This window comes from Vicugna pacos, chromosome 31 (assembly GCF_048564905.1).
Source record: "Vicugna pacos chromosome 31, VicPac4, whole genome shotgun sequence".
In the NCBI taxonomy this organism is placed as follows: Eukaryota; Metazoa; Chordata; class Mammalia; order Artiodactyla; family Camelidae; genus Vicugna; species Vicugna pacos.
In genome coordinates, this window is record NC_133017.1 from 9773418 (window position 1) to 9834365 (window position 60948).

At 61.3% G+C, this 60948-nt stretch overlaps 6 protein-coding genes across 9 annotated transcripts in view; all 6 read right to left on the reverse strand.

The window, feature by feature from the left end:
* LOC140690598 (uncharacterized) overlaps positions 1–11402 on the reverse strand; it is a 49704-nt gene extending 38302 nt beyond the window's left edge. The window contains exons 1-3 of the mRNA XM_072952466.1: positions 11229–11402; positions 5948–6074; positions 4907–4920 (exon numbers count right to left, since the gene is read on the reverse strand). Of these exons, the coding sequence (XP_072808567.1) occupies positions 4907–4920; positions 5948–6017 (84 nt within the window). The 5' untranslated portion in view covers positions 6018–6074; positions 11229–11402. The remainder of the gene's footprint in view (positions 1–4906; positions 4921–5947; positions 6075–11228) is intronic.
* Positions 11403–18689: 7287 nt separating this feature from the next.
* LOC140690639 (uncharacterized) lies at positions 18690–26718 on the reverse strand. The gene is made up of 3 exons (XM_072952524.1): positions 26526–26718; positions 19302–20248; positions 18690–19085 (listed from the first exon to the last, which is right to left on the reverse strand). Exons 1-3 carry the CDS (start codon positions 26593–26595, stop codon positions 18966–18968), a joined length of 1137 nt encoding a protein of 378 aa, XP_072808625.1. The 5' UTR covers positions 26596–26718; the 3' UTR covers positions 18690–18965.
* LOC140690629 (uncharacterized) lies at positions 26331–34524 on the reverse strand. Of its 2 annotated transcripts, XM_072952511.1 has the most exons (3): positions 34190–34524; positions 26935–27881; positions 26331–26718 (listed from the first exon to the last, which is right to left on the reverse strand). In XM_072952511.1, the coding sequence occupies exons 1-3, from the start codon at positions 34257–34259 to the stop codon at positions 26599–26601; spliced, it is 1137 nt and encodes a 378-aa protein (XP_072808612.1). In that variant the 5' UTR covers positions 34260–34524; the 3' UTR covers positions 26331–26598. The 2 variants fall into 2 exon arrangements, with proteins under 2 accessions (XP_072808612.1, XP_072808611.1); XM_072952510.1 differs by having other exon boundaries at positions 26599–27881.
* Positions 33992–41924, reverse strand: LOC140690641 (uncharacterized). Its single transcript, XM_072952526.1, has 3 exons — positions 41838–41924; positions 34599–35545; positions 33992–34382 (listed from the first exon to the last, which is right to left on the reverse strand). The coding sequence occupies exons 1-3, from the start codon at positions 41905–41907 to the stop codon at positions 34263–34265; spliced, it is 1137 nt and encodes a 378-aa protein (XP_072808627.1). The 5' UTR covers positions 41908–41924; the 3' UTR covers positions 33992–34262.
* Positions 41640–49697, reverse strand: LOC140690626 (uncharacterized). Of its 2 annotated transcripts, XM_072952504.1 has the most exons (3): positions 49502–49697; positions 42247–43193; positions 41640–42030 (listed from the first exon to the last, which is right to left on the reverse strand). In XM_072952504.1, exons 1-3 carry the CDS (start codon positions 49569–49571, stop codon positions 41911–41913), a joined length of 1137 nt encoding a protein of 378 aa, XP_072808605.1. In that variant the 5' UTR covers positions 49572–49697; the 3' UTR covers positions 41640–41910. The 2 variants fall into 2 exon arrangements, with proteins under 2 accessions (XP_072808605.1, XP_072808604.1); XM_072952503.1 differs by having other exon boundaries at positions 41911–43193.
* LOC140690628 (uncharacterized) lies at positions 49299–60181 on the reverse strand. Of its 2 annotated transcripts, XM_072952509.1 has the most exons (4): positions 60008–60181; positions 51885–52011; positions 49911–50857; positions 49299–49694 (listed from the first exon to the last, which is right to left on the reverse strand). In XM_072952509.1, the coding sequence occupies exons 2-4, from the start codon at positions 51952–51954 to the stop codon at positions 49575–49577; spliced, it is 1137 nt and encodes a 378-aa protein (XP_072808610.1). In that variant the 5' UTR covers positions 51955–52011; positions 60008–60181; the 3' UTR covers positions 49299–49574. The 2 variants fall into 2 exon arrangements, with proteins under 2 accessions (XP_072808610.1, XP_072808609.1); XM_072952508.1 differs by having other exon boundaries at positions 49575–50857.
* Positions 60182–60948: the final 767 nt, after the last annotated feature.

Consider the following 60948-nt stretch of genomic DNA (forward strand, 5'->3'; position numbering starts at 1 on the left):
TCCAGAGCCTGCAAACTCCTGGGCCTTCCCTCTCCTGGGCCTGCCCCCTATTCGGCCGGCCCTCTCCAGGACCTGCACATTCTTGGGCCTTCACACTACTGGGCCTGCTCCCACTTGTGCCTGCACACACCTGGCACTGCACACTCCTCGGCCTGCTCCCTCCTGTGCCTGCACACTCCTGGGCCTGCACACTCCTGGATCTGTACACTCCTGGGCCTTCCCTGCATGGGCCTTCTCTGGCCTAGGCTTGCACACTGTTGGGCCCGCACACACCTGGATTGCACACTCATAGGCCTGCACACTCCAAGACATGCACAATGTTTAGCCTGAACACACCTGGGCCTGTATAATCCTGATTTTGCACACTCCTGGGCCTGAACACTGCTGGGCTGCACAGCCCAAGGCCTGTACAATCTTGGGCCTGCACAATCCTGTCTCTGCACACTGCGGAGTCTGCACACGCCTTGGCCTGCACACTCCTGGGCCTGTACACTCCAGGACCTACACCCTCCTTGGCCTGCACACACCTTTGTCTGCACACTCCTGGGCCTGCAATCTTCAGGACCTGCACACTCCTGGGACAGCAGACACCTGGGCCTTCATACTCCTGGACCTGCGAACACTCGGGCCTGCATCAACCTGGGCTTGTACACTCCTGGGCCTGCAAACTTCAGGACCTGCACACTCCTGGGACAGCAGACACCTGGGCCTTCACACTCCTGGACCTGCGCACACTTGGACCTGCATAAACCTGGGCTTGTACACTCCTGGGCCTGCTCCCATCTATGCCTGCACACTCCTAGCCCTGTTCCCACCTGTGCCGGCACACTCCTGGGCCTGCACACTCCTGTCTCTGCACACTCCAGTGTCTGCACACTCCTGGTCCTGCACACTCCTGGGCCTGTACACTCCTCTGTCTGCTCACTCCTGGGCCTGCCCTCTCCTGGGTCCGCACAAATCCTCGTGTGCACATTCCAGAGCCTGCAAACTCCTGGGCCTTCCCTCTCCTGGGCCTGCCCCCTATTCGGCCGGCCCTCTCCAGGACCTGCACATTCTTGGGCCTTCACACTACTGGGCCTGCTCCCACTTGTGCCTGCACACACCTGGCACTGCACACTCCTCGGCCTGCTCCCTCTTGTGCCTGCACCCTCCTGGGCATGCACACTCCTGGGCCTGCACACTCCTGGATCTGTACACTCCTGGGCCTTCCCTGCATGGGCCTTCTCTGGCCTAGGCTTGCACACTGTTGGGCCCGCACACACCTGGATTGCACACTCATAGGCCTGCACACTCCAAGACATGCACAATGTTTAGCCTGAACACACCTGGGCCTGTATAATCCTGATTTTGCACACTCCTGGGCCTGAACACTGCTGGGCTGCACAGCCCAAGGCCTGTACAATCTTGGGCCTGCACAATCCTGTCTCTGCACACTCCTCTGTCTGCACACTCCTGGGCCTGCACACTCCTGGACCTGCACAATGTTGGGCCTAAACACACCTGGGCCTGTACACTCCTGGACCTGCACACTCCTGTGACTGATCCCTCCTGTGTCTGCACACTCCTGGGCCTGCACACTGCTGGGCCTGCCCTCTCCTGGGCTCGCACAATCCCTCGTGTGCACACTCAAGGGCCTGCACACTCCAGGGCCTGTACGCATCTATCCTTACACACTCCTTGCCTGCAAACTCCTGGGCCTCCTCCCTCCTGTACCTACACACTCCTGGGCCTGCACAACCCAGGGCCTGCAGACTCCTGGGACTGCACACACCAGGGCATGCACTCTCCTGGACCTGTGCACACCTGGGCCTGCACGAACATTGGCCTGTACACTCCTGGGCTTCCACACTCCTGTACCTGCTCCCTCCTGTGACTACATACTCCTCGGCCTACAAACTCCTGGTCCTGAACACTCCTGGGCCTGAACACTATTGGCACTGCACACTCTTGGGACAGCACACTTCTGGCCCTGCACACTCCTGCGCCTTCCAATTCCTGGGCCTGCCCCCAATTCGGCCGGCCCTATCCTGCACCTGCACACTCTGGGCCTGCACACTACTGGCACTGCTCCCACTTGTGCCTGCACACACCTGGGTCTGCACACTCCTCGGTCTGCTGCCTCCTGTGCCTGCACACTCCTGGGCATGCACACGCCTGGGCCTGCCCTCTGCTTGGTGGGCACGGTCCTGGGACTCCCCATTCCTGCGCCTGAACACCCTTGGACCTGCCCTTTCTTGGGCCTGCACACTCTGGGGCCTGACGTCCCCTGGTTCTGCACAGTACAGGGACTGCACACTCCTGGGCCTGCACACTGCTGGGTCTGCACAGCCCTGGGCCTGCACACTCCTGTCTCTGCACACTCCGGTGTCTGCACACTCCTGGGCCTGAACACTCCTGGACCTGCCCTGGACTGGGCCTGCACCCTCCTTTGCCTGCACACTCCACGGCCTGCACACTCCTGGGTCTGCACACTACTGGGGCTGCTCCCACATGTGCCTGCACACTCCTGGCCCTGCACACTCCTGGGGGTGCACACTGCTTGGTCTGCACAGTCCTGGGCCTGCACGTTCCAGGGATTGTCCTCTCCAGGGCCTGCACACTCCTGGGCCTGCACCCTCCTTGTCCTGCGCACTCCTCTGTCTGCACACTCCTACCCCTGCACACTCTTGGGCCTGCACACTACTGGGCCTGCTCCTACGTGTGCCTGCACACACCTGGGCCTGCACACCAGCCCTCTGTGGGGCCCTTCCTTTGCTGAGTCTGTGCATGAGCTCCCTGTGATGCCAGCCCACAGAGGTGACAGGTGCAGTAGGTGTTTGTGGTTCTAGAGACATGATGGCTCTCCTAGGAAGCCGGGTCCAGATGATCCCCACTGCGCCGATGGGGGATTGGGGAGACCCTGAGAAGCAGGTGGCTTGTCCAGGGTGACAGCACTGCTGGCGGGGGAGCCGGGTCTGAAGCCAGCTGTGTCATCAGAGCTGTGACCCTGGCTGCATCCAGGCCTCCCCAGGGCTATAGGAGGGGCCGAGTTGGTGTCACTGGGTGGACATGGCATGGGGTGGGAAGTGAGCCATCAACAGCCCAAAAAGGCCCTTGGGGAGCTTTGTGTAAGGAGGAAGCTTGGGGAAGGGGACCCCAGGAAGTGACCTCACTTCCCTGGCAACAGAGCCCAACAGAACTTGGGACCCAGGTCACCAGGCACCCGCTGTGTAGAGAAGGACACTTCTCAACCTACTTGGCTGGTGAACTCAGCTCAGCTCAGACATGTTTTTTTGCATCCCAAGATCCCGAGGTCGCGGCCCGCGGAAAGCCCGCAGCAACGGCCTTTGCCAACAGTGCCGACAGTGGGTCGGGTCTCACCCCAGGCGCCTCTGGCCTTTTGGCCAGAGGGACCGAAAGGTAACACAGGGAGGCCCAGGGCAGGCCCGCCCAGGCCGGGCCACCACTCAGACCCCACCCGGGTGGCCCCACAGCCCCTTCCTGACTGGTGGCGGTGGGGCAGTCATGTTGGGGGGGTCCTGCCTCAAGCAAGAGCAGGCTGAGGAAGGGTCAGAGGCCTGGGGGGCCGATCACGTCACCAACCTGGGTCCAAGCGGGCTGGCTGGGATGTGGAGAACCGGGGCAGGGCCCTGCTGCCCGAGGTGGCGCCCATGCCCTAGGGTGTGTCTCTTGCCTCCCGGGTGACTGAGATGACCAAGGTCCCAGTCTGATCAGGCAGCAGACGGTCGAGTGGGGCAGAAGCAGGAGTGGTCCTGGCCAGGCAGGGCTCTGAGACCTGCGGGCCGGGCCGGCTGCCGGTCACTGTCATTGCAGAGCCAGACACCGCAGGATCCGGGGAACCAGGACACTCATGCCAGCTCCCCAAGTGAGGGGCTGGTGTGCCACACTGTGGAAGGCCAGCACAGGCTCCGGAAGAGTCTGGGTATGAAGGGCTCCCCACCACCACAGCCTCCTGCCCAGACATCGCCCAGGTTTCTCCCCAGGATCTTGCCTGCAGCTCCTGAAGAGCCTGCTGCTCCTGCTCATCTAGCCGCTCCTGAAGAGCCTGCCGCTCCTGCTGATCTTGCCGCTCTTGAACAACCTGCAGCTCCTGAAGAGCCTGCCTCTCCTCCTGATCTAGCCGCTCCTGAAGAGCCCGCCGCTCCTGAAGAGCCCACGGCTCCTGAAGAGCCTGCCGCTCCTGAAGAGCCCACCGATCCTGAAGAGCCTGACGCTCCTGCTGATCTAGCTGCTCCTGAAGAGCCCGCCATTCCTGCTGATCTAGCCGCTCCTGAGGAGCCTGCAGCTCCTGAAGAGCCTGCCATTCCTGAAGAGCCCGCCGCTCCTGAAGCGCCTGCCGTTCCTGCTGATCTAGCCGCTCCTGAAGAGCCCGCCATTCCTGCTGATCTAGCCACTCCTGAAGAACCTGCTGTTCCTGCTGATCTAGCCGCTCCTGAAGAGCCTGCAGCTCCTGAAGAGCCTGCCGCTCCTGCTGATCTTGCCACTCCTGAAGAGCCTGCCGCTCCTGAAGAGCCCACCGATCCTGAAGAGCCTGACGCTCCTGCTGATCTAGCTGCTCCTGAAGAGCCCGCCATTCCTGCTGATCTAGCTGCTCCTGAAGAGCCCGCCATTCCTGCTGATCTAGCCGCTCCTGAAGAGCCCGCCATTCCTGCTGATCTAGCCGCTCCTGAGGAGCCTGCAGCTCCTGAAGAGCCTGCCATTCCTGAAGAGCCTGCAGCTCCTGAAGAGCCTGCCATTCCTGCTCATCTAGCCGCTCCTGAAGAGCCTGCAGCTCCTGAAGAGCCTGCCATTCCTGAAGAGCCCGCCGCTCCTGAAGAGCCTGCCGCTCCTGCTGATCTTGCCACTCCTGAAGAGCCTGCCGCTCCTGCTGATCTTGCTGCTCCTGAGAAGCCTGCAGTTCCTGCACCTGCACCTGGGCCGCTGGGCAGTGGAGAACCATTTCAGGCATCATCACCCCCTAGGGCTCTGCCCCCTCTGCACCCTCTTACACCTTCTCCAAAATCCCACCATAAATCCCCTCCCCTACCCGAAGTTGACTTCCCTACCCCTGAATTTGCTTTTGTTTTGTTTTTCTTTAGTTTAGTTTATTTGTTTTACATCATTTATGGCATCCTGTATTTTTCCATTTTCCACTTCCTTTAATAAAATACAGATTTTTTTCCCTTTTAAATTGTGCATTTCAGGAACATTAAGTGCATTCCCATGCTGTCCGACCATCACTACCATGTAGTTTTATGCTCTTTACGCTATTTATGCCCGTGAAGTACATCCCACCACGGCCTCAAACCCCTCATCTGGACACTCCTGGGCATGCACACTCCTGGGCCTGCACACTCCTGGATCTGTACACTCCTGGGCCTTCCCTGGCATGGGCCTTCTCTGGCCCTGGCTTGCACACTACTGGGCCTGCACACTCCTGGATTGCACACTCATGGGCCTGCACACTCCAGGACATGCACAATCTTGAGCCTGAACACACCTGGGCCTGTGTACTCCTGATTTTGCACACTCCTTGGCCTGAACACTGCTGGGCCTGCACAGCCCTAGGCCTGTACAATTCTGGGCCTGCACACTCCTGTCTCTGCACACTCCGGAGTCTGCACACGCCTGGGCCTGCACACTCCTGGGCCTGTACACCCCTGGGCCTGCACCCTCCTTGGCCTGCACACTCCTCTGTCTGCACACAGCTGGGCCTGCAAACTTCAGGGCCTGCACTCTACTTGGCCTGCACACTACTGGGCCTGCTCCCTCCTATGCCTGCACACTCCTGGGCATGCACACTCCTGGGCCTGCACACTCCTGGGCCTGCCCTGTCCCTGGCACCAGCCTCCTTCACCCCAACGGTGCCACTCACACGGCTGCGGCATCTAGCCAGGAGCCCCCAAACGAAACCCCTCCCGAGGGACCCCCTTGCCGGCCCCCAGGGAAGCAGCGGGGCTCCTCTTACCTGCGAGGCGGAGACGTAGTCCAGCTGCAGCCTGACGTCCAGCTGCCGGGCGTGCAGGGCCAGCGTGCATGAGGGCAGCAGGATGGCCGTGATCGGCTGGAAGCTGCCCCCCGAGCCTCTACCGCCCCTTGGGGAAGAGGAGGAGGAAAATCCACGTCAGTGCCAAGAACACAGGACCCGTCCACAGAGGGCCCCTCAGGTGTGACAACCCCAGAGGCGCCCGCAGCCGACCTGGGCTGAGAGCCACTTTTCTCGCGGAAGCTCAAGGACCTATGCTGAGCCTCCCTCTCCCTCCCTAAAGAGGGAAAACCCAGAGGCTTTCTAACTTTGCACTCACTGTCCATGTATCAGCCATGTCTAGTTTACCTGCACACTCCAGGGCCTGTACGCATCTATCCTTACACACTCCTTGCCTGCAAACTCCTGGGCCTCCTCCCTCCTGTACCTACACACTCCTGGGCCTGCACCACCCAGGGCCTGCCCTCTCCTGGGCCCGCACAATCCCTCGAGTGCACACTCAGGGCCTGCACACTCATGGGCCTTCCCTCTCCTGGGCCTGCCTCCAATTCGCCCGGCCCTCTCATGGACCTCCACACTCCTGGGCCTGCACACTCCAGAGCCTGTGTTCTCCTAGGCCCGCACACTCCTGGGACAGCACACACCTGGGCCTACACACTCCTGGACCTGCGCACACCTCGGCCTGCATGAACCTGGGCTTGTACACTCCTGGGCCTGTTACCACTTATGCCTGTGCACAGCTAGGCTTGTTCCCATCTGTGCCGGCACACTCCTGGGGCTACACACGGATTGAAATACACAGCCCTAGGCCTGTACAATACTGGGCCTGCACTCTCCTGTCTCTGCACACTCCGGTCTGCACACTCCTTGGCCTGCACACTCCTGAGCGTACTCCCTCCTGTGCCGGCACACTCCTAGGCATGTACACGCCTGGGCCTGCCCTCTGCTTGGTGGGTATGGTCATGGGACTCCCCATTCCTGCGCCTGAACACCCTTGGGCCTGCCCTTTCTTGGGCCTGCACACTCTGGGGCCTGACGTCCCCTGGTTCCAGACACTACAGGGACTGAACACTCCTGGGCCTGCACACTGCTGGGTATGCACAGCCGTGGGCCGCACACTCCTGTCTCTGCACACTCCGGTGTCTGCACACTCCTGGGCCTGTACACTCCTGGACCTGCCCTGGACTGGGCTTGCACCCTCCTGGGCCTGCACACTCCAAGGCCTGCACACTCCTGGGTCTGCACACTACTGGGGCTGCTCCCACTTGTGCCTGCACACTCCTGGGCCTGCACACTCCTTGCCCTGCACACTCCTGGGGGTGCACACTGCTTGGTCTGCACACTCCTGGGCCTGCACATTCCAGGGATTGTCCTCTCCAGGGTCTGCACATTCCTTGGCCTGCACCTTCCTTGTCCTGTGCACTCCTCTGTCTGCACACTCCTGGGCCTGCACACTCCTTGGCCTGCAAACTCCAGGGCCTGCACACACATGGGCCTGTACACTCCTGGGCCTGCCCTGGCCTGGGCCTGCGTATTCCTTTTCCTGCACACTCCACTGTCTGCACACTCCTGGGCCTGCCCTCTCCTGGACCTACAAAATGTTGGGCCTGCACACACCTGGGCCTGTATACCCCTGGACCTGCACACACCTGTGACTGATCCCTCCTGTGTCTGCACACTCCAGGTCCTGCACATTCCTGGGACTTCCCTCTCCTGGGCCTGCCCCAAATTCGGCCGGCCCTCTTCTGGACCTGTACATCCTTGGGCCTTCACACTACTGGGCCTGCTCCCACTTGTGCCTGCACACACCTGGGCCTGCACACTCCTCGGCCTGTAGACTCCAGGATATGAACTCCCCTGTCTCTGCACACTCCAGTGTCTGCACACTCCTTGGCTTTCACACTCATTAGCCTACTACCACCTGTGCCTGCACACTACTGGGCCTGCTCCCACCTATGCCGACACACTTCTTCGCCTGTCCCTCCTGTGCCGTCACAATCCTAGGACTGCACACTCCTGTCTCTGCACACTCCAGTGTCTGCACACTCCTGGTCCTGCACACTCCTGGGCCTGTACACTCCTCTGTCTGCTCACTCCTGGGCCTGCCCTCTCCTGGGTCCGCACAAATCCTCGTGTGCACATTCCAGAGCCTGCAAACTCCTGGGCCTTCCCTCTCCTGGGCCTGCCCCCTATTCGGCCGGCCCTCTCCAGGACCTGCACATTCTTGGGCCTTCACACTACTGGGCCTGCTCCCACTTGTGCCTGCACACACCTGGCACTGCACACTCCTCGGCCTGCTCCCTCCTGTGCCTGCACACTCCTGGGCATGCACACTCCTGGGCCTGCACACTCCTGGATCTGTACACTCCTGGGCCTTCCCTGCATGGGCCTTCTCTGGCCTAGGCTTGCACACTGTTGGGCCCGCACACACCTGGATTGCACACTCATAGGCCTGCACACTCCAAGACATGCACAATGTTTAGCCTGAACACACCTGGGCCTGTATAATCCTGATTTTGCACACTCCTGGGCCTGAACACTGCTGGGCTGCACAGCCCAAGGCCTGTACAATCTTGGGCCTGCACAATCCTGTCTCTGCACACTGCGGAGTCTGCACACGCCTTGGCCTGCACACTCCTGGGCCTGTACACTCCAGGACCTACACCCTCCTTGGCCTGCACACACCTTTGTCTGCACACTCCTGGGCCTGCAATCTTCAGGACCTGCACACTCCTGGGACAGCAGACACCTGGGCCTTCATACTCCTGGACCTGCGAACACTCGGGCCTGCATGAACCTGGGCTTGTACACTCCTGGGCCTGCAAACTTCAGGACCTGCACACTCCTGGGACAGCAGACACCTGGGCCTTCACACTCCTGGACCTGCGCACACTTGGACCTGCATAAACCTGGGCTTGTACACTCCTGGGCCTGCTCCCATCTATGCCTGCACACTCCTAGCCCTGTTCCCACCTGTGCCGGCACACTCCTGGGCCTGCACACTCCTGTCTCTGCACACTCCAGTGTCTGCACACTCCTGCTCCTGCACACTCCTGAACCTGTACACTCCTGGGCCTTCCCTGGCCTGGGCCTGCACCCTCCTTGGCCTGCACACTCCTCTGTCTGCACACTCCTGGGCCTGCACACTCCTGGACCTGCACAATGTTGGGCCTAAACACACCTGGGCCTGTACACTCCTGGACCTGCACACTCCTGTGACTGATCCCTCCTGTGTCTGCACACTCCTGGGCCTGCACACTGCTGGGCCTGCCCTCTCCTGGGCTCGCACAATCCCTCGTGTGCACACTCAAGGGCCTGCACACTCCAGGGCCTGTACGCATCTATCCTTACACACTCCTTGCCTGCAAACTCCTGGGCCTCCTCCCTCCTGTACCTACACACTCCTGGGCCTGCACAACCCAGGGCCTGCAGACTCCTGGGACTGCACACACCAGGGCATGCACTCTCCTGGACCTGTGCACACCTGGGCCTGCACGAACATTGGCCTGTACACTCCTGGGCTTCCACACTCCTGTACCTGCTCCCTCCTGTGACTACATACTCCTCGGCCTACAAACTCCTGGTCCTGAACACTCCTGGGCCTGAACACTATTGGCACTGCACACTCTTGGGACAGCACACTTCTGGCCCTGCACACTCCTGCGCCTTCCAATTCCTGGGCCTGCCCCCAATTCGGCCGGCCCTATCCTGCACCTGCACACTCTGGGCCTGCACACTACTGGGACTGCTCCCACTTGTGCCTGCACACACCTGGGTCTGCACACTCCTCGGTCTGCTGCCTCCTGTGCCTGCACACTCCTGGGCATGCACACGCCTGGGCCTGCCCTCTGCTTGGTGGGCACGGTCCTGGGACTCCCCATTCCTGCGCCTGAACACCCTTGGACCTGCCCTTTCTTGGGCCTGCACACTCTGGGGCCTGACGTCCCCTGGTTCTGCACAGTACAGGGACTGCACACTCCTGGGCCTGCACACTGCTGGGTCTGCACAGCCCTGGGCCTGCACACTCCTGTCTCTGCACACTCCGGTGTCTGCACACTCCTGGGCCTGAACACTCCTGGACCTGCCCTGGACTGGGCCTGCACCCTCCTTTGCCTGCACACTCCACGGCCTGCACACTCCTGGGTCTGCACACTACTGGGGCTGCTCCCACATGTGCCTGCACACTCCTGGCCCTGCACACTCCTGGGGGTGCACACTGCTTGGTCTGCACAGTCCTGGGCCTGCACGTTCCAGGGATTGTCCTCTCCAGGGCCTGCACACTCCTGGGCCTGCACCCTCCTTGTCCTGCGCACTCCTCTGTCTGCACACTCCTACCCCTGCACACTCTTGGGCCTGCACACTACTGGGCCTGCTCCTACGTGTGCCTGCACACACCTGGGCCTGCACACCAGCCCTCTGTGGGGCCCTTCCTTTGCTGAGTCTGTGCATGAGCTCCCTGTGATGCCAGCCCACAGAGGTGACAGGTGCAGTAGGTGTTTGTGGTTCTAGAGACATGATGGCTCTCCTAGGAAGCCGGGTCCAGATGATCCCCACTGCGCCGATGGGGGATTGGGGAGACCCTGAGAAGCAGGTGGCTTGTCCAGGGTGACAGCACTGCTGGCGGGGGAGCCGGGTCTGAAGCCAGCTGTGTCATCAGAGCTGTGACCCTGGCTGCATCCAGGCCTCCCCAGGGCTATAGGAGGGGCCGAGTTGGTGTCACTGGGTGGACATGGCATGGGGTGGGAAGTGAGCCATCAACAGCCCAAAAAGGCCCTTGGGGAGCTTTGTGTAAGGAGGAAGCTTGGGGAAGGGGACCCCAGGAAGTGACCTCACTTCCCTGGCAACAGAGCCCAACAGAACTTGGGACCCAGGTCACCAGGCACCCGCTGTGTAGAGAAGGACACTTCTCAACTGACTTGGCTGGTGAACTCAGCTCAGCTCAGACATGTTTTGTTGCATCCCAAGATCCCGAGGTCGCGGCCCGCGGAAAGCCCGCAGCAACGGCCTTTGCCAACAGTGCCGACAGTGGGTCGGGTCTCACCCCAGGCGCCTCTGGCCTTTTGGCCAGAGGGACCGAAAGGTAACACAGGGAGGCCCAGGGCAGGCCCGCCCAGGCCGGGCCACCACTCAGACCCCACCCGGGTGGCCCCACAGCCCCTTCCTGACTGGTGGCGGTGGGGCAGTCATGTTGGGGGGGTCCTGCCTCAAGCAAGAGCAGGCTGAGGAAGGGTCAGAGGCCTGGGGGGCCGATCACGTCACCAACCTGGGTCCAAGCGGGCTGGCTGGGATGTGGAGAACCGGGGCAGGGCCCTGCTGCCCGAGGTGGCGCCCATGCCCTAGGGTGTGTCTCTTGCCTCCCGGGTGACTGAGATGACCAAGGTCCCAGTCTGATCAGGCAGCAGACGGTCGAGTGGGGCAGAAGCAGGAGTGGTCCTGGCCAGGCAGGGCTCTGAGACCTGCGGGCCGGGCCGGCTGCCGGTCACTGTCATTGCAGAGCCAGACACCGCAGGATCCGGGGAACCAGGACACTCATGCCAGCTCCCCAAGTGAGGGGCTGGTGTGCCACACTGTGGAAGGCCAGCACAGGCTCCGGAAGAGTCTGGGTATGAAGGGCTCCCCACCACCACAGCCTCCTGCCCAGACATCGCCCAGGTCTCTCCCCAGGATCTTGCCTGCAGCTCCTGAAGAGCCTGCTGCTCCTGCTCATCTAGCCGCTCCTGAAGAGCCTGCCGCTCCTGCTGATCTTGCCGCTCTTGAACAACCTGCAGCTCCTGAAGAGCCTGCCTCTCCTCCTGATCTAGACGCTCCTGAAGAGCCCGCCGCTCCTGAAGAGCCCATGGCTCCTGAAGAGCCTGCCGCTCCTGAAGAGCCCACCGATCCTGAAGAGCCTGACGCTCCTGCTGATCTAGCTGCTCCTGAAGAGCCCGCCATTCCTGCTGATCTAGCCGCTCCTGAGGAGCCTGCAGCTCCTGAAGAGCCTGCCATTCCTGAAGAGCCCGCCACTCCTGAAGAGCCCGCCGCTCCTGAAGCGCCTGCCGTTCCTGCTGATCTAGCCGCTGCTGAAGAGCCCGCCATTCCTGCTGATCTAGCCACTCCTGAAGAACCTGCTGTTCCTGCTGATCTAGCCGCTCCTGAAGAGCCTGCAGCTCCGGAAGAGCCTGCCGCTCCTGCTGATCTTGCCACTCCTGAAGAGCCTGCCGCTCCTGAAGAGCCCACCGATCCTGAAGAGCCTGACGCTCCTGCTGATCTAGCTGCTCCTGAAGAGCCCGCCATTCCTGCTGATCTAGCTGCTCCTGAAGAGCCCGCCATTCCTGCTGATCTAGCCGCTCCTGAAGAGCCCGCCATTCCTGCTGATCTAGCCGCTCCTGAGGAGCCTGCAGCTCCTGAAGAGCCTGCCATTCCTGAAGAGCCTGCAGCTCCTGAAGAGCCTGCCATTCCTGCTCATCTAGCCGCTCCTGAAGAGCCTGCAGCTCCTGAAGAGCCTGCCATTCCTGAAGAGCCCGCCGCTCCTGAAGAGCCTGCCGCTCCTGCTGATCTTGCCACTCCTGAAGAGCCTGCCGCTCCTGCTGATCTTGCTGCTCCTGAGAAGCCTGCAGTTCCTGCACCTGCACCTGGGCCGCTGGGCAGTGGAGAACCATTTCAGGCATCATCACCCCCTAGGGCTCTGCCCCCTCTGCACCCTCCTACACCTTCTCCAAAATCCCACCATAAATCCCCTCCCCTACCCGAAGTTGACTTCCCTACCCCTGAATTTGCTTTTGTTTTGTTTTTCTTTAGTTTAGCTTATTTGTTTTACATCATTTATGGCATCCTGTATTTTTCCATTTTCCACTTCCTTTAATAAAATACAGATTTTTTTCCCTTTTAAATTGTGCATTTCAGGAACATTAAGTGCATTCCCATGCTGTCCGACCATCACTACCATGTAGTTTTATGCTCTTTACGCTATTTATGCCCGTGAAGTACATCCCACCACGGCCTCAAACCCCTCATCTGGGCACTCCTGGGCATGCACACTCCTGGGCCTACACAATCCTGGATCTGTACACTCCTGGGCCTTCCCTGGCATGGGCCTTCTCTGGCCCTGGCTTGCACACTACTGGGCCTGCACACTCCTGGATTGCACACTCATGGGCCTGCACACTCCAGGACATGCACAATCTTGAGCCTGAACACACCTGGGCCTGTGTACTCCTGATTTTGCACACTCCTGGGCCTGAACACTGCTGGGCCTGCACAGCCCTAGGCCTGTACAATTCTGGGCCTGAACACTCCTGTCTCTGCACACTCCGGAGTCTGCACACGCCTGGGCCTGCACACTCCTGGGCCTGTACACCCCTGGGCCTGCACCCTCCTTGGCCTGCACACTCCTCTGTCTGCACACAGCTGGGCCTGCAAACTTCAGGGCCTGCACTCTACTTGGCCTGCACACTACTGGGCCTGCTCCCTCCTATGCCTGCACACTCCTGGGCATGCACACTCCTGGGCCTGCACACTCCTGGGCCTGCCCTGTCCCTGGCACCAGCCTCCTTCACCCCAACGGTGCCACTCACACGGCTGCGGCGTCTAGCCAGGAGCCCCCAACCGAAACCCCTCCCGAGGGACCCCCTTGCCGGCCCCCAGGGAAGCAGCGGGGCTCCTCTTACCTGCGAGGCGGAGACGTAGTCCAGCTGCAGCCTGACGTCCAGCTGCCGGGCGTGCAGGGCCAGCGTGCATGAGGGCAGCAGGATGGCCGTGATCGGCTGGAAGCTGCCCCCCGAGCCTCTACCGCCCCTTGGGGAAGAGGAGGAGGAAAATCCACGTCAGTGCCAAGAACACAGGACCCGTCCACAGAGGGCCCCTCAGGTGTGACAACCCCAGAGGCGCCCGCAGCCGACCTGGACTGAGAGCCACTTTTCTCGCGGAAGCTCAAGGACCTATGCTGAGCCTCCCTCTCCCTCCCTAAAGAGGGAAAACCCAGAGGCTTTCTAACTTTGCACTCACTGTCCATGTATCAGCCATGTCTAGTTTACCTGCACACTCCAGGGCCTGTACGCATCTATCCTTACACACTCCTTGCCTGCAAACTCCTGGGCCTCCTCCCTCCTGTACCTACACACTCCTGGGCCTGCACCACCCAGGGCCTGCCCTCTCCTGGGCCCGCACAATCCCTCGAGTGCACACTCAGGGCCTGCACACTCATGGGCCTTCCCTCTCCTGGGCCTGCCTCCAATTCGCCCGGCCCTCTCATGGACCTCCACACTCCTGGGCCTGCACACTCCAGAGCCTGTGTTCTCCTAGGCCCGCACACTCCTGGGACAGCACACACCTGGGCCTACACACTCCTGGACCTGCGCACACCTCGGCCTGCATGAACCTGGGCTTGTACACTCCTGGGCCTGTTACCACTTATGCCTGTGCACAGCTAGGCTTGTTCCCATCTGTGCCGGCACACTCCTGGGGCTACACACGGATTGAAATACACAGCCCTAGGCCTGTACAATACTGGGCCTGCACTCTCCTGTCTCTGCACACTCCGGTCTGCACACTCCTTGGCCTGCACACTCCTGAGCGTACTCCCTCCTGTGCCGGCACACTCCTAGGCATGTACACGCCTGGGCCTGCCCTCTGCTTGGTGGGTATGGTCATGGGACTCCCCATTCCTGCGCCTGAACACCCTTGGGCCTGCCCTTTCTTGGGCCTGCACACTCTGGGGCCTGACGTCCCCTGGTTCCAGACACTACAGGGACTGAACACTCCTGGGCCTGCACACTGCTGGGTATGCACAGCCGTGGGCCGCACACTCCTGTCTCTGCACACTCCGGTGTCTGCACACTCCTGGGCCTGTACACTCCTGGACCTGCCCTGGACTGGGCTTGCACCCTCCTGGGCCTGCACACTCCAAGGCCTGCACACTCCTGGGTCTGCACACTACTGGGGCTGCTCCCACTTGTGCCTGCACACTCCTGGGCCTGCACACTCCTTGCCCTGCACACTCCTGGGGGTGCACACTGCTTGGTCTGCACACTCCTGGGCCTGCACATTCCAGGGATTGTCCTCTCCAGGGTCTGCACATTCCTTGGCCTGCACCTTCCTTGTCCTGTGCACTCCTCTGTCTGCACACTCCTGGGCCTGCACACTCCTTGGCCTGCAAACTCCAGGGCCTGCACACACATGGGCCTGTACACTCCTGGGCCTGCCCTGGCCTGGGCCTGCGTATTCCTTTTCCTGCACACTCCACTGTCTGCACACTCCTGGGCCTGCCCTCTCCTGGACCTACAAAATGTTGGGCCTGCACACACCTGGGCCTGTATACCCCTGGACCTGCACACACCTGTGACTGATCCCTCCTGTGTCTGCACACTCCAGGTCCTGCACACTCCTGGGACTTCCCTCTCCTGGGCCTGCCCCAAATTCGGCCGGCCCTCTTCTGGACCTGTACATCCTTGGGCCTTCACACTACTGGGCCTGCTCCCACTTGTGCCTGCACACACCTGGGCCTGCACACTCCTCGGCCTGTAGACTCCAGGATATGAACTCCCCTGTCTCTGCACACTCCGGTGTCTGCACACTCCTTGGCTTTCACACTCATTAGCCTACTACCACCTGTGCCTGCACACTACTGGGCCTGCTCCCACCTATGCCGACACACTTCTTCGCCTGTCCCTCCTGTGCCGTCACAATCCTAGGACTGCACACTCCTGTCTCTGCACACTCCAGTGTCTGCACACTCCTGGTCCTGCACACTCCTGGGCCTGTACACTCCTCTGTCTGCTCACTCCTGGGCCTGCCCTCTCCTGGGTCCGCACAAATCCTCGTGTGCACATTCCAGAGCCTGCAAACTCCTGGGCCTTCCCTCTCCTGGGCCTGCCCCCTATTCGGCCGGCCCTCTCCAGGACCTGCACATTCTTGGGCCTTCACACTACTGGGCCTGCTCCCACTTGTGCCTGCACACACCTGGCACTGCACACTCCTCGGCCTGCTCCCTCCTGTGCCTGCACACTCCTGGGCATGCACACTCCTGGGCCTGCACACTCCTGGATCTGTACACTCCTGGGCCTTCCCTGCATGGGCCTTCTCTGGCCTAGGCTTGCACACTGTTGGGCCCGCACACACCTGGATTGCACACTCATAGGCCTGCACACTCCAAGACATGCACAATGTTTAGCCTGAACACACCTGGGCCTGTATAATCCTGATTTTGCACACTCCTGGGCCTGAACACTGCTGGGCTGCACAGCCCAAGGCCTGTACAATCTTGGGCCTGCACAATCCTGTCTCTGCACACTGCGGAGTCTGCACACGCCTTGGCCTGCACACTCCTGGGCCTGTACACTCCAGGACCTACACCCTCCTTGGCCTGCACACACCTTTGTCTGCACACTCCTGGGCCTGCAATCTTCAGGACCTGCACACTCCTGGGACAGCAGACACCTGGGCCTTCATACTCCTGGACCTGCGAACACTCGGGCCTGCATGAACCTGGGCTTGTACACTCCTGGGCCTGCAAACTTCAGGACCTGCACACTCCTGGGACAGCAGACACCTGGGCCTTCACACTCCTGGACCTGCGCACACTTGGACCTGCATAAACCTGGGCTTGTACACTCCTGGGCCTGCTCCCATCTATGCCTGCACACTCCTAGCCCTGTTCCCACCTGTGCCGGCACACTCCTGGGCCTGCACACTCCTGTCTCTGCACACTCCAGTGTCTGCACACTCCTGCTCCTGCACACTCCTGGACCTGTACACTCCTGGGCCTTCCCTGGCCTGGGCCTGCACCCTCCTTGGCCTGCACACTCCTCTGTCTGCACACTCCTGGGCCTGCACACTCCTGGACCTGCACAATGTTGGGCCTAAACACACCTGGGCCTGTACACTCCTGGACCTGCACACTCCTGTGACTGATCCCTCCTGTGTCTGCACACTCCTGGGCCTGCACACTGCTGGGCCTGCCCTCTCCTGGGCTCGCACAATCCCTCGTGTGCACACTCAAGGGCCTGCACACTCCAGGGCCTGTACGCATCTATCCTTACACACTCCTTGCCTGCAAACTCCTGGGCCTCCTCCCTCCTGTACCTACACACTCCTGGGCCTGCACAACCCAGGGCCTGCAGACTCCTGGGACTGCACACACCAGGGCATGCACTCTCCTGGACCTGTGCACACCTGGGCCTGCACGAACATTGGCCTGTACACTCCTGGGCTTCCACACTCCTGTACCTGCTCCCTCCTGTGACTACATACTCCTCGGCCTACAAACTCCTGGTCCTGAACACTCCTGGGCCTGAACACTATTGGCACTGCACACTCTTGGGACAGCACACTTCTGGCCCTGCACACTCCTGCGCCTTCCAATTCCTGGGCCTGCCCCCAATTCGGCCGGCCCTATCCGGCACCTGCACACTCTGGGCCTGCACACTACTGGGACTGCTCCCACTTGTGCCTGCACACACCTGGGTCTGCACACTCCTCGGTCTGCTGCCTCCTGTGCCTGCACACTCCTGGGCATGCACACGCCTGGGCCTGCCCTCTGCTTGGTGGGCACGGTCCTGGGACTCCCCATTCCTGCGCCTGAACACCCTTGGACCTGCCCTTTCTTGGGCCTGCACACTCTGGGGCCTGACGTCCCCTGGTTCTGCACAGTACAGGGACTGCACACTCCTGGGCCTGCACACTGCTGGGTCTGCACAGCCCTGGGCCTGCACACTCCTGTCTCTGCACACTCCGGCGTCTGCACACTCCTGGGCCTGAACACTCCTGGACCTGCCCTGGACTGGGCCTGCACCCTCCTTTGCCTGCACACTCCACGGCCTGCACACTCCTGGGTCTGCACACTACTGGGGCTGCTCCCACATGTGCCTGCACACTCCTGGCCCTGCACACTCCTGGGGGTGCACACTGCTTGGTCTGCACAGTCCTGGGCCTGCACGTTCCAGGGATTGTCCTCTCCAGGGCCTGCACACTCCTGGGCCTGCACCCTCCTTGTCCTGCGCACTCCTCTGTCTGCACACTCCTACCCCTGCACACTCTTGGGCCTGCACACTACTGGGCCTGCTCCTACGTGTGCCTGCACACACCTGGGCCTGCACACCAGCCCTCTGTGGGGCCCTTCCTTTGCTGAGTCTGTGCATGAGCTCCCTGTGATGCCAGCCCACAGAGGTGACAGGTGCAGTAGGTGTTTGTGGTTCTAGAGACATGATGGCTCTCCTAGGAAGCCGGGTCCAGATGATCCCCACTGCGCCGATGGGGGATTGGGGAGACCCTGAGAAGCAGGTGGCTTGTCCAGGGTGACAGCACTGCTGGCGGGGGAGCCGGGTCTGAAGCCAGCTGTGTCATCAGAGCTGTGACCCTGGCTGCATCCAGGCCTCCCCAGGGCTATAGGAGGGGCCGAGTTGGTGTCACTGGGTGGACATGGCATGGGGTGGGAAGTGAGCCATCAACAGCCCAAAAAGGCCCTTGGGGAGCTTTGTGTAAGGAGGAAGCTTGGGGAAGGGGACCCCAGGAAGTGACCTCACTTCCCTGGCAACAGAGCCCAACAGAACTTGGGACCCAGGTCACCAGGCACCCGCTGTGTAGAGAAGGACACTTCTCAACTGACTTGGCTGGTGAACTCAGCTCAGCTCAGACATGTTTTGTTGCATCCCAAGATCCCGAGGTCGCGGCCCCCGGAAAGCCCGCAGCAACGGCCTTTGCCAACAGTGCCGACAGTGGGTCGGGTCTCACCCCAGGCGCCTCTGGCCTTTTGGCCAGAGGGACCGAAAGGTAACACAGGGAGGCCCAGGGCAGGCCCGCCCAGGCCGGGCCACCACTCAGACCCCACCCGGGTGGCCCCACAGCCCCTTCCTGACTGGTGGCGGTGGGGCAGTCATGTTGGGGGGGTCCTGCCTCAAGCAAGAGCAGGCTGAGGAAGGGTCAGAGGCCTGGGGGGCCGATCACGTCACCAACCTGGGTCCAAGCGGGCTGGCTGGGATGTGGAGAACCGGGGCAGGGCCCTGCTGCCCGAGGTGGCGCCCATGCCCTAGGGTGTGTCTCTTGCCTCCCGGGTGACTGAGATGACCAAGGTCCCAGTCTGATCAGGCAGCAGACGGTCGAGTGGGGCAGAAGCAGGAGTGGTCCTGGCCAGGCAGGGCTCTGAGACCTGCGGGCCGGGCCGGCTGCCGGTCACTGTCATTGCAGAGCCAGACACCGCAGGATCCGGGGAACCAGGACACTCATGCCAGCTCCCCAAGTGAGGGGCTGGTGTGCCACACTGTGGAAGGCCAGCACAGGCTCCGGAAGAGTCTGGGTATGAAGGGCTCCCCACCACCACAGCCTCCTGCCCAGACATCGCCCAGGTCTCTCCCCAGGATCTTGCCTGCAGCTCCTGAAGAGCCTGCTGCTCCTGCTCATCTAGCCGCTCCTGAAGAGCCTGCCGCTCCTGCTGATCTTGCCGCTCTTGAACAACCTGCAGCTCCTGAAGAGCCTGCCTCTCCTCCTGATCTAGCCGCTCCTGAAGAGCCCGCCGCTCCTGAAGAGCCCACGGCTCCTGAAGAGCCTGCCGCTCCTGAAGAGCCCACCGATCCTGAAGAGCCTGACGCTCCTGCTGATCTAGCTGCTCCTGAAGAGCCCGCCATTCCTGCTGATCTAGCCGCTCCTGAGGAGCCTGCAGCTCCTGAAGAGCCTGCCATTCCTGAAGAGCCCGCCGCTCCTGAAGAGCCCGCCGCTCCTGAAGCGCCTGCCGTTCCTGCTGATCTAGCCGCTCCTGAAGAGCCCGCCATTCCTGCTGATCTAGCCACTCCTGAAGAACCTGCTGTTCCTGCTGATCTAGCCGCTCCTGAAGAGCCTGCAGCTCCTGAAGAGCCTGCCGCTCCTGCTGATCTTGCCACTCCTGAAGAGCCTGCCGCTCCTGAAGAGCCCACCGATCCTGAAGAGCCTGACGCTCCTGCTGATCTAGCTGCTCCTGAAGAGCCCGCCATTCCTGCTGATCTAGCTGCTCCTGAAGAGCCCGCCATTCCTGCTGATCTAGCCGCTCCTGAAGAGCCCGCCATTCCTGCTGATCTAGCCGCTCCTGAGGAGCCTGCAGCTCCTGAAGAGCCTGCCATTCCTGAAGAGCCTGCAGCTCCTGAAGAGCCTGCCATTCCTGCTCATCTAGCCGCTCCTGAAGAGCCTGCAGCTCCTGAAGAGCCTGCCATTCCTGAAGAGCCCGCCGCTCCTGAAGAGCCTGCCGCTCCTGCTGATCTTGCCACTCCTGAAGAGCCTGCCGCTCCTGCTGATCTTGCTGCTCCTGAGAAGCCTGCAGTTCCTGCACCTGCACCTGGGCCGCTGGGCAGTGGAGAACCATTTCAGGCATCATCACCCCCTAGGGCTCTGCCCCCTCTGCACCCTCCTACACCTTCTCCAAAATCCCACCATAAATCCCCTCCCCTACCCGAAGTTGACTTCCCTACCCCTGAATTTGCTTTTGTTTTGTTTTTCTTTAGTTTAGTTTATTTGTTTTACATCATTTATGGCATCCTGTATTTTTCCATTTTCCACTTCCTTTAATAAAATACAGATTTTTTTCCCTTTTAAATTGTGCATTTCAGGAACATTAAGTGCATTCCCATGCTGTCCGACCATCACTACCATGTAGTTTTATGCTCTTTACGCTATTTATGCCCGTGAAGTACATCCCACCACGGCCTCAAACCCCTCATCTGGGCACTCATGGGCATGCACACTCCTGGGCCTACACAATCCTGGATCTGTACACTCCTGGGCCTTCCCTGGCATGGGCCTTCTCTGGCCCTGGCTTGCACACTACTGGGCCTGCACACTCCTGGATTGCACACTCATGGGCCTGCACACTCCAGGACATGCACAATCTTGAGCCTGAACACACCTGGGCCTGTGTACTCCTGATTTTGCACACTCCTGGGCCTGAACACTGCTGGGCCTGCACAGCCCTAGGCCTGTACAATTCTGGGCCTGAACACTCCTGTCTCTGCACACTCCGGAGTCTGCACACGCCTGGGCCTGCACACTCCTGGGCCTGTACACCCCTGGGCCTGCACCCTCCTTGGCCTGCACACTCCTCTGTCTGCACACAGCTGGGCCTGCAAACTTCAGGGCCTGCACTCTACTTGGCCTGCACACTACTGGGCCTGCTCCCTCCTATGCCTGCACACTCCTGGGCATGCACACTCCTGGGCCTGCACACTCCTGGGCCTGCCCTGTCCCTGACACCAGCCTCCTTCACCCCAATGGTGCCACTCACACGGCTGCGGCGTCTAGCCAGGAGCCCCCAACCGAAACCCCTCCCGAGGGACCCCCTTGCCGGCCCCCAGGGAAGCAGCGGGGCTCCTCTTACCTGCGAGGCGGAGACGTAGTCCAGCTGCAGCCTGACGTCCAGCTGCCGGGCGTGCAGGGCCAGCGTGCATGAGGGCAGCAGGATGGCCGTGATCGGCTGGAAGCTGCCCCCCGAGCCTCTACCGCCCCTTGGGGAAGAGGAGGAGGAAAATCCACGTCAGTGCCAAGAACACAGGACCCGTCCACAGAGGGCCCCTCAGGTGTGACAACCCCAGAGGCGCCCGCAGCCGACCTGGACTGAGAGCCACTTTTCTCGCGGAAGCTCAAGGACCTATGCTGAGCCTCCCTCTCCCTCCCTAAAGAGGGAAAACCCAGAGGCTTTCTAACTTTGCACTCACTGTCCATGTATCAGCCATGTCTAGTTTACCTGCACACTCCAGGGCCTGTACGCATCTATCCTTACACACTCCTTGCCTGCAAACTCCTGGGCCTCCTCCCTCCTGTACCTACACACTCCTGGGCCTGCACCACCCAGGGCCTGCCCTCTCCTGGGCCCGCACAATCCCTCGAGTGCACACTCAGGGCCTGCACACTCATGGGCCTTCCCTCTCCTGGGCCTGCCTCCAATTCGCCCGGCCCTCTCATGGACCTCCACACTCCTGGGCCTGCACACTCCAGAGCCTGTGTTCTCCTAGGCCCGCACACTCCTGGGACAGCACACACCTGGGCCTACACACTCCTGGACCTGCGCACACCTCGGCCTGCATGAACCTGGGCTTGTACACTCCTGGGCCTGTTACCACTTATGCCTGTGCACAGCTAGGCTTGTTCCCATCTGTGCCGGCACACTCCTGGGGCTACACACGGATTGAAATACACAGCCCTAGGCCTGTACAATACTGGGCCTGCACTCTCCTGTCTCTGCACACTCCGGTCTGCACACTCCTTGGCCTGCACACTCCTGAGCGTACTCCCTCCTGTGCCGGCACACTCCTAGGCATGTACACGCCTGGGCCTGCCCTCTGCTTGGTGGGTATGGTCATGGGACTCCCCATTCCTGCGCCTGAACACCCTTGGGCCTGCCCTTTCTTGGGCCTGCACACTCTGGGGCCTGACGTCCCCTGGTTCCAGACACTACAGGGACTGAACACTCCTGGGCCTGCACACTGCTGGGTATGCACACTACTGGGGCTGCACACTCCGGTGTCTGCACACTCCTGGGCCTGTACACTCCTGGACCTGCCCTGGACTGGGCTTGCACCCTCCTGGGCCTGCACACTCCAAGGCCTGCACACTCCTGGGTCTGCACACTACTGGGGCTGCTCCCACTTGTGCCTGCACACTCCTGGGCCTGCACACTCCTTGCCCTGCACACTCCTGGGGGTGCACACTGCTTGGTCTGCACACTCCTGGGCCTGCACATTCCAGGGATTGTCCTCTCCAGGGTCTGCACATTCCTTGGCCTGCACCTTCCTTGTCCTGTGCACTCCTCTGTCTGCACACTCCTGGGCCTGCACACTCCTTGGCCTGCAAACTCCAGGGCCTGCACACACATGGGCCTGTACACTCCTGGGCCTGCCCTGGCCTGGGCCTGCGTATTCCTTTTCCTGCACACTCCACTGTCTGCACACTCCTGGGCCTGCCCTCTCCTGGACCTACAAAATGTTGGGCCTGCACACACCTGGGCCTGTATACCCCTGGACCTGCACACACCTGTGACTGATCCCTCCTGTGTCTGCACACTCCAGGTCCTGCACACTCCTGGGACTTCCCTCTCCTGGGCCTGCCCCAAATTCGGCCGGCCCTCTTCTGGACCTGTACATCCTTGGGCCTTCACACTACTGGGCCTGCTCCCACTTGTGCCTGCACACACCTGGGCCTGCACACTCCTCGGCCTGTAGACTCCAGGATATGAACTCCCCTGTCTCTGCACACTCCGGTGTCTGCACACTCCTTGGCTTTCACACTCATTAGCCTACTACCACCTGTGCCTGCACACTACTGGGCCTGCTCCCACCTATGCCGACACACTTCTTCGCCTGTCCCTCCTGTGCCGTCACAATCCTAGGACTGCACACTCCTGTCTCTGCACACTCCAGTGTCTGCACACTCCTGGTCCTGCACACTCCTGGGCCTGTACACTCCTCTGTCTGCTCACTCCTGGGCCTGCCCTCTCCTGGGTCCGCACAAATCCTCGTGTGCACATTCCAGAGCCTGCAAACTCCTGGGCCTTCCCTCTCCTGGGCCTGCCCCCTATTCGGCCGGCCCTCTCCAGGACCTGCACATTCTTGGGCCTTCACACTACTGGGCCTGCTCCCACTTGTGCCTGCACACACCTGGCACTGCACACTCCTCGGCCTGCTCCCTCCTGTGCCTGCACACTCCTGGGCATGCACACTCCTGGGCCTGCACACTCCTGGATCTGTACACTCCTGGGCCTTCCCTGCATGGGCCTTCTCTGGCCTAGGCTTGCACACTGTTGGGCCCGCACACACCTGGATTGCACACTCATAGGCCTGCACACTCCAAGACATGCACAATGTTTAGCCTGAACACACCTGGGCCTGTATAATCCTGATTTTGCACACTCCTGGGCCTGAACACTGCTGGGCTGCACAGCCCAAGGCCTGTACAATCTTGGGCCTGCACAATCCTGTCTCTGCACACTGCGGAGTCTGCACACGCCTTGGCCTGCACACTCCTGGGCCTGTACACTCCAGGACCTACACCCTCCTTGGCCTGCACACACCTTTGTCTGCACACTCCTGGGCCTGCAATCTTCAGGACCTGCACACTCCTGGGACAGCAGACACCTGGGCCTTCATACTCCTGGACCTGCGAACACTCGGGCCTGCATGAACCTGGGCTTGTACACTCCTGGGCCTGCAAACTTCAGGACCTGCACACTCCTGGGACAGCAGACACCTGGGCCTTCACACTCCTGGACCTGCGCACACTTGGACCTGCATAAACCTGGGCTTGTACACTCCTGGGCCTGCTCCCATCTATGCCTGCACACTCCTAGCCCTGTTCCCACCTGTGCCGGCACACTCCTGGGCCTGCACACTCCTGTCTCTGCACACTCCAGTGTCTGCACACTCCTGCTCCTGCACACTCCTGGGCCTTCCCTGGCCTGGGCCTGCACCCTCCTTGGCCTGCACACTCCTCTGTCTGCACACTCCTGGGCCTGCACACTCCTGGACCTGCACAATGTTGGGCCTAAACACACCTGGGCCTGTACACTCCTGGACCTGCACACTCCTGTGACTGATCCCTCCTGTGTCTGCACACTCCTGGGCCTGCACACTGCTGGGCCTGCCCTCTCCTGGGCTCGCACAATCCCTCGTGTGCACACTCAAGGGCCTGCACACTCCAGGGCCTGTACGCATCTATCCTTACACACTCCTTGCCTGCAAACTCCTGGGCCTCCTCCCTCCTGTACCTACACACTCCTGGGCCTGCACAACCCAGGGCCTGCAGACTCCTGGGACTGCACACACCAGGGCATGCACTCTCCTGGACCTGTGCACACCTGGGCCTGCACGAACATTGGCCTGTACACTCCTGGGCTTCCACACTCCTGTACCTGCTCCCTCCTGTGACTACATACTCCTCGGCCTACAAACTCCTGGTCCTGAACACTCCTGGGCCTGAACACTATTGGCACTGCACACTCTTGGGACAGCACACTTCTGGCCCTGCACACTCCTGCGCCTTCCAATTCCTGGGCCTGCCCCCAATTCGGCCGGCCCTATCCTGCACCTGCACACTCTGGGCCTGCACACTACTGGGACTGCTCCCACTTGTGCCTGCACACACCTGGGTCTGCACACTCCTCGGTCTGCTGCCTCCTGTGCCTGCACACTCCTGGGCATGCACACGCCTGGGCCTGCCCTCTGCTTGGTGGGCACGGTCCTGGGACTCCCCATTCCTGCGCCTGAACACCCTTGGACCTGCCCTTTCTTGGGCCTGCACACTCTGGGGCCTGACGTCCCCTGGTTCTGCACAGTACAGGGACTGCACACTCCTGGGCCTGCACACTGCTGGGTCTGCACAGCCCTGGGCCTGCACACTCCTGTCTCTGCACACTCCGGCGTCTGCACACTCCTGGGCCTGAACACTCCTGGACCTGCCCTGGACTGGGCCTGCACCCTCCTTTGCCTGCACACTCCACGGCCTGCACACTCCTGGGTCTGCACACTACTGGGGCTGCTCCCACATGTGCCTGCACACTCCTGGCCCTGCACACTCCTGGGGGTGCACACTGCTTGGTCTGCACAGTCCTGGGCCTGCACGTTCCAGGGATTGTCCTCTCCAGGGCCTGCACACTCCTGGGCCTGCACCCTCCTTGTCCTGCGCACTCCTCTGTCTGCACACTCCTACCCCTGCACACTCTTGGGCCTGCACACTACTGGGCCTGCTCCTACGTGTGCCTGCACACACCTGGGCCTGCACACCAGCCCTCTGTGGGGCCCTTCCTTTGCTGAGTCTGTGCATGAGCTCCCTGTGATGCCAGCCCACAGAGGTGACAGGTGCAGTAGGTGTTTGTGGTTCTAGAGACATGATGGCTCTCCTAGGAAGCCGGGTCCAGATGATCCCCACTGCGCCGATGGGGGATTGGGGAGACCCTGAGAAGCAGGTGGCTTGTCCAGGGTGACAGCACTGCTGGCGGGGGAGCCGGGTCTGAAGCCAGCTGTGTCATCAGAGCTGTGACCCTGGCTGCATCCAGGCCTCCCCAGGGCTATAGGAGGGGCCGAGTTGGTGTCACTGGGTGGACATGGCATGGGGTGGGAAGTGAGCCATCAACAGCCCAAAAAGGCCCTTGGGGAGCTTTGTGTAAGGAGGAAGCTTGGGGAAGGGGACCCCAGGAAGTGACCTCACTTCCCTGGCAACAGAGCCCAACAGAACTTGGGACCCAGGTCACCAGGCACCCGCTGTGTAGAGAAGGACACTTCTCAACTGACTTGGCTGGTGAACTCAGCTCAGCTCAGACATGTTTTGTTGCATCCCAAGATCCCGAGGTCGCGGCCCGCGGAAAGCCCGCAGCAACGGCCTTTGCCAACAGTGCCGACAGTGGGTCGGGTCTCACCCCAGGCGCCTCTGGCCTTTTGGCCAGAGGGACCGAAAGGTAACACAGGGAGGCCCAGGGCAGGCCCGCCCAGGCCGGGCCACCACTCAGACCCCACCCGGGTGGCCCCACAGCCCCTTCCTGACTGGTGGCGGTGGGGCAGTCATGTTGGGGGGGTCCTGCCTCAAGCAAGAGCAGGCTGAGGAAGGGTCAGAGGCCTGGGGGGCCGATCACGTCACCAACCTGGGTCCAAGCGGGCTGGCTGGGATGTGGAGAACCGGGGCAGGGCCCTGCTGCCCGAGGTGGCGCCCATGCCCTAGGGTGTGTCTCTTGCCTCCCGGGTGACTGAGATGACCAAGGTCCCAGTCTGATCAGGCAGCAGACGGTCGAGTGGGGCAGAAGCAGGAGTGGTCCTGGCCAGGCAGGGCTCTGAGACCTGCGGGCCGGGCCGGCTGCCGGTCACTGTCATTGCAGAGCCAGACACCGCAGGATCCGGGGAACCAGGACACTCATGCCAGCTCCCCAAGTGAGGGGCTGGTGTGCCACACTGTGGAAGGCCAGCACAGGCTCCGGAAGAGTCTGGGTATGAAGGGCTCCCCACCACCACAGCCTCCTGCCCAGACATCGCCCAGGTCTCTCCCCAGGATCTTGCCTGCAGCTCCTGAAGAGCCTGCTGCTCCTGCTCATCTAGCCGCTCCTGAAGAGCCTGCCGCTCCTGCTGATCTTGCCGCTCTTGAACAACCTGCAGCTCCTGAAGAGCCTGCCTCTCCTCCTGATCTAGCCGCTCCTGAAGAGCCCGCCGCTCCTGAAGAGCCCACGGCTCCTGAAGAGCCTGCCGCTCCTGAAGAGCCCACCGATCCTGAAGAGCCTGACGCTCCTGCTGATCTAGCTGCTCCTGAAGAGCCCGCCATTCCTGCTGATCTAGCCGCTCCTGAGGAGCCTGCAGCTCCTGAAGAGCCTGCCATTCCTGAAGAGCCCGCCGCTCCTGAAGAGCCCGCCGCTCCTGAAGCGCCTGCCGTTCCTGCTGATCTAGCCGCTCCTGAAGAGCCCGCCATTCCTGCTGATCTAGCCACTCCTGAAGAACCTGCTGTTCCTGCTGATCTAGCCGCTCCTGAAGAGCCTGCAGCTCCTGAAGAGCCTGCCGCTCCTGCTGATCTTGCCACTCCTGAAGAGCCTGCCGCTCCTGAAGAGCCCACCGATCCTGAAGAGCCTGACGCTCCTGCTGATCTAGCTGCTCCTGAAGAGCCCGCCATTCCTGCTGATCTAGCTGCTCCTGAAGAGCCCGCCATTCCTGCTGATCTAGCCGCTCCTGAAGAGCCCGCCATTCCTGCTGATCTAGCCGCTCCTGAGGAGCCTGCAGCTCCTGAAGAGCCTGCCATTCCTGAAGAGCCTGCAGCTCCTGAAGAGCCTGCCATTCCTGCTCATCTAGCCGCTCCTGAAGAGCCTGCAGCTCCTGAAGAGCCTGCCATTCCTGAAGAGCCCGCCGCTCCTGAAGAGCCTGCCGCTCCTGCTGATCTTGCCACTCCTGAAGAGCCTGCCGCTCCTGCTGATCTTGCTGCTCCTGAGAAGCCTGCAGTTCCTGCACCTGCACCTGGGCCGCTGGGCAGTGGAGAACCATTTCAGGCATCATCACCCCCTAGGGCTCTGCCCCCTCTGCACCCTCCTACACCTTCTCCAAAATCCCACCATAAATCCCCTCCCCTACCCGAAGTTGACTTCCCTACCCCTGAATTTGCTTTTGTTTTGTTTTTCTTTAGTTTAGTTTATTTGTTTTACATCATTTATGGCATCCTGTATTTTTCCATTTTCCACTTCCTTTAATAAAATACAGATTTTTTTCCCTTTTAAATTGTGCATTTCAGGAACATTAAGTGCATTCCCATGCTGTCCGACCATCACTACCATGTAGTTTTATGCTCTTTACGCTATTTATGCCCGTGAAGTACATCCCACCACGGCCTCAAACCCCTCATCTGGGCACTCCTGGGCATGCACACTCCTGGGCCTACACAATCCTGGATCTGTACACTCCTGGGCCTTCCCTGGCATGGGCCTTCTCTGGCCCTGGCTTGCACACTACTGGGCCTGCACACTCCTGGATTGCACACTCATGGGCCTGCACACTCCAGGACATGCACAATCTTGAGCCTGAACACACCTGGGCCTGTGTACTCCTGATTTTGCACACTCCTGGGCCTGAACACTGCTGGGCCTGCACAGCCCTAGGCCTGTACAATTCTGGGCCTGAACACTCCTGTCTCTGCACACTCCGGAGTCTGCACACGCCTGGGCCTGCACACTCCTGGGCCTGTACACCCCTGGGCCTGCACCCTCCTTGGCCTGCACACTCCTCTGTCTGCACACAGCTGGGCCTGCAAACTTCAGGGCCTGCACTCTACTTGGCCTGCACACTCCTGGGCCTGCTCCCTCCTATGCCTGCACACTCCTGGGCATGCACACTCCTGGGCCTGCACACTCCTGGGCCTGCCCTGTCCCTGGCACCAGCCTCCTTCACCCCAACGGTGCCACTCACACGGCTGCGGCGTCTAGCCAGGAGCCCCCAACCGAAACCCCTCCCGAGGGACCCCCTTGCCGGCCCCCAGGGAAGCAGCGGGGCTCCTCTTACCTGCGAGGCGGAGACGTAGTCCAGCTGCAGCCTGACGTCCAGCTGCCGGGCGTGCAGGGCCAGCGTGCATGAGGGCAGCAGGATGGCCGTGATCGGCTGGAAGCTGCCCCCCGAGCCTCTACCGCCCCTTGGGGAAGAGGAGGAGGAAAATCCACGTCAGTGCCAAGAACACAGGACCCGTCCACAGAGGGCCCCTCAGGTGTGACAACCCCAGAGGCGCCCGCAGCCGACCTGGACTGAGAGCCACTTTTCTCGCGGAAGCTCAAGGACCTATGCTGAGCCTCCCTCTCCCTCCCTAAAGAGGGAAAACCCAGAGGCTTTCTAACTTTGCACTCACTGTCCATGTATCAGCCATGTCTAGTTTACCTGCACACTCCAGGGCCTGTACGCATCTATCCTTACACACTCCTTGCCTGCAAACTCCTGGGCCTCCTCCCTCCTGTACCTACACACTCCTGGGCCTGCACCACCCAGGGCCTGCCCTCTCCTGGGCCCGCACAATCCCTCGAGTGCACACTCAGGGCCTGCACACTCATGGGCCTTCCCTCTCCTGGGCCTGCCTCCAATTCGCCCGGCCCTCTCATGGACCTCCACACTCCTGGGCCTGCACACTCCAGAGCCTGTGTTCTCCTAGGCCCGCACACTCCTGGGACAGCACACACCTGGGCCTACACACTCCTGGACCTGCGCACACCTCGGCCTGCATGAACCTGGGCTTGTACACTCCTGGGCCTGTTACCACTTATGCCTGTGCACAGCTAGGCTTGTTCCCATCTGTGCCGGCACACTCCTGGGGCTACACACGGATTGAAATACACAGCCCTAGGCCTGTACAATACTGGGCCTGCACTCTCCTGTCTCTGCACACTCCGGTCTGCACACTCCTTGGCCTGCACACTCCTGAGCGTACTCCCTCCTGTGCCGGCACACTCCTAGGCATGTACACGCCTGGGCCTGCCCTCTGCTTGGTGGGTATGGTCATGGGACTCCCCATTCCTGCGCCTGAACACCCTTGGGCCTGCCCTTTCTTGGGCCTGCACACTCTGGGGCCTGACGTCCCCTGGTTCCAGACACTACAGGGACTGAACACTCCTGGGCCTGCACACTGCTGGGTATGCACAGCCGTGGGCCGCACACTCCTGTCTCTGCACACTCCGGTGTCTGCACACTCCTGGGCCTGTACACTCCTGGACCTGCCCTGGACTGGGCTTGCACCCTCCTGGGCCTGCACACTCCAAGGCCTGCACACTCCTGGGTCTGCACACTACTGGGGCTGCTCCCACTTGTGCCTGCACACTCCTGGGCCTGCACACTCCTTGCCCTGCACACTCCTGGGGGTGCACACTGCTTGGTCTGCACACTCCTGGGCCTGCACATTCCAGGGATTGTCCTCTCCAGGGTCTGCACATTCCTTGGCCTGCACCTTCCTTGTCCTGTGCACTCCTCTGTCTGCACACTCCTGGGCCTGCACACTCCTTGGCCTGCAAACTCCAGGGCCTGCACACACATGGGCCTGTACACTCCTGGGCCTGCCCTGGCCTGGGCCTGCGTATTCCTTTTCCTGCACACTCCACTGTCTGCACACTCCTGGGCCTGCCCTCTCCTGGACCTACAAAATGTTGGGCCTGCACACACCTGGGCCTGTATACCCCTGGACCTGCACACACCTGTGACTGATCCCTCCTGTGTCTGCACACTCCAGGTCCTGCACACTCCTGGGACTTCCCTCTCCTGGGCCTGCCCCAAATTCGGCCGGCCCTCTTCTGGACCTGTACATCCTTGGGCCTTCACACTACTGGGCCTGCTCCCACTTGTGCCTGCACACACCTGGGCCTGCACACTCCTCGGCCTGTAGACTCCAGGATATGAACTCCCCTGTCTCTGCACACTCCGGTGTCTGCACACTCCTTGGCTTTCACACTCATTAGCCTACTACCACCTGTGCCTGCACACTACTGGGCCTGCTCCCACCTATGCCGACACACTTCTTCGCCTGTCCCTCCTGTGCCGTCACAATCCTAGGACTGCACACTCCTGTCTCTGCACACTCCAGTGTCTGCACACTCCTGGTCCTGCACACTCCTGGGCCTGTACACTCCTCTGTCTGCTCACTCCTGGGCCTGCCCTCTCCTGGGTCCGCACAAATCCTCGTGTGCACATTCCAGAGCCTGCAAACTCCTGGGCCTTCCCTCTCCTGGGCCTGCCCCCTATTCGGCCGGCCCTCTCCAGGACCTGCACATTCTTGGGCCTTCACACTACTGGGCCTGCTCCCACTTGTGCCTGCACACACCTGGCACTGCACACTCCTCGGCCTGCTCCCTCCTGTGCCTGCACACTCCTGGGCATGCACACTCCTGGGCCTGCACACTCCTGGATCTGTACACTCCTGGGCCTTCCCTGCATGGGCCTTCTCTGGCCTAGGCTTGCACACTGTTGGGCCCGCACACACCTGGATTGCACACTCATAGGCCTGCACACTCCAAGACATGCACAATGTTTAGCCTGAACACACCTGGGCCTGTATAATCCTGATTTTGCACACTCCTGGGCCTGAACACTGCTGGGCTGCACAGCCCAAGGCCTGTACAATCTTGGGCCTGCACAATCCTGTCTCTGCACACTGCGGAGTCTGCACACGCCTTGGCCTGCACACTCCTGGGCCTGTACACTCCAGGACCTACACCCTCCTTGGCCTGCACACACCTTTGTCTGCACACTCCTGGGCCTGCAATCTTCAGGACCTGCACACTCCTGGGACAGCAGACACCTGGGCCTTCATACTCCTGGACCTGCGAACACTCGGGCCTGCATGAACCTGGGCTTGTACACTCCTGGGCCTGCAAACTTCAGGACCTGCACACTCCTGGGACAGCAGACACCTGGGCCTTCACACTCCTGGACCTGCGCACACTTGGACCTGCATAAACCTGGGCTTGTACACTCCTGGGCCTGCTCCCATCTATGCCTGCACACTCCTAGCCCTGTTCCCACCTGTGCCGGCACACTCCTGGGCCTGCACACTCCTGTCTCTGCACACTCCAGTGTCTGCACACTCCTGCTCCTGCACACTCCTGGACCTGTACACTCCTGGGCCTTCCCTGGCCTGGGCCTGCACCCTCCTTGGCCTGCACACTCCTCTGTCTGCACACTCCTGGGCCTGCACACTCCTGGACCTGCACAATGTTGGGCCTAAACACACCTGGGCCTGTACACTCCTGGACCTGCACACTCCTGTGACTGATCCCTCCTGTGTCTGCACACTCCTGGGCCTGCACACTGCTGGGCCTGCCCTCTCCTGGGCTCGCACAATCCCTCGTGTGCACACTCAAGGGCCTGCACACTCCAGGGCCTGTACGCATCTATCCTTACACACTCCTTGCCTGCAAACTCCTGGGCCTCCTCCCTCCTGTACCTACACACTCCTGGGCCTGCACAACCCAGGGCCTGCAGACTCCTGGGACTGCACACACCAGGGCATGCACTCTCCTGGACCTGTGCACACCTGGGCCTGCACGAACATTGGCCTGTACACTCCTGGGCTTCCACACTCCTGTACCTGCTCCCTCCTGTGACTACATACTCCTCGGCCTACAAACTCCTGGTCCTGAACACTCCTGGGCCTGAACACTATTGGCACTGCACACTCTTGGGACAGCACACTTCTGGCCCTGCACACTCCTGCGCCTTCCAATTCCTGGGCCTGCCCCCAATTCGGCCGGCCCTATCCGGCACCTGCACACTCTGGGCCTGCACACTACTGGGACTGCTCCCACTTGTGCCTGCACACACCTGGGTCTGCACACTCCTCGGTCTGCTGCCTCCTGTGCCTGCACACTCCTGGGCATGCACACGCCTGGGCCTGCCCTCTGCTTGGTGGGCACGGTCCTGGGACTCCCCATTCCTGCGCCTGAACACCCTTGGACCTGCCCTTTCTTGGGCCTGCACACTCTGGGGCCTGACGTCCCCTGGTTCTGCACAGTACAGGGACTGCACACTCCTGGGCCTGCACACTGCTGGGTCTGCACAGCCCTGGGCCTGCACACTCCTGTCTCTGCACACTCCGGTGTCTGCACACTCCTGGGCCTGAACACTCCTGGACCTGCCCTGGACTGGGCCTGCACCCTCCTTTGCCTGCACACTCCACGGCCTGCACACTCCTGTGTCTGCACACTACTGGGGCTGCTCCCACATGTGCCTGCACACTCCTGGCCCTGCACACTCCTGGGGGTGCACACTGCTTGGTCTGCACAGTCCTGGGCCTGCACGTTCCAGGGATTGTCCTCTCCAGGGCCTGCACACTCCTGGGCCTGCACCCTCCTTGTCCTGCGCACTCCTCTGTCTGCACACTCCTACCCCTGCACACTCTTGGGCCTGCACACTACTGGGCCTGCTCCTACGTGTGCCTGCACACACCTGGGCCTGCACACCAGCCCTCTGTGGGGCCCTTCCTTTGCTGAGTCTGTGCATGAGCTCCCTGTGATGCCAGCCCACAGAGGTGACAGGTGCAGTAGGTGTTTGTGGTTCTAGAGACATGATGGCTCTCCTAGGAAGCCGGGTCCAGATGATCCCCACTGCGCCGATGGGGGATTGGGGAGACCCTGAGAAGCAGGTGGCTTGTCCAGGGTGACAGCACTGCTGGCGGGGGAGCCGGGTCTGAAGCCAGCTGTGTCATCAGAGCTGTGACCCTGGCTGCATCCAGGCCTCCCCAGGGCTATAGGAGGGGCCGAGTTGGTGTCACTGGGTGGACATGGCATGGGGTGGGAAGTGAGCCATCAACAGCCCAAAAAGGCCCTTGGGGAGCTTTGTGTAAGGAGGAAGCTTGGGGAAGGGGACCCCAGGAAGTGACCTCACTTCCCTGGCAACAGAGCCCAACAGAACTTGGGACCCAGGTCACCAGGCACCCGCTGTGTAGAGAAGGACACTTCTCAACTGACTTGGCTGGTGAACTCAGCTCAGCTCAGACATGTTTTGTTGCATCCCAAGATCCCGAGGTCGCGGCCCCCGGAAAGCCCGCAGCAACGGCCTTTGCCAACAGTGCCGACAGTGGGTCGGGTCTCACCCCAGGCGCCTCTGGCCTTTTGGCCAGAGGGACCGAAAGGTAACACAGGGAGGCCCAGGGCAGGCCCGCCCAGGCCGGGCCACCACTCAGACCCCACCCGGGTGGCCCCACAGCCCCTTCCTGACTGGTGGCGGTGGGGCAGTCATGTTGGGGGGGTCCTGCCTCAAGCAAGAGCAGGCTGAGGAAGGGTCAGAGGCCTGGGGGGCCGATCACGTCACCAACCTGGGTCCAAGCGGGCTGGCTGGGATGTGGAGAACCGGGGCAGGGCCCTGCTGCCCGAGGTGGCGCCCATGCCCTAGGGTGTGTCTCTTGCCTCCCGGGTGACTGAGATGACCAAGGTCCCAGTCTGATCAGGCAGCAGACGGTCGAGTGGGGCAGAAGCAGGAGTGGTCCTGGCCAGGCAGGGCTCTGAGACCTGCGGGCCGGGCCGGCTGCCGGTCACTGTCATTGCAGAGCCAGACACCGCAGGATCCGGGGAACCAGGACACTCATGCCAGCTCCCCAAGTGAGGGGCTGGTGTGCCACACTGTGGAAGGCCAGCACAGGCTCCGGAAGAGTCTGGGTATGAAGGGCTCCCCACCACCACAGCCTCCTGCCCAGACATCGCCCAGGTCTCTCCCCAGGATCTTGCCTGCAGCTCCTGAAGAGCCTGCTGCTCCTGCTCATCTAGCCGCTCCTGAAGAGCCTGCCGCTCCTGCTGATCTTGCCGCTCTTGAACAACCTGCAGCTCCTGAAGAGCCTGCCTCTCCTCCTGATCTAGCCGCTCCTGAAGAGCCCGCCGCTCCTGAAGAGCCCACGGCTCCTGAAGAGCCTGCCGCTCCTGAAGAGCCCACCGATCCTGAAGAGCCTGACGCTCCTGCTGATCTAGCTGCTCCTGAAGAGCCCGCCATTCCTGCTGATCTAGCCGCTCCTGAGGAGCCTGCAGCTCCTGAAGAGCCTGCCATTCCTGAAGAGCCCGCCGCTCCTGAAGAGCCCGCCGCTCCTGAAGCGCCTGCCGTTCCTGCTGATCTAGCCGCTCCTGAAGAGCCCGCCATTCCTGCTGATCTAGCCACTCCTGAAGAACCTGCTGTTCCTGCTGATCTAGCCGCTCCTGAAGAGCCTGCAGCTCCTGAAGAGCCTGCCGCTCCTGCTGATCTTGCCACTCCTGAAGAGCCTGCCGCTCCTGAAGAGCCCACCGATCCTGAAGAGCCTGACGCTCCTGCTGATCTAGCTGCTCCTGAAGAGCCCGCCATTCCTGCTGATCTAGCTGCTCCTGAAGAGCCCGCCATTCCTGCTGATCTAGCCGCTCCTGAAGAGCCCGCCATTCCTGCTGATCTAGCCGCTCCTGAGGAGCCTGCAGCTCCTGAAGAGCCTGCCATTCCTGAAGAGCCTGCAGCTCCTGAAGAGCCTGCCATTCCTGCTCATCTAGCCGCTCCTGAAGAGCCTGCAGCTCCTGAAGAGCCTGCCATTCCTGAAGAGCCCGCCGCTCCTGAAGAGCCTGCCGCTCCTGCTGATCTTGCCACTCCTGAAGAGCCTGCCGCTCCTGCTGATCTTGCTGCTCCTGAGAAGCCTGCAGTTCCTGCACCTGCACCTGGGCCGCTGGGCAGTGGAGAACCATTTCAGGCATCATCACCCCCTAGGGCTCTGCCCCCTCTGCACCCTCCTACACCTTCTCCAAAATCCCACCATAAATCCCCTCCCCTACCCGAAGTTGACTTCCCTACCCCTGAATTTGCTTTTGTTTTGTTTTTCTTTAGTTTAGTTTATTTGTTTTACATCATTTATGGCATCCTGTATTTTTCCATTTTCCACTTCCTTTAATAAAATACAGATTTTTTTCCCTTTTAAATTGTGCATTTCAGGAACATTAAGTGCATTCCCATGCTGTCCGACCATCACTACCATGTAGTTTTATGCTCTTTACGCTATTTATGCCCGTGAAGTACATCCCACCACGGCCTCAAACCCCTCATCTGGGCACTCCTGGGCATGCACACTCCTGGGCCTACACAATCCTGGATCTGTACACTCCTGGGCCTTCCCTGGCATGGGCCTTCTCTGGCCCTGGCTTGCACACTACTGGGCCTGCACACTCCTGGATTGCACACTCATGGGCCTGCACACTCCAGGACATGCACAATCTTGAGCCTGAACACACCTGGGCCTGTGTACTCCTGATTTTGCACACTCCTGGGCCTGAACACTGCTGGGCCTGCACAGCCCTAGGCCTGTACAATTCTGGGCCTGAACACTCCTGTCTCTGCACACTCCGGAGTCTGCACACGCCTGGGCCTGCACACTCCTGGGCCTGTACACCCCTGGGCCTGCACCCTCCTTGGCCTGCACACTCCTCTGTCTGCACACAGCTGGGCCTGCAAACTTCAGGGCCTGCACTCTACTTGGCCTGCACACTACTGGGCCTGCTCCCTCCTATGCCTGCACACTCCTGGGCATGCACACTCCTGGGCCTGCACACTCCTGGGCCTGCCCTGTCCCTGACACCAGCCTCCTTCACCCCAACGGTGCCACTCACACGGCTGTGGCGTCTAGCCAGGAGCCCCCAACCGAAACCCCTCCCGAGGGACCCCCTTGCCGGCCCCCAGGGAAGCAGCGGGGCTCCTCTTACCTGCGAGGCGGAGACGTAGTCCAGCTGCAGCCTGACGTCCAGCTGCCGGGCGTGCAGGGCCAGCGTGCATGAGGGCAGCAGGATGGCCGTGATCGGCTGGAAGCTGCCCCCCGAGCCTCTACCGCCCCTTGGGGAAGAGGAGGAGGAAAATCCACGTCAGTGCCAAGAACACAGGACCCGTCCACAGAGGGCCCCTCAGGTGTGACAACCCCAGAGGCGCCCGCAGCCGACCTGGACTGAGAGCCACTTTTCTCGCGGAAGCTCAAGGACCTATGCTGAGCCTCCCTCTCCCTCCCTAAAGAGGGAAAACCCAGAGGCTTTCTAACTTTGCACTCACTGTCCATGTATCAGCCATGTCTAGTTTACCTGCACACTCCAGGGCCTGTACGCATCTATCCTTACACACTCCTTGCCTGCAAACTCCTGGGCCTCCTCCCTCCTGTACCTACACACTCCTGGGCCTGCACCACCCAGGGCCTGCCCTCTCCTGGGCCCGCACAATCCCTCGAGTGCACACTCAGGGCCTGCACACTCATGGGCCTTCCCTCTCCTGGGCCTGCCTCCAATTCGCCCGGCCCTCTCATGGACCTCCACACTCCTGGGCCTGCACACTCCAGAGCCTGTGTTCTCCTAGGCCCGCACACTCCTGGGACAGCACACACCTGGGCCTACACACTCCTGGACCTGCGCACACCTCGGCCTGCATGAACCTGGGCTTGTACACTCCTGGGCCTGTTACCACTTATGCCTGTGCACAGCTAGGCTTGTTCCCATCTGTGCCGGCACACTCCTGGGGCTACACACGGATTGAAATACACAGCCCTAGGCCTGTACAATACTGGGCCTGCACTCTCCTGTCTCTGCACACTCCGGTCTGCACACTCCTTGGCCTGCACACTCCTGAGCGTACTCCCTCCTGTGCCGGCACACTCCTAGGCATGTACACGCCTGGGCCTGCCCTCTGCTTGGTGGGTATGGTCATGGGACTCCCCATTCCTGCGCCTGAACACCCTTGGGCCTGCCCTTTCTTGGGCCTGCACACTCTGGGGCCTGACGTCCCCTGGTTCCAGACACTACAGGGACTGAACACTCCTGGGCCTGCACACTGCTGGGTATGCACAGCCGTGGGCCGCACACTCCTGTCTCTGCACACTCCGGTGTCTGCACACTCCTGGGCCTGTACACTCCTGGACCTGCCCTGGACTGGGCTTGCACCCTCCTGGGCCTGCACACTCCAAGGCCTGCACACTCCTGGGTCTGCACACTACTGGGGCTGCTCCCACTTGTGCCTGCACACTCCTGGGCCTGCACACTCCTTGCCCTGCACACTCCTGGGGGTGCACACTGCTTGGTCTGCACACTCCTGGGCCTGCACATTCCAGGGATTGTCCTCTCCAGGGTCTGCACATTCCTTGGCCTGCACCTTCCTTGTCCTGTGCACTCCTCTGTCTGCACACTCCTGGGCCTGCACACTCCTTGGCCTGCAAACTCCAGGGCCTGCACACACATGGGCCTGTACACTCCTGGGCCTGCCCTGGCCTGGGCCTGCGTATTCCTTTTCCTGCACACTCCACTGTCTGCACACTCCTGGGCCTGCCCTCTCCTGGACCTACAAAATGTTGGGCCTGCACACACCTGGGCCTGTATACCCCTGGACCTGCACACACCTGTGACTGATCCCTCCTGTGTCTGCACACTCCAGGTCCTGCACACTCCTGGGACTTCCCTCTCCTGGGCCTGCCCCAAATTCGGCCGGCCCTCTTCTGGACCTGTACATCCTTGGGCCTTCACACTACTGGGCCTGCTCCCACTTGTGCCTGCACACACCTGGGCCTGCACACTCCTCGGCCTGTAGACTCCAGGATATGAACTCCCCTGTCTCTGCACACTCCGGTGTCTGCACACTCCTTGGCTTTCACACTCATTAGCCTACTACCACCTGTGCCTGCACACTACTGGGCCTGCTCCCACCTATGCCGACACACTTCTTCGCCTGTCCCTCCTGTGCCGTCACAATCCTAGGACTGCACACTCCTGTCTCTGCACACTCCAGTGTCTGCACACTCCTGGTCCTGCACACTCCTGGGCCTGTACACTCCTCTGTCTGCTCACTCCTGGGCCTGCCCTCTCCTGGGTCCGCACAAATCCTCGTGTGCACATTCCAGAGCCTGCAAACTCCTGGGCCTTCCCTCTCCTGGGCCTGCCCCCTATTCGGCCGGCCCTCTCCAGGACCTGCACATTCTTGGGCCTTCACACTACTGGGCCTGCTCCCACTTGTGCCTGCACACACCTGGCACTGCACACTCCTCGGCCTGCTCCCTCCTGTGCCTGCACACTCCTGGGCATGCACACTCCTGGGCCTGCACACTCCTGGATCTGTACACTCCTGGGCCTTCCCTGCATGGGCCTTCTCTGGCCTAGGCTTGCACACTGTTGGGCCCGCACACACCTGGATTGCACACTCATAGGCCTGCACACTCCAAGACATGCACAATGTTTAGCCTGAACACACCTGGGCCTGTATAATCCTGATTTTGCACACTCCTGGGCCTGAACACTGCTGGGCTGCACAGCCCAAGGCCTGTACAATCTTGGGCCTGCACAATCCTGTCTCTGCACACTGCGGAGTCTGCACACGCCTTGGCCTGCACACTCCTGGGCCTGTACACTCCAGGACCTACACCCTCCTTGGCCTGCACACACCTTTGTCTGCACACTCCTGGGCCTGCAATCTTCAGGACCTGCACACTCCTGGGACAGCAGACACCTGGGCCTTCATACTCCTGGACCTGCGAACACTCGGGCCTGCATGAACCTGGGCTTGTACACTCCTGGGCCTGCAAACTTCAGGACCTGCACACTCCTGGGACAGCAGACACCTGGGCCTTCACACTCCTGGACCTGCGCACACTTGGACCTGCATAAACCTGGGCTTGTACACTCCTGGGCCTGCTCCCATCTATGCCTGCACACTCCTAGCCCTGTTCCCACCTGTGCCGGCACACTCCTGGGCCTGCACACTCCTGTCTCTGCACACTCCAGTGTCTGCACACTCCTGCTCCTGCACACTCCTGGGCCTTCCCTGGCCTGGGCCTGCACCCTCCTTGGCCTGCACACTCCTCTGTCTGCACACTCCTGGGCCTGCACACTCCTGGACCTGCACAATGTTGGGCCTAAACACACCTGGGCCTGTACACTCCTGGACCTGCACACTCCTGTGACTGATCCCTCCTGTGTCTGCACACTCCTGGGCCTGCACACTGCTGGGCCTGCCCTCTCCTGGGCTCGCACAATCCCTCGTGTGCACACTCAAGGGCCTGCACACTCCAGGGCCTGTACGCATCTATCCTTACACACTCCTTGCCTGCAAACTCCTGGGCCTCCTCCCTCCTGTACCTACACACTCCTGGGCCTGCACAACCCAGGGCCTGCAGACTCCTGGGACTGCACACACCAGGGCATGCACTCTCCTGGACCTGTGCACACCTGGGCCTGCACGAACATTGGCCTGTACACTCCTGGGCTTCCACACTCCTGTACCTGCTCCCTCCTGTGACTACATACTCCTCGGCCTACAAACTCCTGGTCCTGAACACTCCTGGGCCTGAACACTATTGGCACTGCACACTCTTGGGACAGCACACTTCTGGCCCTGCACACTCCTGCGCCTTCCAATTCCTGGGCCTGCCCCCAATTCGGCCGGCCCTATCCTGCACCTGCACACTCTGGGCCTGCACACTACTGGCACTGCTCCCACTTGTGCCTGCACACACCTGGGTCTGCACACTCCTCGGTCTGCTGCCTCCTGTGCCTGCACACTCCTGGGCATGCACACGCCTGGGCCTGCCCTCTGCTTGGTGGGCACGGTCCTGGGACTCCCCATTCCTGCGCCTGAACACCCTTGGACCTGCCCTTTCTTGGGCCTGCACACTCTGGGGCCTGACGTCCCCTGGTTCTGCACAGTACAGGGACTGCACACTCCTGGGCCTGCACACTGCTGGGTCTGCACAGCCCTGGGCCTGCACACTCCTGTCTCTGCACACTCCGGTGTCTGCACACTCCTGGGCCTGAACACTCCTGGACCTGCCCTGGACTGGGCCTGCACCCTCCTTTGCCTGCACACTCCACGGCCTGCACACTCCTGGGTCTGCACACTACTGGGGCTGCTCCCACATGTGCCTGCACACTCCTGGCCCTGCACACTCCTGGGGGTGCACACTGCTTGGTCTGCACAGTCCTGGGCCTGCACGTTCCAGGGATTGTCCTCTCCAGGGCCTGCACACTCCTGGGCCTGCACCCTCCTTGTCCTGCGCACTCCTCTGTCTGCACACTCCTACCCCTGCACACTCTTGGGCCTGCACACTACTGGGCCTGCTCCTACGTGTGCCTGCACACACCTGGGCCTGCACACCAGCCCTCTGTGGGGCCCTTCCTTTGCTGAGTCTGTGCATGAGCTCCCTGTGATGCCAGCCCACAGAGGTGACAGGTGCAGTAGGTGTTTGTGGTTCTAGAGACATGATGGCTCTCCTAGGAAGCCGGGTCCAGATGATCCCCACTGCGCCGATGGGGGATTGGGGAGACCCTGAGAAGCAGGTGGCTTGTCCAGGGTGACAGCACTGCTGGCGGGGGAGCCGGGTCTGAAGCCAGCTGTGTCATCAGAGCTGTGACCCTGGCTGCATCCAGGCCTCCCCAGGGCTATAGGAGGGGCCGAGTTGGTGTCACTGGGTGGACATGGCATGGGGTGGGAAGTGAGCCATCAACAGCCCAAAAAGGCCCTTGGGGAGCTTTGTGTAAGGAGGAAGCTTGGGGAAGGGGACCCCAGGAAGTGACCTCACTTCCCTGGCAACAGAGCCCAACAGAACTTGGGACCCAGGTCACCAGGCACCCGCTGTGTAGAGAAGGACACTTCTCAACTGACTTGGCTGGTGAACTCAGCTCAGCTCAGACATGTTTTGTTGCATCCCAAGATCCCGAGGTCGCGGCCCGCGGAAAGCCCGCAGCAACGGCCTTTGCCAACAGTGCCGACAGTGGGTCGGGTCTCACCCCAGGCGCCTCTGGCCTTTTGGCCAGAGGGACCGAAAGGTAACACAGGGAGGCCCAGGGCAGGCCCGCCCAGGCCGGGCCACCACTCAGACCCCACCCGGGTGGCCCCACAGCCCCTTCCTGACTGGTGGCGGTGGGGCAGTCATGTTGGGGGGGTCCTGCCTCAAGCAAGAGCAGGCTGAGGAAGGGTCAGAGGCCTGGGGGGCCGATCACGTCACCAACCTGGGTCCAAGCGGGCTGGCTGGGATGTGGAGAACCGGGGCAGGGCCCTGCTGCCCGAGGTGGCGCCCATGCCCTAGGGTGTGTCTCTTGCCTCCCGGGTGACTGAGATGACCAAGGTCCCAGTCTGATCAGGCAGCAGACGGTCGAGTGGGGCAGAAGCAGGAGTGGTCCTGGCCAGGCAGGGCTCTGAGACCTGCGGGCCGGGCCGGCTGCCGGTCACTGTCATTGCAGAGCCAGACACCGCAGGATCCGGGGAACCAGGACACTCATGCCAGCTCCCCAAGTGAGGGGCTGGTGTGCCACACTGTGGAAGGCCAGCACAGGCTCCGGAAGAGTCTGGGTATGAAGGGCTCCCCACCACCACAGCCTCCTGCCCAGACATCGCCCAGGTCTCTCCCCAGGATCTTGCCTGCAGCTCCTGAAGAGCCTGCTGCTCCTGCTCATCTAGCCGCTCCTGAAGAGCCTGCCGCTCCTGCTGATCTTGCCGCTCTTGAACAACCTGCAGCTCCTGAAGAGCCTGCCTCTCCTCCTGATCTAGCCGCTCCTGAAGAGCCCGCCGCTCCTGAAGAGCCCACGGCTCCTGAAGAGCCTGCCGCTCCTGAAGAGCCCACCGATCCTGAAGAGCCTGACGCTCCTGCTGATCTAGCTGCTCCTGAAGAGCCCGCCATTCCTGCTGATCTAGCCGCTCCTGAGGAGCCTGCAGCTCCTGAAGAGCCTGCCATTCCTGAAGAGCCCGCCGCTCCTGAAGAGCCCGCCGCTCCTGAAGCGCCTGCCGTTCCTGCTGATCTAGCCGCTCCTGAAGAGCCCGCCATTCCTGCTGATCTAGCCACTCCTGAAGAACCTGCTGTTCCTGCTGATCTAGCCGCTCCTGAAGAGCCTGCAGCTCCTGAAGAGCCTGCCGCTCCTGCTGATCTTGCCACTCCTGAAGAGCCTGCCGCTCCTGAAGAGCCCACCGATCCTGAAGAGCCTGACGCTCCTGCTGATCTAGCTGCTCCTGAAGAGCCCGCCATTCCTGCTGATCTAGCTGCTCCTGAAGAGCCCGCCATTCCTGCTGATCTAGCCGCTCCTGAAGAGCCCGCCATTCCTGCTGATCTAGCCGCTCCTGAGGAGCCTGCAGCTCCTGAAGAGCCTGCCATTCCTGAAGAGCCTGCAGCTCCTGAAGAGCCTGCCATTCCTGCTCATCTAGCCGCTCCTGAAGAGCCTGCAGCTCCTGAAGAGCCTGCCATTCCTGAAGAGCCCGCCGCTCCTGAAGAGCCTGCCGCTCCTGCTGATCTTGCCACTCCTGAAGAGCCTGCCGCTCCTGCTGATCTTGCTGCTCCTGAGAAGCCTGCAGTTCCTGCACCTGCACCTGGGCCGCTGGGCAGTGGAGAACCATTTCAGGCATCATCACCCCCTAGGGCTCTGCCCCCTCTGCACCCTCCTACACCTTCTCCAAAATCCCACCATAAATCCCCTCCCCTACCCGAAGTTGACTTCCCTACCCCTGAATTTGCTTTTGTTTTGTTTTTCTTTAGTTTAGTTTATTTGTTTTACATCATTTATGGCATCCTGTATTTTTCCATTTTCCACTTCCTTTAATAAAATACAGATTTTTTTCCCTTTTAAATTGTGCATTTCAGGAACATTAAGTGCATTCCCATGCTGTCCGACCATCACTACCATGTAGTTTTATGCTCTTTACGCTATTTATGCCCGTGAAGTACATCCCACCACGGCCTCAAACCCCTCATCTGGGCACTCCTGGGCATGCACACTCCTGGGCCTACACAATCCTGGATCTGTACACTCCTGGGCCTTCCCTGGCATGGGCCTTCTCTGGCCCTGGCTTGCACACTACTGGGCCTGCACACTCCTGGATTGCACACTCATGGGCCTGCACACTCCAGGACATGCACAATCTTGAGCCTGAACACACCTGGGCCTGTGTACTCCTGATTTTGCACACTCCTGGGCCTGAACACTGCTGGGCCTGCACAGCCCTAGGCCTGTACAATTCTGGGCCTGAACACTCCTGTCTCTGCACACTCCGGAGTCTGCACACGCCTGGGCCTGCACACTCCTGGGCCTGTACACCCCTGGGCCTGCACCCTCCTTGGCCTGCACACTCCTCTGTCTGCACACAGCTGGGCCTGCAAACTTCAGGGCCTGCACTCTACTTGGCCTGCACACTCCTGGGCCTGCTCCCTCCTATGCCTGCACACTCCTGGGCATGCACACTCCTGGGCCTGCACACTCCTGGGCCTGCCCTGTCCCTGGCACCAGCCTCCTTCACCCCAACGGTGCCACTCACACGGCTGCGGCGTCTAGCCAGGAGCCCCCAACCGAAACCCCTCCCGAGGGACCCCCTTGCCGGCCCCCAGGGAAGCAGCGGGGCTCCTCTTACCTGCGAGGCGGAGACGTAGTCCAGCTGCAGCCTGACGTCCAGCTGCCGGGCGTGCAGGGCCAGCGTGCATGAGGGCAGCAGGATGGCCGTGATCGGCTGGAAGCTGCCCCCCGAGCCTCTACCGCCCCTTGGGGAAGAGGAGGAGGAAAATCCACGTCAGTGCCAAGAACACAGGACCCGTCCACAGAGGGCCCCTCAGGTGTGACAACCCCAGAGGCGCCCGCAGCCGACCTGGACTGAGAGCCACTTTTCTCGCGGAAGCTCAAGGACCTATGCTGAGCCTCCCTCTCCCTCCCTAAAGAGGGAAAACCCAGAGGCTTTCTAACTTTGCACTCACTGTCCATGTATCAGCCATGTCTAGTTTACCTGCACACTCCAGGGCCTGTACGCATCTATCCTTACACACTCCTTGCCTGCAAACTCCTGGGCCTCCTCCCTCCTGTACCTACACACTCCTGGGCCTGCACCACCCAGGGCCTGCCCTCTCCTGGGCCCGCACAATCCCTCGAGTGCACACTCAGGGCCTGCACACTCATGGGCCTTCCCTCTCCTGGGCCTGCCTCCAATTCGCCCGGCCCTCTCATGGACCTCCACACTCCTGGGCCTGCACACTCCAGAGCCTGTGTTCTCCTAGGCCCGCACACTCCTGGGACAGCACACACCTGGGCCTACACACTCCTGGACCTGCGCACACCTCGGCCTGCATGAACCTGGGCTTGTACACTCCTGGGCCTGTTACCACTTATGCCTGTGCACAGCTAGGCTTGTTCCCATCTGTGCCGGCACACTCCTGGGGCTACACACGGATTGAAATACACAGCCCTAGGCCTGTACAATACTGGGCCTGCACTCTCCTGTCTCTGCACACTCCGGTCTGCACACTCCTTGGCCTGCACACTCCTGAGCGTACTCCCTCCTGTGCCGGCACACTCCTAGGCATGTACACGCCTGGGCCTGCCCTCTGCTTGGTGGGTATGGTCATGGGACTCCCCATTCCTGCGCCTGAACACCCTTGGGCCTGCCCTTTCTTGGGCCTGCACACTCTGGGGCCTGACGTCCCCTGGTTCCAGACACTACAGGGACTGAACACTCCTGGGCCTGCACACTGCTGGGTATGCACAGCCGTGGGCCGCACACTCCTGTCTCTGCACACTCCGGTGTCTGCACACTCCTGGGCCTGTACACTCCTGGACCTGCCCTGGACTGGGCTTGCACCCTCCTGGGCCTGCACACTCCAAGGCCTGCACACTCCTGGGTCTGCACACTACTGGGGCTGCTCCCACTTGTGCCTGCACACTCCTGGGCCTGCACACTCCTTGCCCTGCACACTCCTGGGGGTGCACACTGCTTGGTCTGCACACTCCTGGGCCTGCACATTCCAGGGATTGTCCTCTCCAGGGTCTGCACATTCCTTGGCCTGCACCTTCCTTGTCCTGTGCACTCCTCTGTCTGCACACTCCTGGGCCTGCACACTCCTTGGCCTGCAAACTCCAGGGCCTGCACACACATGGGCCTGTACACTCCTGGGCCTGCCCTGGCCTGGGCCTGCGTATTCCTTTTCCTGCACACTCCACTGTCTGCACACTCCTGGGCCTGCCCTCTCCTGGACCTACAAAATGTTGGGCCTGCACACACCTGGGCCTGTATACCCCTGGACCTGCACACACCTGTGACTGATCCCTCCTGTGTCTGCACACTCCAGGTCCTGCACACTCCTGGGACTTCCCTCTCCTGGGCCTGCCCCAAATTCGGCCGGCCCTCTTCTGGACCTGTACATCCTTGGGCCTTCACACTACTGGGCCTGCTCCCACTTGTGCCTGCACACACCTGGGCCTGCACACTCCTCGGCCTGTAGACTCCAGGATATGAACTCCCCTGTCTCTGCACACTCCGGTGTCTGCACACTCCTTGGCTTTCACACTCATTAGCCTACTACCACCTGTGCCTGCACACTACTGGGCCTGCTCCCACCTATGCCGACACACTTCTTCGCCTGTCCCTCCTGTGCCGTCACAATCCTAGGACTGCACACTCCTGTCTCTGCACACTCCAGTGTCTGCACACTCCTGGTCCTGCACACTCCTGGGCCTGTACACTCCTCTGTCTGCTCACTCCTGGGCCTGCCCTCTCCTGGGTCCGCACAAATCCTCGTGTGCACATTCCAGAGCCTGCAAACTCCTGGGCCTTCCCTCTCCTGGGCCTGCCCCCTATTCGGCCGGCCCTCTCCAGGACCTGCACATTCTTGGGCCTTCACACTACTGGGCCTGCTCCCACTTGTGCCTGCACACACCTGGCACTGCACACTCCTCGGCCTGCTCCCTCCTGTGCCTGCACACTCCTGGGCATGCACACTCCTGGGCCTGCACACTCCTGGATCTGTACACTCCTGGGCCTTCCCTGCATGGGCCTTCTCTGGCCTAGGCTTGCACACTGTTGGGCCCGCACACACCTGGATTGCACACTCATAGGCCTGCACACTCCAAGACATGCACAATGTTTAGCCTGAACACACCTGGGCCTGTATAATCCTGATTTTGCACACTCCTGGGCCTGAACACTGCTGGGCTGCACAGCCCAAGGCCTGTACAATCTTGGGCCTGCACAATCCTGTCTCTGCACACTGCGGAGTCTGCACACGCCTTGGCCTGCACACTCCTGGGCCTGTACACTCCAGGACCTACACCCTCCTTGGCCTGCACACACCTTTGTCTGCACACTCCTGGGCCTGCAATCTTCAGGACCTGCACACTCCTGGGACAGCAGACACCTGGGCCTTCATACTCCTGGACCTGCGAACACTCGGGCCTGCATGAACCTGGGCTTGTACACTCCTGGGCCTGCAAACTTCAGGACCTGCACACTCCTGGGACAGCAGACACCTGGGCCTTCACACTCCTGGACCTGCGCACACTTGGACCTGCATAAACCTGGGCTTGTACACTCCTGGGCCTGCTCCCATCTATGCCTGCACACTCCTAGCCCTGTTCCCACCTGTGCCGGCACACTCCTGGGCCTGCACACTCCTGTCTCTGCACACTCCAGTGTCTGCACACTCCTGCTCCTGCACACTCCTGGACCTGTACACTCCTGGGCCTTCCCTGGCCTGGGCCTGCACCCTCCTTGGCCTGCACACTCCTCTGTCTGCACACTCCTGGGCCTGCACACTCCTGGACCTGCACAATGTTGGGCCTAAACACACCTGGGCCTGTACACTCCTGGACCTGCACACTCCTGTGACTGATCCCTCCTGTGTCTGCACACTCCTGGGCCTGCACACTGCTGGGCCTGCCCTCTCCTGGGCTCGCACAATCCCTCGTGTGCACACTCAAGGGCCTGCACACTCCAGGGCCTGTACGCATCTATCCTTACACACTCCTTGCCTGCAAACTCCTGGGCCTCCTCCCTCCTGTACCTACACACTCCTGGGCCTGCACAACCCAGGGCCTGCAGACTCCTGGGACTGCACACACCAGGGCATGCACTCTCCTGGACCTGTGCACACCTGGGCCTGCACGAACATTGGCCTGTACACTCCTGGGCTTCCACACTCCTGTACCTGCTCCCTCCTGTGACTACATACTCCTCGGCCTACAAACTCCTGGTCCTGAACACTCCTGGGCCTGAACACTATTGGCACTGCACACTCTTGGGACAGCACACTTCTGGCCCTGCACACTCCTGCGCCTTCCAATTCCTGGGCCTGCCCCCAATTCGGCCGGCCCTATCCGGCACCTGCACACTCTGGGCCTGCACACTACTGGGACTGCTCCCACTTGTGCCTGCACACACCTGGGTCTGCACACTCCTCGGTCTGCTGCCTCCTGTGCCTGCACACTCCTGGGCATGCACACGCCTGGGCCTGCCCTCTGCTTGGTGGGCACGGTCCTGGGACTCCCCATTCCTGCGCCTGAACACCCTTGGACCTGCCCTTTCTTGGGCCTGCACACTCTGGGGCCTGACGTCCCCTGGTTCTGCACAGTACAGGGACTGCACACTCCTGGGCCTGCACACTGCTGGGTCTGCACAGCCCTGGGCCTGCACACTCCTGTCTCTGCACACTCCGGTGTCTGCACACTCCTGGGCCTGAACACTCCTGGACCTGCCCTGGACTGGGCCTGCACCCTCCTTTGCCTGCACACTCCACGGCCTGCACACTCCTGGGTCTGCACACTACTGGGGCTGCTCCCACATGTGCCTGCACACTCCTGGCCCTGCACACTCCTGGGGGTGCACACTGCTTGGTCTGCACAGTCCTGGGCCTGCACGTTCCAGGGATTGTCCTCTCCAGGGCCTGCACACTCCTGGGCCTGCACCCTCCTTGTCCTGCGCACTCCTCTGTCTGCACACTCCTACCCCTGCACACTCTTGGGCCTGCACACTACTGGGCCTGCTCCTACGTGTGCCTGCACACACCTGGGCCTGCACACCAGCCCTCTGTGGGGCCCTTCCTTTGCTGAGTCTGTGCATGAGCTCCCTGTGATGCCAGCCCACAGAGGTGACAGGTGCAGTAGGTGTTTGTGGTTCTAGAGACATGATGGCTCTCCTAGGAAGCCGGGTCCAGATGATCCCCACTGCGCCGATGGGGGATTGGGGAGACCCTGAGAAGCAGGTGGCTTGTCCAGGGTGACAGCACTGCTGGCGGGGGAGCCGGGTCTGAAGCCAGCTGTGTCATCAGAGCTGTGACCCTGGCTGCATCCAGGCCTCCCCAGGGCTATAGGAGGGGCCGAGTTGGTGTCACTGGGTGGACATGGCATGGGGTGGGAAGTGAGCCATCAACAGCCCAAAAAGGCCCTTGGGGAGCTTTGTGTAAGGAGGAAGCTTGGGGAAGGGGACCCCAGGAAGTGACCTCACTTCCCTGGCAACAGAGCCCAACAGAACTTGGGACCCAGGTCACCAGGCACCCGCTGTGTAGAGAAGGACACTTCTCAACTGACTTGGCTGGTGAACTCAGCTCAGCTCAGACATGTTTTGTTGCATCCCAAGATCCCGAGGTCGCGGCCCCCGGAAAGCCCGCAGCAACGGCCTTTGCCAACAGTGCCGACAGTGGGTCGGGTCTCACCCCAGGCGCCTCTGGCCTTTTGGCCAGAGGGACCGAAAGGTAACACAGGGAGGCCCAGGGCAGGCCCGCCCAGGCCGGGCCACCACTCAGACCCCACCCGGGTGGCCCCACAGCCCCTTCCTGACTGGTGGCGGTGGGGCAGTCATGTTGGGGGGGTCCTGCCTCAAGCAAGAGCAGGCTGAGGAAGGGTCAGAGGCCTGGGGGGCCGATCACGTCACCAACCTGGGTCCAAGCGGGCTGGCTGGGATGTGGAGAACCGGGGCAGGGCCCTGCTGCCCGAGGTGGCGCCCATGCCCTAGGGTGTGTCTCTTGCCTCCCGGGTGACTGAGATGACCAAGGTCCCAGTCTGATCAGGCAGCAGACGGTCGAGTGGGGCAGAAGCAGGAGTGGTCCTGGCCAGGCAGGGCTCTGAGACCTGCGGGCCGGGCCGGCTGCCGGTCACTGTCATTGCAGAGCCAGACACCGCAGGATCCGGGGAACCAGGACACTCATGCCAGCTCCCCAAGTGAGGGGCTGGTGTGCCACACTGTGGAAGGCCAGCACAGGCTCCGGAAGAGTCTGGGTATGAAGGGCTCCCCACCACCACAGCCTCCTGCCCAGACATCGCCCAGGTCTCTCCCCAGGATCTTGCCTGCAGCTCCTGAAGAGCCTGCTGCTCCTGCTCATCTAGCCGCTCCTGAAGAGCCTGCCGCTCCTGCTGATCTTGCCGCTCTTGAACAACCTGCAGCTCCTGAAGAGCCTGCCTCTCCTCCTGATCTAGCCGCTCCTGAAGAGCCCGCCGCTCCTGAAGAGCCCACGGCTCCTGAAGAGCCTGCCGCTCCTGAAGAGCCCACCGATCCTGAAGAGCCTGACGCTCCTGCTGATCTAGCTGCTCCTGAAGAGCCCGCCATTCCTGCTGATCTAGCCGCTCCTGAGGAGCCTGCAGCTCCTGAAGAGCCTGCCATTCCTGAAGAGCCCGCCGCTCCTGAAGAGCCCGCCGCTCCTGAAGCGCCTGCCGTTCCTGCTGATCTAGCCGCTCCTGAAGAGCCCGCCATTCCTGCTGATCTAGCCACTCCTGAAGAACCTGCTGTTCCTGCTGATCTAGCCGCTCCTGAAGAGCCTGCAGCTCCTGAAGAGCCTGCCGCTCCTGCTGATCTTGCCACTCCTGAAGAGCCTGCCGCTCCTGAAGAGCCCACCGATCCTGAAGAGCCTGACGCTCCTGCTGATCTAGCTGCTCCTGAAGAGCCCGCCATTCCTGCTGATCTAGCTGCTCCTGAAGAGCCCGCCATTCCTGCTGATCTAGCCGCTCCTGAAGAGCCCGCCATTCCTGCTGATCTAGCCGCTCCTGAGGAGCCTGCAGCTCCTGAAGAGCCTGCCATTCCTGAAGAGCCTGCAGCTCCTGAAGAGCCTGCCATTCCTGCTCATCTAGCCGCTCCTGAAGAGCCTGCAGCTCCTGAAGAGCCTGCCATTCCTGAAGAGCCCGCCGCTCCTGAAGAGCCTGCCGCTCCTGCTGATCTTGCCACTCCTGAAGAGCCTGCCGCTCCTGCTGATCTTGCTGCTCCTGAGAAGCCTGCAGTTCCTGCACCTGCACCTGGGCCGCTGGGCAGTGGAGAACCATTTCAGGCATCATCACCCCCTAGGGCTCTGCCCCCTCTGCACCCTCCTACACCTTCTCCAAAATCCCACCATAAATCCCCTCCCCTACCCGAAGTTGACTTCCCTACCCCTGAATTTGCTTTTGTTTTGTTTTTCTTTAGTTTAGTTTATTTGTTTTACATCATTTATGGCATCCTGTATTTTTCCATTTTCCACTTCCTTTAATAAAATACAGATTTTTTTCCCTTTTAAATTGTGCATTTCAGGAACATTAAGTGCATTCCCATGCTGTCCGACCATCACTACCATGTAGTTTTATGCTCTTTACGCTATTTATGCCCGTGAAGTACATCCCACCACGGCCTCAAACCCCTCATCTGGGCACTCCTGGGCATGCACACTCCTGGGCCTACACAATCCTGGATCTGTACACTCCTGGGCCTTCCCTGGCATGGGCCTTCTCTGGCCCTGGCTTGCACACTACTGGGCCTGCACACTCCTGGATTGCACACTCATGGGCCTGCACACTCCAGGACATGCACAATCTTGAGCCTGAACACACCTGGGCCTGTGTACTCCTGATTTTGCACACTCCTGGGCCTGAACACTGCTGGGCCTGCACAGCCCTAGGCCTGTACAATTCTGGGCCTGAACACTCCTGTCTCTGCACACTCCGGAGTCTGCACACGCCTGGGCCTGCACACTCCTGGGCCTGTACACCCCTGGGCCTGCACCCTCCTTGGCCTGCACACTCCTCTGTCTGCACACAGCTGGGCCTGCAAACTTCAGGGCCTGCACTCTACTTGGCCTGCACACTACTGGGCCTGCTCCCTCCTATGCCTGCACACTCCTGGGCATGCACACTCCTGGGCCTGCACACTCCTGGGCCTGCCCTGTCCCTGACACCAGCCTCCTTCACCCCAACGGTGCCACTCACACGGCTGTGGCGTCTAGCCAGGAGCCCCCAACCGAAACCCCTCCCGAGGGACCCCCTTGCCGGCCCCCAGGGAAGCAGCGGGGCTCCTCTTACCTGCGAGGCGGAGACGTAGTCCAGCTGCAGCCTGACGTCCAGCTGCCGGGCGTGCAGGGCCAGCGTGCATGAGGGCAGCAGGATGGCCGTGATCGGCTGGAAGCTGCCCCCCGAGCCTCTACCGCCCCTTGGGGAAGAGGAGGAGGAAAATCCACGTCAGTGCCAAGAACACAGGACCCGTCCACAGAGGGCCCCTCAGGTGTGACAACCCCAGAGGCGCCCGCAGCCGACCTGGACTGAGAGCCACTTTTCTCGCGGAAGCTCAAGGACCTATGCTGAGCCTCCCTCTCCCTCCCTAAAGAGGGAAAACCCAGAGGCTTTCTAACTTTGCACTCACTGTCCATGTATCAGCCATGTCTAGTTTACCTGCACACTCCAGGGCCTGTACGCATCTATCCTTACACACTCCTTGCCTGCAAACTCCTGGGCCTCCTCCCTCCTGTACCTACACACTCCTGGGCCTGCACCACCCAGGGCCTGCCCTCTCCTGGGCCCGCACAATCCCTCGAGTGCACACTCAGGGCCTGCACACTCATGGGCCTTCCCTCTCCTGGGCCTGCCTCCAATTCGCCCGGCCCTCTCATGGACCTCCACACTCCTGGGCCTGCACACTCCAGAGCCTGTGTTCTCCTAGGCCCGCACACTCCTGGGACAGCACACACCTGGGCCTACACACTCCTGGACCTGCGCACACCTCGGCCTGCATGAACCTGGGCTTGTACACTCCTGGGCCTGTTACCACTTATGCCTGTGCACAGCTAGGCTTGTTCCCATCTGTGCCGGCACACTCCTGGGGCTACACACGGATTGAAATACACAGCCCTAGGCCTGTACAATACTGGGCCTGCACTCTCCTGTCTCTGCACACTCCGGTCTGCACACTCCTTGGCCTGCACACTCCTGAGCGTACTCCCTCCTGTGCCGGCACACTCCTAGGCATGTACACGCCTGGGCCTGCCCTCTGCTTGGTGGGTATGGTCATGGGACTCCCCATTCCTGCGCCTGAACACCCTTGGGCCTGCCCTTTCTTGGGCCTGCACACTCTGGGGCCTGACGTCCCCTGGTTCCAGACACTACAGGGACTGAACACTCCTGGGCCTGCACACTGCTGGGTATGCACAGCCGTGGGCCGCACACTCCTGTCTCTGCACACTCCGGTGTCTGCACACTCCTGGGCCTGTACACTCCTGGACCTGCCCTGGACTGGGCTTGCACCCTCCTGGGCCTGCACACTCCAAGGCCTGCACACTCCTGGGTCTGCACACTACTGGGGCTGCTCCCACTTGTGCCTGCACACTCCTGGGCCTGCACACTCCTTGCCCTGCACACTCCTGGGGGTGCACACTGCTTGGTCTGCACACTCCTGGGCCTGCACATTCCAGGGATTGTCCTCTCCAGGGTCTGCACATTCCTTGGCCTGCACCTTCCTTGTCCTGTGCACTCCTCTGTCTGCACACTCCTGGGCCTGCACACTCCTTGGCCTGCAAACTCCAGGGCCTGCACACACATGGGCCTGTACACTCCTGGGCCTGCCCTGGCCTGGGCCTGCGTATTCCTTTTCCTGCACACTCCACTGTCTGCACACTCCTGGGCCTGCCCTCTCCTGGACCTACAAAATGTTGGGCCTGCACACACCTGGGCCTGTATACCCCTGGACCTGCACACACCTGTGACTGATCCCTCCTGTGTCTGCACACTCCAGGTCCTGCACACTCCTGGGACTTCCCTCTCCTGGGCCTGCCCCAAATTCGGCCGGCCCTCTTCTGGACCTGTACATCCTTGGGCCTTCACACTACTGGGCCTGCTCCCACTTGTGCCTGCACACACCTGGGCCTGCACACTCCTCGGCCTGTAGACTCCAGGATATGAACTCCCCTGTCTCTGCACACTCCGGTGTCTGCACACTCCTTGGCTTTCACACTCATTAGCCTACTACCACCTGTGCCTGCACACTACTGGGCCTGCTCCCACCTATGCCGACACACTTCTTCGCCTGTCCCTCCTGTGCCGTCACAATCCTAGGACTGCACACTCCTGTCTCTGCACACTCCAGTGTCTGCACACTCCTGGTCCTGCACACTCCTGGGCCTGTACACTCCTCTGTCTGCTCACTCCTGGGCCTGCCCTCTCCTGGGTCCGCACAAATCCTCGTGTGCACATTCCAGAGCCTGCAAACTCCTGGGCCTTCCCTCTCCTGGGCCTGCCCCCTATTCGGCCGGCCCTCTCCAGGACCTGCACATTCTTGGGCCTTCACACTACTGGGCCTGCTCCCACTTGTGCCTGCACACACCTGGCACTGCACACTCCTCGGCCTGCTCCCTCCTGTGCCTGCACACTCCTGGGCATGCACACTCCTGGGCCTGCACACTCCTGGATCTGTACACTCCTGGGCCTTCCCTGCATGGGCCTTCTCTGGCCTAGGCTTGCACACTGTTGGGCCCGCACACACCTGGATTGCACACTCATAGGCCTGCACACTCCAAGACATGCACAATGTTTAGCCTGAACACACCTGGGCCTGTATAATCCTGATTTTGCACACTCCTGGGCCTGAACACTGCTGGGCTGCACAGCCCAAGGCCTGTACAATCTTGGGCCTGCACAATCCTGTCTCTGCACACTGCGGAGTCTGCACACGCCTTGGCCTGCACACTCCTGGGCCTGTACACTCCAGGACCTACACCCTCCTTGGCCTGCACACACCTTTGTCTGCACACTCCTGGGCCTGCAATCTTCAGGACCTGCACACTCCTGGGACAGCAGACACCTGGGCCTTCATACTCCTGGACCTGCGAACACTCGGGCCTGCATGAACCTGGGCTTGTACACTCCTGGGCCTGCAAACTTCAGGACCTGCACACTCCTGGGACAGCAGACACCTGGGCCTTCACACTCCTGGACCTGCGCACACTTGGACCTGCATAAACCTGGGCTTGTACACTCCTGGGCCTGCTCCCATCTATGCCTGCACACTCCTAGCCCTGTTCCCACCTGTGCCGGCACACTCCTGGGCCTGCACACTCCTGTCTCTGCACACTCCAGTGTCTGCACACTCCTGCTCCTGCACACTCCTGGGCCTTCCCTGGCCTGGGCCTGCACCCTCCTTGGCCTGCACACTCCTCTGTCTGCACACTCCTGGACCTGCACAATGTTGGGCCTAAACACACCTGGGCCTGTACACTCCTGGACCTGCACACTCCTGTGACTGATCCCTCCTGTGTCTGCACACTCCTGGGCCTGCACACTGCTGGGCCTGCCCTCTCCTGGGCTCGCACAATCCCTCGTGTGCACACTCAAGGGCCTGCACACTCCAGGGCCTGTACGCATCTATCCTTACACACTCCTTGCCTGCAAACTCCTGGGCCTCCTCCCTCCTGTACCTACACACTCCTGGGCCTGCACAACCCAGGGCCTGCAGACTCCTGGGACTGCACACACCAGGGCATGCACTCTCCTGGACCTGTGCACACCTGGGCCTGCACGAACATTGGCCTATACACTCCTGGGCTTCCACACTCCTGTACCTGCTCCCTCCTGTGACTACATACTCCTCGGCCTACAAACTCCTGGTCCTGAACACTCCTGGGCCTGAACACTATTGGCACTGCACACTCATGGGACAGCACACTTCTGGCCCTGCACACTCCTGCACCTTCCAATTCCTGGGCCTGCCCCCAATTCGGCCGGCCCTATCCTGCACCTGCACACTCTGGGCCTGCACACTACTGGGACTGCTCCCACTTGTGCCTGCACACACCTGGGTCTGCACACTCCTCGGTCTGCTGCCTCCTGTGCCTGCACACTCCTGGGCATGCACACGCCTGGGCCTGCCCTCTGCTTGGTGGGCACGGTCCTGGGACTCCCCATTCCTGCGCCTGAACACCCTTGGACCTGCCCTTTCTTGGGCCTGCACACTCTGGGGCCTGACGTCCCCTGGTTCTGCACAGTACAGGGACTGCACACTCCTGGGCCTGCACACTGCTGGGTCTGCACAGCCCTGGGCCTGCACACTCCTGTCTCTGCACACTCCGGTGTCTGCACACTCCTGGGCCTGAACACTCCTGGACCTGCCCTGGACTGGGCTTGCACCCTCCTGGGCCTGCACACTCCAAGGCCTGCACACTCCTGGGTCTGCACACTACTGGGGCTGCTCCCACTTGTGCCTGCACACTCCTGGGCCTGCACACTCCTTGCCCTGCACACTCCTGGGGGTGCACACTGCTTGGTCTGCACACTCCTGGGCCTGCACATTCCAGGGATTGTCCTCTCCAGGGTCTGCACATTCCTTGGCCTGCACCTTCCTTGTCCTGTGCACTCCTCTGTCTGCACACTCCTGGGCCTGCACACTCCTTGGCCTGCAAACTCCAGGGCCTGCACACACATGGGCCTGTACACTCCTGGGCCTGCCCTGGCCTGGGCCTGCGTATTCCTTTTCCTGCACACTCCACTGTCTGCACACTCCTGGGCCTGCCCTCTCCTGGACCTACAAAATGTTGGGCCTGCACACACCTGGGCCTGTATACCCCTGGACCTGCACACACCTGTGACTGATCCCTCCTGTGTCTGCACACTCCAGGTCCTGCACACTCCTGGGACTTCCCTCTCCTGGGCCTGCCCCAAATTCGGCCGGCCCTCTTCTGGACCTGTACATCCTTGGGCCTTCACACTACTGGGCCTGCTCCCACTTGTGCCTGCACACACCTGGGCCTGCACACTCCTCGGCCTGTAGACTCCAGGATATGAACTCCCCTGTCTCTGCACACTCCGGTGTCTGCACACTCCTTGGCTTTCACACTCATTAGCCTACTACCACCTGTGCCTGCACACTACTGGGCCTGCTCCCACCTATGCCGACACACTTCTTCGCCTGTCCCTCCTGTGCCGTCACAATCCTAGGACTGCACACTCCTGTCTCTGCACACTCCAGTGTCTGCACACTCCTGGTCCTGCACACTCCTGGGCCTGTACACTCCTCTGTCTGCTCACTCCTGGGCCTGCCCTCTCCTGGGTCCGCACAAATCCTCGTGTGCACATTCCAGAGCCTGCAAACTCCTGGGCCTTCCCTCTCCTGGGCCTGCCCCCTATTCGGCCGGCCCTCTCCAGGACCTGCACATTCTTGGGCCTTCACACTACTGGGCCTGCTCCCACTTGTGCCTGCACACACCTGGCACTGCACACTCCTCGGCCTGCTCCCTCCTGTGCCTGCACACTCCTGGGCATGCACACTCCTGGGCCTGCACACTCCTGGATCTGTACACTCCTGGGCCTTCCCTGCATGGGCCTTCTCTGGCCTAGGCTTGCACACTGTTGGGCCCGCACACACCTGGATTGCACACTCATAGGCCTGCACACTCCAAGACATGCACAATGTTTAGCCTGAACACACCTGGGCCTGTATAATCCTGATTTTGCACACTCCTGGGCCTGAACACTGCTGGGCTGCACAGCCCAAGGCCTGTACAATCTTGGGCCTGCACAATCCTGTCTCTGCACACTGCGGAGTCTGCACACGCCTTGGCCTGCACACTCCTGGGCCTGTACACTCCAGGACCTACACCCTCCTTGGCCTGCACACACCTTTGTCTGCACACTCCTGGGCCTGCAATCTTCAGGACCTGCACACTCCTGGGACAGCAGACACCTGGGCCTTCATACTCCTGGACCTGCGAACACTCGGGCCTGCATGAACCTGGGCTTGTACACTCCTGGGCCTGCAAACTTCAGGACCTGCACACTCCTGGGACAGCAGACACCTGGGCCTTCACACTCCTGGACCTGCGCACACTTGGACCTGCATAAACCTGGGCTTGTACACTCCTGGGCCTGCTCCCATCTATGCCTGCACACTCCTAGCCCTGTTCCCACCTGTGCCGGCACACTCCTGGGCCTGCACACTCCTGTCTCTGCACACTCCAGTGTCTGCACACTCCTGCTCCTGCACACTCCTGGGCCTTCCCTGGCCTGGGCCTGCACCCTCCTTGGCCTGCACACTCCTCTGTCTGCACACTCCTGGACCTGCACAATGTTGGGCCTAAACACACCTGGGCCTGTACACTCCTGGACCTGCACACTCCTGTGACTGATCCCTCCTGTGTCTGCACACTCCTGGGCCTGCACACTGCTGGGCCTGCCCTCTCCTGGGCTCGCACAATCCCTCGTGTGCACACTCAAGGGCCTGCACACTCCAGGGCCTGTACGCATCTATCCTTACACACTCCTTGCCTGCAAACTCCTGGGCCTCCTCCCTCCTGTACCTACACACTCCTGGGCCTGCACAACCCAGGGCCTGCAGACTCCTGGGACTGCACACACCAGGGCATGCACTCTCCTGGACCTGTGCACACCTGGGCCTGCACGAACATTGGCCTATACACTCCTGGGCTTCCACACTCCTGTACCTGCTCCCTCCTGTGACTACATACTCCTCGGCCTACAAACTCCTGGTCCTGAACACTCCTGGGCCTGAACACTATTGGCACTGCACACTCATGGGACAGCACACTTCTGGCCCTGCACACTCCTGCACCTTCCAATTCCTGGGCCTGCCCCCAATTCGGCCGGCCCTATCCTGCACCTGCACACTCTGGGCCTGCACACTACTGGGACTGCTCCCACTTGTGCCTGCACACACCTGGGTCTGCACACTCCTCGGTCTGCTGCCTCCTGTGCCTGCACACTCCTGGGCATGCACACGCCTGGGCCTGCCCTCTGCTTGGTGGGCACGGTCCTGGGACTCCCCATTCCTGCGCCTGAACACCCTTGGACCTGCCCTTTCTTGGGCCTGCACACTCTGGGGCCTGACGTCCCCTGGTTCTGCACAGTACAGGGACTGCACACTCCTGGGCCTGCACACTGCTGGGTCTGCACAGCCCTGGGCCTGCACACTCCTGTCTCTGCACACTCCGGTGTCTGCACACTCCTGGGCCTGAACACTCCTGGACCTGCCCTGGACTGGGCCTGCACCCTCCTTTGCCTGCACACTCCACGGCCTGCACACTCCTGGGTCTGCACACTACTGGGGCTGCTCCCACATGTGCCTGCACACTCCTGGCCCTGCACACTCCTGGGGGTGCACACTGCTTGGTCTGCACAGTCCTGGGCCTGCACGTTCCAGGGATTGTCCTCTCCAGGGCCTGCACACTCCTGGGCCTGCACCCTCCTTGTCCTGCGCACTCCTCTGTCTGCACACTCCTACCCCTGCACACTCTTGGGCCTGCACACTACTGGGCCTGCTCCTACGTGTGCCTGCACACACCTGGGCCTGCACACCAGCCCTCTGTGGGGCCCTTCCTTTGCTGAGTCTGTGCATGAGCTCCCTGTGATGCCAGCCCACAGAGGTGACAGGTGCAGTAGGTGTTTGTGGTTCTAGAGACATGATGGCTCTCCTAGGAAGCCGGGTCCAGATGATCCCCACTGCGCCGATGGGGGATTGGGGAGACCCTGAGAAGCAGGTGGCTTGTCCAGGGTGACAGCACTGCTGGCGGGGGAGCCGGGTCTGAAGCCAGCTGTGTCATCAGAGCTGTGACCCTGGCTGCATCCAGGCCTCCCCAGGGCTATAGGAGGGGCCGAGTTGGTGTCACTGGGTGGACATGGCATGGGGTGGGAAGTGAGCCATCAACAGCCCAAAAAGGCCCTTGGGGAGCTTTGTGTAAGGAGGAAGCTTGGGGAAGGGGACCCCAGGAAGTGACCTCACTTCCCTGGCAACAGAGCCCAACACAACTTGGGACCCAGGTCACCAGGCACCCGCTGTGTAGAGAAGGACACTTCTCAACTGACTTGGCTGGTGAACTCAGCTCAGCTCAGACATGTTTTGTTGCATCCCAAGATCCCGAGGTCGCGGCCCGCGGAAAGCCCGCAGCAACGGCCTTTGCCAACAGTGCCGACAGTGGGTCGGGTCTCACCCCAGGCGCCTCTGGCCTTTTGGCCAGAGGGACCGAAAGGTAACACAGGGAGGCCCAGGGCAGGCCCGCCCAGGCCGGGCCACCACTCAGACCCCACCCGGGTGGCCCCACAGCCCCTTCCTGACTGGTGGCGGTGGGGCAGTCATGTTGGGGGGGTCCTGCCTCAAGCAAGAGCAGGCTGAGGAAGGGTCAGAGGCCTGGGGGGCCGATCACGTCACCAACCTGGGTCCAAGCGGGCTGGCTGGGATGTGGAGAACCGGGGCAGGGCCCTGCTGCCCGAGGTGGCGCCCATGCCCTAGGGTGTGTCTCTTGCCTCCCGGGTGACTGAGATGACCAAGGTCCCAGTCTGATCAGGCAGCAGACGGTCGAGTGGGGCAGAAGCAGGAGTGGTCCTGGCCAGGCAGGGCTCTGAGACCTGCGGGCCGGGCCGGCTGCCGGTCACTGTCATTGCAGAGCCAGACACCGCAGGATCCAGGGAACCAGGACACTCATGCCAGCTCCCCAAGTGAGGGGCTGGTGTGCCACACTGTGGAAGGCCAGCACAGGCTCTGGAAGAGTCTGGGTATGAAGGGCTCCCCACCACCACAGCCTCCTGCCCAGACATCGCCCAGGTGTCTCCCCAGGATCTTGCCTGCAGCTCCTGAAGAGCCTGCTGCTCCTGCTCATCTAGCCGCTCCTGAAAAGCCTGCCGCTCCTGCTGATCTTGCCGCTCTTGAACAACCTGCAGCTCCTGAAGAGCCTGCCTCTCCTCCTGATCTAGCCGCTCCTGAAGAGCCCGCCGCTCCTGAAGAGCCCACGGCTCCTGAAGAGCCTGCCGCTCCTGAAGAGCCCACCGATCCTGAAGAGCCTGACGCTCCTGCTGATCTAGCTGCTCCTGAAGAGCCCGCCATTCCTGCTGATCTAGCCGCTCCTGAGGAGCCTGCAGCTCCTGAAGAGCCTGCCATTCCTGAAGAGCCCGCCGCTCCTGAAGAGCCCGCCGCTCCTGAAGAGCCCGCCGCTCCTGAAGCGCCTGCCGTTCCTGCTGATCTAGCCGCTCCTGAAGAGCCCGCCATTCCTGCTGATCTAGCCACTCCTGAAGAACCTGCTGTTCCTGCTGATCTAGCCGCTCCTGAAGAGCCTGCAGCTCCTGAAGAGCCTGCCGCTCCTGCTGATCTTGCCACTCC

Bases quoted from the DNA above. Each gene is read 5' to 3' on its own strand.
- LOC140690626 (XM_072952503.1), bottom strand. From the start codon at position 49,571: ATGGGCGCCACCTCGGGCAGCAGGGCCCTGCCCCGGTTCTCCACATCC. The intron at 43,194-49,501 runs GTTGGTGACGTG...TCCACTGCCCAG, and splicing joins GCCAGCCCGCTTGGACCCAG to CGGCCCAGGTGCAGGTGCAG.
- LOC140690628 (XM_072952508.1), bottom strand. From the start codon at position 51,954: ATGCACGCTGGCCCTGCACGCCCGGCAGCTGGACGTCAGGCTGCAGCT. The intron at 50,858-51,884 runs GTAAGAGGAGCC...TCCACTGCCCAG, and splicing joins ACTACGTCTCCGCCTCGCAG to CGGCCCAGGTGCAGGTGCAG.
- LOC140690639 (XM_072952524.1), bottom strand. From the start codon at position 26,595: ATGGGCGCCACCTCGGGCAGCAGGGCCCTGCCCCGGTTCTCCACATCC. The intron at 20,249-26,525 runs GTTGGTGACGTG...TCCACTGCCCAG, and splicing joins GCCAGCCCGCTTGGACCCAG to CGGCCCAGGTGCAGGTGCAG. The intron at 19,086-19,301 runs GCAAGATCCTGG...CCCGGCCCGCAG, and splicing joins AGGCTCTTCAGGAGCTGCAG to GTCTCAGAGCCCTGCCTGGC.
- LOC140690629 (XM_072952510.1), bottom strand. From the start codon at position 34,259: ATGGGCGCCACCTCGGGCAGCAGGGCCCTGCCCCGGTTCTCCACATCC. The intron at 27,882-34,189 runs GTTGGTGACGTG...TCCACTGCCCAG, and splicing joins GCCAGCCCGCTTGGACCCAG to CGGCCCAGGTGCAGGTGCAG.
- LOC140690641 (XM_072952526.1), bottom strand. From the start codon at position 41,907: ATGGGCGCCACCTCGGGCAGCAGGGCCCTGCCCCGGTTCTCCACATCC. The intron at 35,546-41,837 runs GTTGGTGACGTG...TCCACTGCCCAG, and splicing joins GCCAGCCCGCTTGGACCCAG to CGGCCCAGGTGCAGGTGCAG. The intron at 34,383-34,598 runs GCAAGATCCTGG...CCCGGCCCGCAG, and splicing joins AGGCTCTTCAGGAGCTGCAG to GTCTCAGAGCCCTGCCTGGC.